Genomic DNA, 72,089 nt, shown 5'->3' on the forward strand with positions numbered 1-72,089 from the left:
TGATTTTCTCACTGCTTGTGTTCTCAGCAACAAACAGCATCTGACACATAGTAGGTATTCTACAAATATTTGTTGCATAAATGAATGAAGACCAGGTTTTGAGGGACCTGAAGCATATACATATTTAGGGACATTCTCTAAGGAAAAAACCCCACATTACTAATATAAAGTTAAGTTACACAGGGACTTCCCTGGTGGTCCAGTGGTTGGGAGTCTGCCTTCTAATGCAGGGGATGAGAGTTCGATCCCTGATTGGGGAACTGGGATCCCACCTGCTGCAGGGCAGCTGGGCCCACGCACCAAAACTAGAAAGCCCAAGTGCCGCAACTAGAGAAGCCCGCACGCCACAACGAAAGATCCCACATCTGCATGTTGCAATGAAGATCCCACTTGCCACAACTGAGACCTGACGCAGCCAAATAAATAAATAAATATTAACAAAATAATAAAGTTAGGTTATGCAAATGAAAATTTATTTAGAATGTGAAAAAAAATCTCAAAATATTACAAAACTTTAGGACTAACAAATACCACAAGTATCATAAAAAAATCTAGGGAAATAACATAGTATGTTTTTTAATTAATTACCTCATACACCTTTCTAATAATTTTTTCCATACATGTTTTGACTGTAAAACCTCTGATCTCCTCTTCACAAGAAAGCAGGGTTTATTTTGGGGTTTTTTTGTGGTACGTGGGCCTCTCACTGCTGTGGCTTCTCCCGTTGCGGAGCACAGGCTCTGGACGCACAGGCCCAGCAGCCATGGCTCACGGGCCCAGCCGCTCCGCGGCATGTGGGATCCTCCCGGACTGGGGCACAAACCCGTGTCCCCTGCATCGGCAGACGGACTCCCAACCACTGCGCCACCAGGGAAGCCCTAAGAAAGCAGTTTTGCAATCTTATTTTCTTCAGCGAGATCATGAAGATCTTTCCTTTAGCGTGATTGATTGAAAAAAATTGTTACTGATAACTTAGGAAATTTCCTTTCAGATTCATATGACATTCCTGGTAATTAAATTTTTTAGAATTATGGTCAAATCTGAGAAAACTGCAATCAAGTTTCTTTCATGTATGAACTATAAGAATATATGAAGAAAAAAAAAAGAATATATGAAGGCCTTTGAAATAAGTGTTCTTATGTAGTGAGTCCATGATCCTTGAATCGAGGAAACTCAAGGTAGCTGGACATTATTGAAACCGTGCGACTCAGATTGGGACTTGAACCCTCGGTCTTTTAATTGAGATCACACACCTGGTCTCAGGACTTAATGAAGCTCAGGTTCTTGATGTCTCATCGCAGGAAGAATTCAGTGAGAGACAAAGTGATAGGTAAGAAGTGGAATTATTTAGAGAGAAACACACTCCACAGACAGAGTATAGGCCATCTCAGAAGGCAAGAGGCCCCAACATATGGGGTGGTTAGTTTTTATGGACTGGGTAATTTCATAAGCTAATGAGTGGGAGGATTATTCCAACTATTTTGGGGAAGGGGTGGAGATTTCCAGGAACTGGGCTACTGCCCACTTTTTGGTCTTTGATGGTTGGCCTTGGAACTGTCCTGGCGCTGGTGGGTGTGTCGTTTAGCATGCTAATGGATTACAATGAGTGTATAATGAGGCTCAAGGTCTACTGGAAGTTGACTCGTCTGCCATCTTGAACCTAGTTGATTGTAACCAGTTTTTGTCATGTCCTATGGCCATGTCATTCTTTTAAAGGTTGTGCCCTGCCCCCTTCCCTCCTGTTTCATTATGAGTTTTGTGTTATCTTCATTGACAGCAGTATTGCACGTCCAAATAGCAAGAAATTTAAATTTAAATATTTTTCCAAAGTATCCATATGATTTACTCCTCTTCATTAATTAGCTTATTAAGTAATCTGTGGTGGCACATTTTTAATTGCATTAGCTGCATTATCAAGTGTGCTGCTGACAGGAGAGAAATTCCATTTCAACTAAGTCTTGATGAAAACCCAATCATTCACTTACAATTTTGCATGTCAGATGATTGGAAGAATTTTCCATGGAACAACAGAGAATAGTTCTGAAACTATGAGCCTCAGTATATGCTCACTGTAACACATCAGCAAGCTAAATGACACACCCACAGGCGCCGGTGACAGTTCCAAGGCCAACCATAAAGGTCAAAAAGTCGTTGGTGGCCCAATTTCTGGAAATCCTCCCCGTTCCTGAAATAGCTGGAATACTCCTTCCACTCATTAGCCTATGAAATTACCCACCCCTATAAAAACTGACAGCCCCATATCCTGGTGCCTTTCTCCTCTTCTGAGATGGCTCACACTCTGTCTGTGGAGTGTTTTTCTCTCTAAATAAATCCACTTCTTACCTATCACTTTGTCTCTCACTGAATTCTTTCTACAATGAGACATCAAGAGCCTGAGCTTCATTAAGTCCTGAAACCAGGTGTGTGATCTCGGAAGACGGTGGGTTTTGGCTGGGTTCAAGACCCAGGCACATGGGTTCAAGTCCCAATCTGAGGTGCACGGTTTCAGTTCCACATATTTTAGCCTTTCTTTTACTGCAAGATGCTGTAAGTCCTGTTCAGATCACCTCTACTCTTGCACCTTCATATCACAGCACTAGTAAGTCCACGCAGTGGTACGCATATCCTTGGAAGCCATTCCTAAGCCTGAATGTCTTAACATAACTAAATACCTATACATCAAGGTGACTAGGGACCACCTAACTATATCCCACTAAACCTAAACTAAGTGTGTTTGCAAGTCAACTTTCCTTTTGCTAGATTCTCAAAAATTCCTGCAGCCACTAGGGCCCTTCGACACAATGGAGATAAGAAGCTAGAATAGAAAGAGATAGTAGTCTTAACTGTAAACACAACGCAGGGTCTTGGAAAGAGACCACACAAGTAAAGGAAACTGAAGCGTAAGCTTCTTTAACTTCACAGTAAATCCACTTCTGATGAAGACAGAGCTGCTTTGCAAAACTCAATGACCACATGTACTCCAAAGCAGGCCCTTTTTCCCCACCGCTGTTCACAAACAGAGTGCCTGGCATGTGAGCACTGGAAGGTTGGGAAGGACTGGAGGCTTAGCTGGACAATGCCCTTTGGCATGGACATTGAAGTTTGCACTAGGTACAGTGCCCAAGGCAGAGCTTTGCCAAAGAGGCTTTCAGGCAGAGGATTAGGATTACGGCAGTCCAGTGGTTAGGACTCGGCCCTGTCACTTGCCAGGGGAACTAAGATCTCACAAGATGTGCACTGTGACCAAAATAAATAAATAAATAAATAAATAAAATGGATAAAAGGTTTTTTCAAGTATAAGTGAGGTGTCCTTGGAGGACTTCCGGGCAGAACTGGTGAACATATTAAAAGCAAGAGTTTTAGTATACGTGTGATACCTGTGCATAGAATAAACTTCTGGACTATCTCTAGATAGGTTATGGTACCTCTTTTTTTTTTTTTGGTCACTCCGCGTGGCTTGCAAGATGTCAGTTCCCCAACCAGGGACTGAACCCGGGCCACGGCATTGAAAGCCAGAATCCTAACCACTGGGCCACCAGGGAACTCCCTATGGTAGCTTTTAATAATTATTATTGCTTATCTATTATGCCGAAATATTTTGCAAACAAAATGTATCTCTTTTGTAGATTACTTTCAGAAACGTTAATTGTTGTACATCTAAAAAGAAAATGCATGGGTTTCTCCCAAAATATTAGGTAGGTGCCTGTGGAAAGCTGAACTGGGAGATGTACCCAGAAATATCAGTGTGTGGGAAGATCCAGACCAAAGACCTAGAATCTGCCCCTCATTTACAGAAGTGGAAAACCATTTATGCCTTGTTAAGGCAATGCTGTCAGGTTTCAGCCTCCTGTGGCAGCTCAACTAGAATACAGGAGCATTATTAGACTCAGGACGTGCTGCTAAACCAGCTTGGGGCCAGAGTAAGCCAATATGATTGACTCTTCCCTAGCTTACTGTGGGACAAGGTGAGACTATGGATAACAGGAATTATCCGTGGCATAACACCTAATACTTATAGGTTTCCTTATTAGTCTACAAGCTGCGCAGAAAAATAGATTTCCCCAGGTTTGGTTAACAGCCCAGAAAGGTAACCTGGAACCCTTGCAGTAGGGATGTCTTGGATTTAATTAACCATTTTCTGGTTTGTTTCTCTCCCCCATGCATGCATTTGACTTGTCCTTTGAGGCTTTTTGTTTTTTAATTTATTTTTGACTGCGTGGTCTTTGTTGCTGCATGTGAGCTTTCTCTGGTTATGGTGAGCGGAGCTACTCTTCGTTGCGGTGAGTTGGGCTTCTCATTGCAGTGGCTTCTCTTGTTGCGAGCACAGGTTCTAGGCGCGTGGGCTTCAGTAGTTGTGGCACGCGGGCTCAGTAGTTGTTGCACACAGGCTCTAGAGCACAGCTCAGTAGTTGTGGCACGCGGGCTCAGTAGTTGTTGCACACAGGCTCTAGAGCACAGGCTCAGTAGTTGTGGCACACGGGGCTTAGTTGCTCCATGGCATGTAGGATCTTCCCAGACCGGGGCTCGAACCTGTTGTCCCCTGCATTGGCAGGCTGATTCTTAACCACTGAGCCACCAGGGAAGCCCTGTCTTTTGTGCTTTAATTCTTACTTTTCTTTTACAACATATTCCACACATTAGCCATGAACTACCACTAGTTCCCGTGCATGCTCACAATATGCCCTCAGCCTGGAATGCCCACCTACCCAATCTCTGTAAGTTCAAATCTAGAATATCTCTCAAGTGCTTGCTCAAATGTCATCCATGAAATCCCTTCCTGAGTTGTCATTCCTATGAAACTTCCAAAAGCGCTCGATTGGTAATTTTTTATAGCGGATGTGCCTTTCTTATTTGCATTAATTTCCTGTATCACACATTGCCTACTAAAAACAAAGTTTAGCATTTTTTGTTACCCCTCAATACCTAATTCTGTAAATAGATTAGGTGCTCAACAAATAACTTTTAAGGCTCAAAGGCCTAAGCGTAAGAGCTAAAATTAGCTCTTAGATATAACATCTAAGATTCTTAGATATAACATCAAAAGCACACGGAACAAAAGAAAAAATAGATAAATTGGACTTCATTAAAATTAAAAAACTTTTGTGCATCAAAGGATACTATCAACAGAGTGAGAGGCAACCCACTGAATGGGAGAAAAATGTTTGCAAATCATGTATCTAATAAGAGATTATATGTAGGATACATAAAAAAAAACTCTGACAAACTCAAAAAACAAATAATCAAACAACCCAATTTTAAAAATGGACAAAGGACTTGTATATTAATTTGCCAGAGCTGCCATAGGCAAATACCACAGGCTAGGTAGCTTAAACAACAGAAATTTATTTTCTCACAGTGCTGGAGGCTGGAAGTCCAGGATCAAGGTGTCTGCAGGTTTTGTTTCTCCAAGGCCTCTCTCTTTGGTTTGCAGATGGCACCTCCTCCCTGTGTTCCTTTTCTCTGTGCACAAACTCCCTGATATCTACGTGGTGTCTTCAAATCTCCTCTTCTTATAACCAGTCAGATTGGATTAGGGCCCACTCTAATGGCTTCGTTTTAACTTAATTACCTTTTTAAAGGCTCTATTTACAAATACAGTCACATTCTTAGGAGCTGAGGGTTAAGATTTTGACATATGAATTTTTTTTTGGTGGGGGGGACACACTTCAGGCCATAACAGACTTGACTAGACGTTTTTCCAAAGAAGATATATAAATGGCCAATAAGCACATGAAAAGATGCTTGACACCACTAATCATTAAGAAAATGTAAATCAAAGCCAAAATGAGATACCACTTCACATCCATTAGGATGTTTGCTATTAAAAACAAAACAAAACAGAAAACAACAAGTGTTGGAAAGGACAGGGGGGAAAATTGGAACCCATATGCACTGCTGGTGGGAATGAAAAATGGTGCAGCCACTATGTAAAATAGTATGACATTTCCTCAAAAAATTAAACATGGAATTACTGTGTAATCCTACAATTTCATTTCCGGGTATATATCTGAAAGAATTAAAAGCAGGGACTCAAACAGATATTTGTACACCACTGTTCATGGTGGTGTCATTCACCATAGCCAAAAGAGTGACACAGTCCAAATGTCCATTGATGGGTGAATAGATAAAATGGGGTATATATATATATATATATATATATATATATATATATATATACAATGCAATATATAGCCTTAAAAAGGAATGAAATTCTGATACATGCTACAACATGGATGAACCTTGAAGCATTATGCTAAATGAAACATACCAGATACAAAAGGACAAATAGTATATTATTCCTTTTATTTTTTATTAATATTTTAGGGATCAGTATTTTTTTGTTGTTGTTTTACAATGTTGTGTTAGTTTCTGCTGTACAGCAAAGTGAATCAGTTACACATATAAATATATCCACTCTTTTTTAGATTCCTTTCCCATTTAGGTCACCACAGAGCACTGAGTAGAGTTCCCTGTGCTATAGAGTAGGTTCTCATTAGTTACCTATTTTATATATAGTAGTGTATATATGTCAGTCCCAATCTCCCAATTCATCTCACCCTCCTCCCCCTTGGTAACTATAAGTTTGTTTTCTACATCTGTGACTCTATTTCTGTTCTGCAAATAAGTTCATCTGTACCATTTTTCAAGATTCCACATATAAGCGATGTTATATGATATTTGTCTTTCTCCTTCTGACTTAATCACTCTGTGTGACAATCTCTAGGTCCATCTGTGTCCCTGCAAATGGCATTATTTCGTTCCTTTTTATGGCTGAGTAATATTCCACTGTAAATATGTACCACATATTCTTTATCCATTCCTCTATCAATGGACATTTAGGTTGCTTCCGTGTCCTGGCTATTGTAAATAGTGCTGCAATGAACATTGGGGTGCATGCATCTTTTCAAATTATGGTTTTCTCTGGATATATGCCCTGGAGCGGGATTGCTGGATTATATGGTAGCTCTACTTTTAGTTTTTTAAGGAACCTCCATACTGTTCTCCATAGTGGCTGTACCAATAGGATTCCTTTTATATAAGGTACAGACAGAAAGAAGAATGATGGTTGCCAGTGGCTGAAGAGGAGGAATAGAGAGTTATTGTTTAGTGGGTACAGAGTTTCAATTTGAGAAGGTGAAGAATTTCTGGAGATGAATGGTGGTAATGGTTACACAACAATGTGAATGTATTTAATGTCACTGAAATGTACACTTAAAAATGGTAAATTTGGGACTTCCCTGGTGGTGCAGTGGTTAAGAATCTGCCTGCCAATGCAGGGGACATGGGTTCAAGCCCTGGTCCAGGAAGATCCCACATGCCACGGAGCAACTAAGCTCGTGTGCCACAACTACTGAGCCTGAGCTCTAGAGGCTGTGAGGCACAACTACTGAGTCCACATGCCACAACTACTGAAGCCCACATGCCTAGAGCCTGTGCTCCTCAGCAAGAGAAGCCAATGCAACGAGAAGCCCCTGCAACGAGAAGCCCGCGCACCACAACAGAGTAGCCACCGCTTGCCGCAACTAGAGAAAGCCCGCACGCAGCAACGAAGACCGAACGCAGCCAAAAAACATAGATAAATAAATAAATTTATTTTTAAAAAACGGTAAAATTTATGTCATGTATATTTTACCACAGTAAAAAAATTTTTTTTGATTAGAGAGAATCATGAAGACAGGGCCTTGGATAGAGCCTCTCTGATTCACACCCCTCACCTTCAGGGGGAGTAAACTTGAGCAATCCTTAAAAACCAGGATTTATCTGGTTCATGAAAATTTGCTGGATGAGCATTTGTTGCCTTTGTTAACCCAGGATATTCTTCTAGAGAGCTAACTTAAATTCTTCACAAATAGTTTCGTTTATTTCCTCTTTCCTTTTCCTTCCTTTCAAAAGGTATTTACTGAGGACCTCTCCTGTGTATCACACTATTTGGGAGATACGGAGAAAGAATGGCAGTATAGATAGTAAATACACAGACTCTGGATTTAAATGCCAGTTTTGCCCCCCCCCATTATCTAATGGGCACATTACTGTGGGTACCTCAGTTCCCACATCCGTAAAATGGGCACAATAATACTACCCATTTCATAGGGTTTGTGTTGAATATCTTCTGTTTGTCCCTCCAGATCCACTCTCTACCTTTCTCTGCTCAGTTCTTAGCCCTGGGAAGCTGATTACATGAGCTGCATCAATTTGGATTTGGGCAATGCGGATCCCTGGTAGGAGATCAGAGGGAGGTAGGAACAGAGTTCTTTTGTTTTGTTTTGTTTTTAATCCCTGGCTTTTTCCCTGTGGGGTTGCTGCAGAATGGCTGCCTCTTAGACCAAAGGTTATAGCTTTGACCAAGACAGCCCTCTCCACATGGCTTTCTTTTCCTGCGCTTCCATAAACATTCCCTCCCTTTACCACGTCAAGTCTAGTAGGAGTGGTCATGTTCATATTAACTAGCTACCGCAGAGGACATGAGTGCCAAGAGAGGGGCAGTGCCTTTTGAGTAACTCAGCACAGTGTTCTGGTTCTTCATCATTAGCAGCCAGATCCCAGAGGGCTTTGAATATGTCATAATAAATAGTTTGAAGACGACCCAGCCAGCCCTAGAATGAAAGCTGTAAGAGGACAGGGCCCTCATCTCTTTTATTAACTATCCTCTCTCCAGTGTCTGGTACCTAGCTAGTGATCCTTCAATATTTAATGAATAAATGAATGAATATTGAAAAAACAGCTCTGAATAAAATGGAAGGAACTAGTGCTTAAAACTGACTTCCATTTTATGTTTGTATTATATAATCAGTGCCTACTTTTACAAGCTGCTCTTACTAAGCTTACGGTCAGTGATCAATATATGTCTATTGTTATACAATATGGGTAACAATGATACTGATGTCAAGGAAAAGGAGAATTTCTTACTGTCTTTAAAACTGTAGTTGAATTCATGGACAAATAGTCTAGTGATTTGCATTGAGTTTTAAAGTTTTTTTTTATTTTTTGGCTACATTGGGTCTCCGTTGCTGTGCGCGGGCTTTCTCTAGTTGCGGCGAGCGGGGGCTACTCTTCATTGCAGTGTGCGGGTTCTAGGTGCTCGGGCTTTAGTAGTTGTGGCACACAGGCTTAGTAGTTGTGGCTCAAAGCCTCTAGAGCGCAGGCTCAGTAGTTGTGGCACACGGGCTTAGTTGCTCCGCGGCATGTGGGATCTTCCCGGACCAGGGCTCGAACCCGTGTCCCCTGCATTGGCAGGCAGATTCTTAACCACTGCACCACCAGGGAAGTCCCTGTTTGTTTGTTTTGTTTTTAAGGTTCTACTGCAGAATTTTTTCAATAAAAAAAATCTGAATTTTATATTTTGAAAATGTTAACTACAGAATTTTGTTCTTCTTATATGAATTATTTAATTATCAAGCAGTAATAAAAAATGAATAAATATCTTTTAAGCCACCATAACAGTCAAATTCCTACTATACCCATAAAGATAACAAATATAACAATATTACTTAAACTATGGAATACCTAGCTGGTGAAATACTAGGTAGCCAATAAAACTTAAGTAACAATGACATAGGATTGCTTATTGTATTATGTGAAAAGAGTAATATTAAAAAATTTTTATATGGATGAATATTACAATGTAAGAGAAAAGTCCAACAAACACTTAGGCATTAATAAAAGCTAATTGTTGTCTGGATGGTTGTACCATAAATAACTTTTCCTCTTACTTTAAAATTTTTTTTCCAAATTTTCTAATATAAGCATATATTATTTTCATAATGAAAAAATACTAAAGCATAGTAACTCTATCATCTAAAATACAAATTATTTTCCTTACTAATGGAGAGAAGATATGCAAATTAAAAAGAAATAAAAATTATTCCTTTCGACTCCGATGAAAAGGATAAATACACTTAAATACCATTTAGAACACAAACTGACTTTTTCAGGTTTCTAACAAGCCTGCAAATTCCATTATGTGATACTCATTTGACTATTATTGTTATCATCATAATTTATTACTCATTTTTATTTTACTGAAATTTTGTTATAATTAAAGCACAGATGGGTAGGACAATCTTAATCTATAGAGCTACTGTCCAGTTCCTCTGTGTCAAAGTAGCAAATGAAAAGGATTTGGATTGGTAATGTTAGCCTAAAACAATAAAACAGCCAGTTATTTGACCAGCAAAACAGGTTTATGCAGGAGCAGGAAAGAATTGTTATTTGGGACATGCAACTATGGTGAACTACATGCAAGCCCTTTAAAACAAAGGAGGGGAAACTCATAGAAGAGAAAGGGAAGTTAGGAGGAGCTGTTATAAACAAAAAGTACATTGCAGGAATTTGGGAGTTCGAGGTATAGCGGCCTTTCACTAGCTGAGTTGTGACAGTCCCTCACTGGATGAGCTCTTGCCGGGCAAGGAGAATATCTTTCTTCCTCTGGCTGATGGTGGTAAAGTAGTGTCACTTTCTGCTGGAGATGCGAAGTACATCTCTTCCTATTGGGATCAGTATTGATGTTGAGTGGTGTGTGCATGAGAGCTCCCCCTTCTGGCCTCCTGACTCCATTTTAGTGAGCTTTCCCTTTATTAATTTTCACACTAAGGTTACGTCGAGTTTATTGTCTCGTATTTTCCTTGTTTCTTCTAGATTACTGGAAATTTTGATCTACTGTGATGTTGTGTTTCAATAGGTAGGGTAAAGTAAGTTACTCTGTCAGGGTGAGTTTAGGTGCCTGAGATGAAAGAAAATAGAGCTAGGGTAATTGCTACTCATCAGAAACAAGAACTCTCCAACATCCTTGTGAAGAGTAATGGACTTTACGCTTTTACCCAGAACGTTTAAATTTTTCATTTAATCTTGCCGAACACTCTTTGTCGGTCAATGACTAGAGGTAGGGTGAAAGCTAATTGTCAGCTTTGAGATATAGATTTTAAAACTTCTGGGATCCAGGTAGAGTAACGAACAGATGATTTGAAACAATTCCCTTGAATTGATTGTTATACAAACGTGAGTTTCTTTCAGCATTAAATTAAATATGATCTTATTTTGTGCCTCAAAAAAAACAAAAAACGGGGCTTCCCTGGTGGCGCAGTGGTTGAGAGTCCGCCTGTCGATGCAGGGAACACGGGTTCGGGCCTTGGTCCGGGAAGATCCCACATGCCGCGGAGCGGCTGGGGCCCGTGAGCCATGGCCGCTGAGCCTGTGCGTCCGGAGCCCTGTGCTCCACAACGGGAGAGGCCACAACAGTGAGAGGCCCATGTACGCAAAAAACAAAAAAACAAAAAAAACGTTTCACATGTCGGGGGAAGTAACCTGATCTTTGACTTTCAACCAGTAGGCAGTACAGTCCCAGCCAGGTCCATCTCCTGCCCATGTTGAAATTATAAGAAGATAGAAGAGGTGGTGGATATCCTCATTTTCTGAAGCCCTAGAAAACATCTCTAGTGTGATATATATGGATCAGGCCACCAAGATGGGCTGTTCTCTTGCTCTCTGTCCATCCCCCTGCTCTACCAGTGCCTGCTTCACCCTACTCACCTGACCGACCTTCCTACGTACATGCCCCAGGCCCCAGCTAAAGATTGTTCTAACTTTAGCCACCAAGGTAGCATATCAAAGGGGTGGTGAGGGGCGTACCCCTCTGCTAGTTTCCCTGGTAAACATGAGCCAACCTGACGTCGCTCCCCCATAACTGGTAACCCCCAATCCCTCCACGGTACCCAACCTCCAACGCCCCCCTCCCCGAACACTACTGCCACGTCCTGCCCATTATCCACGGTAGGGTGTCACTCCAGGACCTTGCTTCAGACATGTAAATGCCCCTGTCCATTAAACCACTGAAGTCTCTGTTGCTGACTCATGCTCTTTCTTCTGTCTTAAAGCTGGGCAAGTGCAGGGCTTCCGAGCCTGCGGGGTGTAGCCCAACATATATATATATATATATATATATATATATATATATATATATATATATATATATATAATATATAAAAATTTCTATCTCTAGTAAGTGTCTGATTATTTTCAAAACAAGGTAAAACGATGACATATTATAAATGTATAATATTTATAAAATAAGAAATTATGTCAAAGATTTTATGTCAAACATATGTCAAAGATTTTCTGTAGCTCATTAAGTGATGAGAGAACTGGGAAGTTTCTTAAAACTTCAAAGGAGAAGTCAAATTTCTATGGAGTAAAGAAATGTTGAATGAATTTACAAATGGAAGCAAAACTGGATTTTTCTACAGGAGTGGGTGGGTAGGGAAGTCAATCGCACCTCCATCCAGGCAGAATTTTTTACATGTCTGAGGATGTTAAAGGCAGAATAGTCCTTGCCTCCCCCTACCTCCAAGATGTCCACGTTCTCATCCTTAGAACCTGTAAATATGTTAGGTTACATGGCGAAGGGGAATTAAGTTTGCAGATAGAATTAAGATGGCTAATCAGCTGACCTTAGTACAGAGAGAGTATCCTGGATTATCCAGGCGAGCCCAACACACACACACACACACACACACACACACACACACACACACAAATTAAGACCTCACACTATAACTGCAGAGCTTATGGAGCTTACTTTGGGGCAGCAAATAAAAGTAGGAATGTATTCCTAATGAGGTGAGTGACTCAGCACTTAGCAATTGCAAAAATGCTCTATCCAACCACAGGATCATTAATCACTGATGGAAGCAGAAATGAGCAAATTGATGACTTGATGGTTCAGTAGAATTCCCCTTGAAAACTGGGAAGAGCCAAATCATCAATAACTCTGAATCAATTCTTGCTCCATCAGCCAATTTCTAGCCAAATGGAGTAATGGCCTCTTGGTAGCCAACTGCTTCAGCTACAGGGTTTGTGTTACAGCAGAATTTTCTTTCTTTCAATTAAAATAAGCTGGGTAAAACTTAGAACTTGACTCTCATCCTATGGAAACTCTTATCAAGTAGAAACTGATTGACAGGCACTGAAAAAAAAAGCAAAATATAAAAAGCATGAGCTAAAAAAATGATGATTGAAGTGGAATTATATTGTTTTTGCTTTCCTGGCATGCATACCTCATTCTTTTCATAGCAACACACTCAGAGTTTCAGATGAGGCTGATGCCACACATATTTCTCTCACTACTCCATTTAAACAAATGTGGGTGAATGACCCAAGCCTGGCCCTTCTGTCTCACTGATTGGTTTAAGAATTTATAGGACCAGACTTGACCCACTGAGAATCAAGCTTGGACCATTATTTGAAAGTACCAGGCAAGAAGCACTTTCTATGGGCTGGTCTTGCTAACCTGGTGGAATATGAATTGGAGTTAAGGGAGGATCAGCTTGACAATGAAGTCAACTCAGATGTAAGCAGAAACCAGAACACAGATTCCTTTGACATCATTTGTACTCTTAGGCCCAGTCATGTCTGTTACAAGATCGTTTAACTCTGGGCTCTTCAAAGTAGCCAATTATCAATATTTTGTACCTTTTCCCGCTTAAGTCCATTTGGGTCTAATTTCTGTAACTTGCAATCAAGAGAGTCCTGACTAAGATGATCATGTAGATTTGGGAAGTTATCTCAGTACTGTTAAAAGATAAACTGAGGTATATTAAAAATGTTAAGAGTTTATTTCAGCAAAAATCAATTCTAATCCAGCACTGCCAAACCAGAAGTACTTACAAGCTCCACTGACAGGAACCAGGAGAAAGATTTTTATAGAAGAAGGGCAGAAGCAAAGCAAGGAAACAGCTTAAATGTTTGCCTTATTTGGAAAAGCTTAGTTGGCTGTTTGCAATTGGTTGTCCTTAGGTTTTGATTTCTTAACCTTGAGGTATGAACAGGCTTAGGTTTTGGTTTGCTTAGTAGGCTGATAAGGTATTAGAACCACCTTGGTCTAATGGTCTCCTTATTTAATTAACACTACCAAACAGATGGATGGAAGAAGAAAGTAAAGAAATACACTAGGGAAAAAAAAGACAAATTCCAAGTGTTAAAAAACAAAGAAGGGGGTTAAATATCATTCATACATTAAACATAACACAAATCACAAAACTATTCACAATACTTCCTACAGAAGAGAAATGATAGATGTCATGGCATTCAATAGTCAACATTAACAGCGAAAGCTCTTACAAAACCAAATGTCTTGGCAAAGTGGTTTCAACTTCTCCCACTATGACCTCAGTATATTTTATGCTGTCCCTAAATTTCCTGAAACACTGTCCTGGGATCCATATCAGCATCTATAGTTTTGTTTGAAGTCTGGGGGAATGACACAGAAATGGAGAAAATACAGTCTGACTTTGAGAGACTTAAGCTCCAGGGAAAGACAATAGAAAAAGAAAATCTGTCACTAAAAGTGAGCACCATTTGTAAGAATGGTAGCTATCCCCTTATTTTTATCCATTCAAAAGAAATTATTTCTTCTTTGAAATCTTTCTAGAACCTCCATTGTAGTCTGTACATGTAGATGTAGATCTGTGGTCCTTTTTAGTGTATTTTCAGCACATCTGAGAATGCAGAAGAGGCAAAGAGAATGAAATCAAAATAACTCAATTGTTAGAATAATATGATTAAGTTGATTCAGTCAGGAAAACAAAGTCAAACTATTAAAAAGAGTTTTGATGGGGAATATCATCTTTCATAAATCAGCAAGATTTGGAAAGCAACCTTGCTTGTGCCCCCTTTCATTTATCTTAATTTAGCAGCTTCATGGAGCCAGGCCTGGCAGTTCTAGTTCAGCGTGGGGTCTAAGGTTGTGGGACAGATTGTTCCTCCATCCATCCCCCATGTATTCACTTAGTATTTTGATTCAGCTTTGAAAGGGAAAGGAAAATTTTCAACTCATAACAAAGGACTAGTATCAAAACATAATTTTAACATTTAAACATAAATTTTTAAAACTCCAACAAATAATAATGGATAATAATAATAAAAGACAAACAACACAATAGAAAGAGAGGCAAAAGAAGAGAAAACCTAAATGGCCAATAAAGCTGTGAAAAGATGCTCAACCTCATTGCTACTTAGGAAAATGCAAATTAAAACAATGATATGCCATTTCATACACATAAGACTGGTGAGAACTAAAAATAACAAGTGTTGGCAGGGATTAGGGATATTCTCATACACTAAGTACAACCACTCAGAGGAGTAAATTTGCAATTATTTTTATATGCAAGGTTGAAGATACCCTATGGCTTACCCCATTCCACTTCAAATATTTACTCTAGGGCTTCCCTGGTGGCGCAGTGGTTGAGAGTCCGCCTGCCGATGCAGGGAACACGGGTTCGTGCCCCGGTCCGGGAAGATCCCACATGCATGGAGCGGCTGGGCCCGTGAGCCATGGCCACTGAGCCTGCGCGTCCGGAGCCTGTACTCCACAACGGGAGAGGTCACAACAGTGAGAGTCCCGCGTACCGCAAAAAAAAAAAAGAAAATCAATTCTGCAGTGAACAGTTTTGCCTGAGCGTTTATCTAAATTTTTTTTTTTTTTTTGTGGTACGCGGGACTCTCACTGTTGCGCGGAGCACAGGCTCCGGACGCGCAGGCTCAGAGGCCATGGCTCACGTGCGCAGCCGCTCCGCGGCATGTGGGATCTTCCTGGACCGTGGCACGAACCCGTGTCCCCTGTATCGGCAGGCGGACCCTCAACCACTGCGCCACCAGGTAAGCCCCCAGAATTGATTTTTAAAGGGGAAAAAACTAAATGTTCATCACTGAGATTAATTTTCGTAATTCATAAATACTGTAGGATATAGTAATTATCACTAGAATAAGTAAACTAAGTCTAGGTGGACTAACGTGGATACATCTTAAGCAAAATGTTGACTGAAAAAAAGTAGGTTTCCAAGAGGATACATGAAGTATGGTACCATCTATTAAAAGTGTAGAAGGATACAAAACTGTACTGTATTTTATTCTCCATGTACCTAGGTAATAAATACATATGCAAGACAACTATAAAAACATGAACAGAAAGTTCAGTGAAGAGGTAGCTCTGGATAGTTAGGATAATGGAATGGGGATGGGTTTCAACTGTATATGTATTGTTTTATAAAAAAAGAAACAATATAAATATGGCAAATGATTAACTTCTGTGACACATGTACCCCTGAGAGTACAAAAAGGTTTTCTAAAAGGTATACTGGCACTGATAGTTTTAATGGAATGGACCAAACCATAATTTCCATGTACTTGTTTTCCTAAAAGTTATCTTCTAAGAACTTGTCAGTTTTCTAAAAGTTATCTTTCTAAGAACTTGTCACACTGGTTCTTTCTGACCTCCTTTTCACATTTTGAAAGGCATCTTACTCAATCTTCTGAGTCTCAGTAGCTGTCAAATTTTCTAGAGCACAAAGGGACAATTTAAAATATCAGGTTAGATACTGAGAAAAAATTTGACTCAGTAACCATGTAAACAATCCTTTTGCAATCTGGGTGACTTTTGCATGGGAGGAAACAAATCTTTTCCCTCTACCCTTCCTAGTTTCAATTGGCTGGGGTCCTATAAATTAGACTGACAAAAAAGAGTAACAAGAAAAGCAAACTGAAGTTTCTAACATGATTCATACACATGGGAGTAACTCAAAGGGGTGGTTAGAACTTGGGCTTATATAGCATGTCAACAAGAGAAGTGACAAAATAAAGGAAAAGGACTTTTGAGTTTCTAGGGTGGCAAATTGTGGGAAGGCAAATATATACGGGAACTAATGGAAAATAAGGGTTAGTTAGTAAAGTTTGTTATGTACAATAGATTGCTTTGGTGCCATGTCTGGGCTGGTAAGGGTAACTTTTGTCCTTCCTGGTAGAGAGAGGAGGGGGAAGAACTTTACAAATTTATGTTCTGTTTTTAGGCAAATGGAGGAGAGGGCAGAGAGCTTGTACCTGCTGCTTCTCAATTTCCTTCAGCTTAAAATAACCCTTATAGCAAAGTGGCATATTCTGCTGCTGTTCACTTTCAATTACTTGTTTTCAATACCAGTGGAGGACCAAATTGAGTTGTCAGTTGATTGATCGTTATATACAATACCTGATAATAAATTACTGTATGATTTTTGCATATTAAAACTCAGAAGTCATTATATTGCTATAACAAAATACCTTCTGTTCTCTTCTAAACTTTTTTTTTTTTTGGTCCTCGTCATTGCGCACACCTTCTCCAGTTGCTGCAAGCGGGGGCCACTCTTCGCTGCAGTGCACGGGCCTCCCATTGTGGTGGCCCCTTCCGTTGCAGAGCATGGGCTCTAGTCACACAGGCCTCAGTAGTTGTGGCGTTGTAGGCCTCAGCAGTCATGGTGCACCGGCTCAGTTGCTCTGCGGCATGTGGGATCTTCAGGGACCAGGACTCAAACCCACGTCCCCGGCATTGGCGGGTGGACTCTTAACCACTGTGCAACCAGGAAAGTCCCTTCTAAACTTTTTAATATGGAAAATCTGAACACAGAGATGAAATCAGAGAATAAGAATGAATACTCATATCTTCCACCTTGACTGAACAATTGTTAACATTTTGCTACATTTGCTTTTGTTCTATCTGTCCATCCATCTACCTAGTTTTTTTTTTCTGAAACTTTTGAATGCAAGTTGCAGACATCCAGAAACTTTACCTGTAAATCACACATCCCTCAAAAATAATTAACAATAATCACATAATGTCATCTAATATCCATTCCATAATCAAGTGTATATAATTGTCCCCAAATTTCTTTTATTGCTAGTTCCCAATCTAGAATCTAGACAATCAAACCACGCACTTAGCTATTATGACTTTGTACATGCTTTTAATTTGGAATAACTCTCCCACCTTTTATAATGATACTTACTTTTTAAAAAAGTTTTATTGGAGTATAAATGTTGTGTTAGTTTCTGCTGTACAGCAAAGTGAATCAGTTACACATTATACATATATGTACTCTTTTTTAGATTCTTTTCCCATATAGGCCATTACAGAGTATTGAGTAGACCTCCCTGTGCTATACAGTAGGTCCTTACAGTTATCTATTTTATTTATAGTAGTCTGTATATGTCAATCCCAATTTATCCCTCCCACACTTTCCCCTCTGGTAACCATAACTTTGTTTTCTACATCTGTGACTCTATTTCTGTTTTGTAAATAAAGTTCATTTGTACCATTTTTTTAGATTCCACATATAAGTGATATCATATGATATTTGTCTTTCTCTGTCTGACTTACTTCACTCAGTATGACAATCTCTAGGTCTATCCATGTTGCTGCAAATGGCATTATTTTGTTCTTTTTCATGGCTGAGTAATATTTCATTGTACATATGTACCACATCTTCTTTATCCATTCCTCTGTTGATGGACATTTAGGTTGCTTCCTGATACTTACTCTTTGAAGGGTTCAGGCCAGTTATTCTGTAGAAGGTACTTCATTTTGATTTTTGTCTCATGGTGTTGTTTAACTTGTTACTCTCTTTACATTTTCTGTAAACTAAAAGTTAGGTCTAGATGGGCTGTATTTGATTTGGAGTAGATAATCTGTCAAGAATTTCTTTAGAAAATGTTGTGAATATTATGTCACATCAGGAGACAGTGTCAAGATAACCCACTACATTCATGGTGCTAAATTTAATCTCTTGATTAAGGTTTAACTGCCATGTTGCTCCATGGAAAAGATTCAATTTTTTTTTTAACTAAGGAAAATTCTAATACCTAAAGGAAATGGGAGGAAAGGGCTGAGGGAATGTCATAAACAAAGATACATAGTGGTATGTAGGACCCAGCTCATACTGGCTTGCAAAAGCTGACTGTCAAGTTCTTAAGAACTGGTGAGCTGGCTTCTATGCACAGCTGCTATTAAAATTTTTAACTGTATACATTTACAATAAGTTATATTAAAAATAGATACTATTCAAAACTCAGTTCCTAATTATTTTTACTACAGCACTATATTGTATACCATTATCAATGTTAGATATTTTATTTATTTCTATAGTATCTATACAATGGAAATATTATATAATGGGGTGTAATGTTCGTCTCTTCCCAACTACATGTTCAGTGACATTATGTTGACAGTTTGAAATTGATCATGGTGGGAGCATTTACACCATGGAAATATCAGCAAACACCATAAATCAGGGGTTGATTTATTGTTTTGTTGATAGTCTAGACTTAAAAGTGATGAAGATAATGTTAATAATATAGATTAAACTTAAAAATGTGTTATGTCTGTAGCTGTTACATTGTGAATAGCATTAAAAAACTGAGTAAGCAGTCTTCCAATATTCAGAAACTATTATTCAAGTCAGCAAAGAAGCTGATCACATTATTTTTGAAAGAGTAAAGTTTCAATATATGTCACTTTCATCTTACTGCTTAAAAAAATATCAAGCAACGTTCATGGAACTACACTGGTTCATCAATTGCAACCATATGTTGCTATGTCTACAAGAGTTCAGCAAAAATCTACAGTATTCTGTGAGAATCAATTGGCTATATGGAATTTACAATAGAAGACACTTATATTTTAGTATTTTTATAATAAGAGGATCCTTTAAATCAGTAAAACATATATATGGACTGAACTGTGTCCCTCCAAAATTCATATGTTGAAGCCCTAACCCATAATGTGACTATATTTGGAGATAGGATTTTTAGGAGGTAATTAAGGGTAAGTGAGGTAATAAGGGTGGACCCCTAGTTTGATGGGACAGGGTGGCTTTATTAAAAAAGGAAGAGATCTCCCTCTCTCTCCGTCTCTCTCTCCCTCCCTCCCTCCCTCTCCTTACACATGCACCCACCTGGAAGGTCATGTGAGCACATAGTGAAAGGGCAGCCACTTACCAGTTAAGAGAAGAGGCCTCAGAATGAATCCTACCTGCCAGCACCTTGATCTCGGACTTATCAGCTTCCAGAACTGTGAGAAACAAATTTCTGTTGTTTAAGCCACCCAGCCTGATGTTTTGTTAGGGCAGATCAAGCTTAGAGACACACACATACACACACACACACACACACACACACATATACACATGCACTCCTGGTAGGTACACAAATAATTATAAGAAATGTTAGAGAGTGATAACAATAGGGATGGAATAGGATAGTTATACAGGTAGTTGTAGAAGTCCCACTAGGGGATTACAGATAAGGAAACCCAGGGAACTTTGGGAGACCACTGTAAGTTAATAATCGTTCAGAAACATTGTGGGGTACTTCCCTGGGTGGCACAGTGGTTAAGAATCCGCCTGCCATAACATAAATCAAGGCAAGATCCTTTTGACCCACTTCCTAGAGAAATGGAAATAAAAACAAAAATAAACAAGTGGGACCTAATGAAACTTCAAGCTTTTGCACAGCAAAGGAAATCATAAACAAGGGCCAAAAGACAACCCTCAGAATGGGAGAAAATATTTGCAAATGAAGCAACTGACAAAGGATTAATCTCCAAAATTTACAAGAAGCTCATGCAGCTCAATAACAAAAAAACCAGGGGCTTCCCTGGTGGCGCAGTGGTTAAGAATCCACCTGCCAATGCAGGGGACAGGGTTGAGCCCTGGTCCAGGAAGATCCCACATGCCGCGGGGCAACTAAGCCTGTGTGCCATAACTACTGAACCTGCGCTCTAGAGCCCACGAGCCACAACTACTGAGCCCATGTGCCACAACTACTGAAGCCTGTGTGCCTAAACCTGTCCTCCACAACAAGAGAAGCCACTGCAATGAGAAGCCCATGCACCACAACAAAGAGTAGCCCCCACTCACCACAACTAGGGAAAGCCCACGTGCAGCAACGAATACCCAACGCAGCCAAAAATAAATTTAAAAAATTAAATTAAAAAAATAATAAATAACAAACAACCCAATCCAAAATTGGGCAGAAGACCTAAATAGACATTTCTCCAAAGAAGATATACAGATATCCAACAAACACATGAAAGGGTACTCAACATCACTAATCATTAGAGAAATGCAAATCAAAACTACAATGAGATATCATCTCACACCAGTCAGAATGGCCATCATCAAAAAATCTAGAAACAATAAATGCTGGAGAGGGTGTGGAGAAAAGGGAACCCTCTTGTACCGTTGGTAGGAATGTAAATTGATACAGCCACTATGGAGAACAGTATGGAGGTTCCTTAAAAATCTACAAATAGAACTACCATACAACCAGCAATCCCACTACTGGGCATATAACCCTGAGAAAACCATAATTCAAAATGAGTCATGTACCGGGCTTCCCTGGTGGCACAGTGGTTGAGAGTCCGCCTGCCGATGCAGGGGACACGGGTTCATGCCCCGGTCTGGGAAAATCCCACATGCCGCGGAGCGGCTGGGCCCGTGAGCCATGGCCACTGAGCCTGTGCGTCCGGAGCCTGTGCTCTGCAACGGGAGAGGCCACAGCAGTGAGAGACCCGCATCCCACAAAAAAAAAAAAAAAAAAAAAATAGTCATGTACCAAATGTTCATTGCAGCTCTATTTACAATAGCCAGGACATGGAAGCAACCTAAGTGCCCATCAACAGATGAATGGATAAAGAAGGTGTGGCACATATATACAAGGAATATTACTCAGCCATAAAAGAAACGAAATTGAGTTATTTGTAGTGAGGTGGATGGACCTAGAGTCTGTCATACAGAGTGAAGTAAGTCAGAAAGAGAAAAACAAATACCATATGCTAACACATATATATGGAATCTAAGAAAAAAAAAGTCATGAAAAACCTAGGGGTAAGACGGGAATAAAGACACAGACCTAGTAGAGAATGGACTTGAGGATATGGAGAGGGGGAAGGGTAAGCTGTGACAAAGTGAGGAGAGTGGCACGGACATATATACACTACCAAACGTAAAATAGATAGTTAGTGGGAAGTAGCCGCATAGCACAGGGAGATCAGCTAGGTGGTTTGTGACCACCTAGAGGGGTGGGATAGGGAGGGTGGGAGGGAGGGAGACGCAAGAGGGAAGAGATATGGGAACATATGTATATGTATAACTGATTCACTTTGTTATAAAGCAGAAACTAACACACCATTGTAAAGCAATATTACTCGAATAAAGATGTTAAAAAAAAAAAAGAATCCACCTGCCAATGCAGGGGACACGGGTTCGAGCTCTGGTCCGGGAAGATCCCACATGCCGCGGAGCAACTAAGCCTGTGCACCACAACTACTGAGCCTGTGCTCTAGAGCCCGCAAGCCACAACTACTGAGCCCGTGTGCCACAACTACTGAAGCCCGTGGGCCTAGAGCTCGTGCTCCACAACAGGAGAGGCCACTGCAATGAGAAGCCTGCGCACCGCAATGAAGAGTGGCCCCTGCTCGCCACAGCTAGAGAAAGCCCGTGCGCAGCAACGAAGACCCAATGCTGACAAAAATAAATAAATAAAATAAATTTTTAAAAAAAGAAGAGAAAGAAACGTCATGGAATGAAGCAGGCTTGCTTAACTATAAAGCAGGAGATATGCCCCAGGTCATTAAGTAAAATAAAAATGTTACCACCCTTCTGCTGATTTGAATAAACGCTTATGACAGTCCTAGTTTGACCTCATAGGGTCAGACACTCTCCTGCTCCATAAGAAGGAGGAACTGCTGATGTAAACCTGATGGCTACTCGAAGAATGAGGAAGAAGGGGTCGTTTCTCCCTCCTCCACTTTCCTTTGATTATAAAATGTAGCCCACTTAATCCTTGGGGCAAAGCTCCCTCGCCTACCTGCTTGCATCTCTCACAAACGTCCTATGTTAATAAAGCTACTTCTTGCCTATTACTTTGCCTCTCGATGAATTCCTTCTGCGCTGAGACACAAAGAACCTGAGCCTCAGTAAGTCCAGACATGAGTTGACTGATTCTAATTAAAAGTCTATGGGTTCAAGTCCCATTCTGGGTTTAGGCTGGGTTCGAGTCCCGGCACATGGGTTCAAGTCCCAATCAGAGGTGAACGGTTTCAATAAGTGCTATAAAAATATGGAGTAAATGATATGTGAGGAGTGCAGAAGATGTGGCATTTTACCTTAGATGGGTAATCCAGGCTGAAGATCCTGAGGACTTGAACTTGGGCAGTGGCCTTAGAAAAACAGAAGTTTTCTGTAGTTTCTTTTTTAAATATATATATATACATATTTATTTATCTTTGGCTGCGTTGGGTCTTTGCTGCTGTGTGTGGGCTTTCTCTAGTTGCGGTGAGCAGGGGCTACTCTTCGTTGCGGTCTGTGGGTTTCTCATTGCGGTGGCTTCTCTTGTTGCTGAGCACGGGCTCTAGGCGCACGGGCTTCAGTAGTTGTGGCATGCAGGCTCAGTAGTTGTGGCTCGCGGGCTCTAAAGCACAGGCTCAGTAATTGTGGCACACGGGCTTAGTAGCTCTGTGGCATGTGGGATCTTCCCGGACCCGGGCTTGAACCCATGTTCTCTGCATTGGCAGGCGGATTCTTAACCACTGCGCCACCTGGGAGGCCCCGGGAAGCCCCTACTTTGATTTCAAGATGGCACCATTTGACTTGTCAGCTACAGCAGACTAGCTCCTAAACTACTCATGGCTACTGGTGGAAATCTACACATCTAAGAGAAGTCAGAGTATTACAGAGTCATGGTTTTCAAGTGGGGTACCAGCTGCCTGTATATCTCTAGTCAGCTTCCTGCCCCCAAACCCCTCAGATTTTATTCTCAATGTCCTGCTCTTCTAAGTCTTCCTTCTCTACAGCTCTTCTCTAGGTCTCAAAAGATGACCTTCCGGGCTTCCCTGGTGGCGCAGTCGTTGAGAGTCCGCCTGCTGATGCAGGGGACACAGGTTCGTGCCCCGGTCCGGGAAGATCCCACATGCCACGGAGCGGCTGGGCCCGTGAGCCATGGCTGCTGAGCCTGCGCGTCCGGAGCCTGTGCTCCACAACGGGAGAGGCCACAACAGTGAAAGGCCCGCGTACCACAAAAAAAAAAAAAAAAAAAAAAAAAAGATGACCTTCCTTCTCCAGCACACCCATATCTAGTCAGTCACCAAATCTTGGATGGCCTCTCCAAGTCATCTTTCCTCTTCTCTTCCCCCATAACACTGCCTGGTTCAGAATCCCATCACTTCTCTGCTATATATATGCAATGGCCTCTCTATTAAGCACCAGGCTTTTGATTTGCCTCTCTGATCATCCTCTTATCCTGTTTCCAGAGTGATCTTTTTATTTCTCACAATGTCACACTTCTTAAAATTGTACCATGGTTCTCTGGATTTCGGGTCAAGTTCAGATCCTCTCTTTAGCACACCTGCTGGCCTCTCTAACCCAGATCTTGCACAATGCACATCCTCCCCGGAACACACACACACACACACACACACACACAAACACGCCTCCCGCGCCCATCCCCGCCACCACTGGCATGTTCATTGTGGTTATACCGAACAAGGTCTCTGTCCTGTTGCTTCACGCGCTTTCTGTTGCCGTCTGCAATACCCTCCCCCATGTAGCTACCTTCTCCTTGAACTACCTCAGAACCTAGGGCCAGAATTAGATTTTCCAGGAACCCTTCCCAGACTCCTCTGATTAGGGCCTCCTGTGATTAACTCGGCCTCTCTGCATAGGACACAAGCAGTGTGCCGTGATTTCATCTTGCCTATCTCTCCCGCAGTCTGTGTCACAACCATCTTTTTATCCTCCTTGCCAAGCATGGAGCCTGTCACACAGCAGGCCTCAGGAAGTGCTTGCTGAAAGAACTAATGTTAGAAGTAGCACCACAGGGCCTTGCAAGCCCCTGGAACAAAACAGCAAAGAAGACATTTCTGAGCCTTCTATATCAGGGAGTAGAGAGCCTTCGTGGTTTGCCATGGGCAGGGAGGACTATCTTTGAGCTGTAACGATGAGACAAAAGCTGCCTGGCCAGCCCCGCTTCTTAGCTTACAGAGCAACTGGCGTACACGACACGGGAAGCCGAAGCCAGAAAAACGACATTTCCCGTCATGCCTCAGGGCACCGCTGCGGGTTTCCCCTCTGCGTCACCGCCTCTTCCCCACGGAAGTGAAAGGAGCACTTCCGGGTTCGGCAATAACCTGGGGCCGGAGGCCTTACTTTGGCACTGTAGGGCCTTGTTCCGAAGCTCCGCCTTCTCTCCGCTCTTTCTAGAAACCCAGCTTTGCTCTTGGTGGTGCCGGACAGGTATTTCCTGGCCGCTGCGGGTACCCGTGGGACAGTCCGCTGCACTGAAGCGGCGAGTCCTTTGCCCTGAGGAGGCTCGGAAGCTCACGCCGGGAGCAGGAAAGCCAGTTCCCGGAGTCGCGGACCCGGCGCTGACCTTCCTTCGCTCTTTTCCCTTTCCGATTGCAGCGTCCCAGACGCGTGTGTGAGACCCCCATGGCGGATACGGCCCCGAACGGCCCCCGAGGGGCGGGCGCAGTGGTAAGTGACCGGGCAGGGCCGTGTGGCTTGACTTGCAAGTTAGGAAGGAGCAGGAGGTGTTGGAAGTCGGGTCTGAGGCGTTGCAGAGGCTCCTTGCTTTCAGGACTGGGATTACTGGTGCGGGTGGGGGTGGGGAGAGGGCCGATCGTGAGCGAAGACGTTAGAGGGAGCTACAGGTTTCTGTTTCTGAAGCGACACCAGGCCGGCCTGGAGCAGGTGGCGCTCACCTGCATGCCCACCTGTATGCCGCGGAGATTGGGCCTTCTTGCTTCTTCCCACCCTTCGGTCCCTGTCCTGTCTCCTAAGGTTGAAGATGCCACCTGAGGTCGAGGCGTGACACACGCCTTGTTCCGCACACGCGTGTTGGCCCAGAACCGTTGTGCCCGTTTTTAAGCAGAAAGAGGGGAGCGGTCGTTCTCTTTTCCTTTCGTCGTTTTACGAAGAGAAATGTTACTATGCTTTTGTAACTTTTTTATTTTTAAGATGCAGGTCTGCTGCTTGTACCAGAAGCATAATTGTCCTCTAATTTTAAATACTAAGTATGTGAACTGAGCCGAGTGACTTTTTTCTTTTCAGACATTTGCAACGTCTCTTTATATGCACACTTTTTCTTTTTTTCTTCCCTTAATTTTGCTGAACCATTTGAGAGTTGCTTACATCATGATCATTAACCCATAAGTACTTCAGTATTCTTCTACGTGACCACAGTGCAGTTATCACAGCAATTTTTGCAGTTAAATTTGGGAAATTTAACGTTGATACGTGTTATCAACCTAATACACAATTTATATTCAGATATCCTCAGTTGTCCTTTAAAGCTTCTTCCTCCTTATCCAGACTCAATCAGGAAGTGTGCATTGCGTTTCCTGGCCTTTGGTCCCTTTTAGTCTGGAACAGTTTCCTTGTCCTCCTCTCATTTTTGTCTTTCGAGAGTTGAGACCTGTTGTTTTGCAAAACGCTTCTCAAATTGGAGTTGTCTGATTCCCACCCACCCCCCCTACAGATGACTAGATTCAGGTTAAACATTTTGGTAGGAATATTAAATAAGTGATATTCCGTTCTTCTCAGGGCATTATATATATCAGGAAACACTTTATGTTGATTTATCTCATCATTGGAGATAAGTTTGATCGTTTGGTTAAGGTGGTGTCCACCAGAGTTTCTGTTGTAAAGATAACTTGTTTCCCTTTATAAATAAAAAGTGTTCTGTGTCATGATACTTTAAGATTGTGTGAATAATTTTTCACCTCAATAGTTTTTTCACCCAAAGATGCATTATATTTTTTGCCTGAATTATTTGTAACATGGTCAGTCAGTTCACTCTTAAAATGTAAACCAGTATGCTTTTTTAAACCTTTTTTAAATTGTGTAGTAAAATGCACATGCATAAAAGTGTACAAGATGAAATGCACAGTTTAGTGATTTATCACCAAATGAACACCGTAAACAAATAGGTTTTAAAGAAAATGTTCTAAAATTAAATTTCAAACTATCATGTAGAATCTGAGTATTTGTAGAGAAACTGAGCACTGTAAGCTGGATTCATCCTTCCACTTGACTACTGGAGATCATTTAAATTTAGAAGAGTAACAGTAGTAGGATTGGGTAGAATAAAGTGGAGGCACATATCTGAAATTACCTGCATACTGTTAGAAAGCGTGCAATAAAATTAAATAAAAAGCATCCTTGAATTTTAAAAGATACTTGCATTTTTCCCCACAACTTTTTTTATATCTTCTTTCAAATGATAAATAAGTTAGATTGCTTTGAGCAGTGTTTAAGACTCCAGGTTAAGACCAATTAGTGAGATTTGAAATCCTTTTCATGGAAACACTGTTTATAAAACATTAAATAGAATACAAAATACCAAAATTTATCACACATAGTAAAGATAAATATTGTTTTTGTGAGATTTTTGTTTATTTTATATACTCACATATGTCTGTATTGGGTCTTGATGTAAAAATTGTTTGTGTAGGTTCTATCAAAAAATGTAAAAGCCACTTTAGAATTTGAATACACAATACAGTTTGAATGAGAAAACTGATTTTAAGTTATTGCATTCGTAATGATGGACACATCTGTTGGCAAAATGAAGCAAAAGAAAAGATAGAATGAGGAAAAAATGGGGAAGAAAGTGATATATGGAAGTTTAATCCAGGGCCGCAGAAACCAGGCTAAGACTTGTCAGGGAGCTTCAAGAGGATGAAGAAAGTCATAAAATTGGAGGTGAGAATAATGGCACAATGTCACGTGCCATTAACACCTGACAGCCATATTTTGAGCCCCTACAGTATGCCAGGCTTTTGTGTGTACGTTGGCAAATCATCCAGAGGCTAAGTGACTATTACCATTGTTTTACATTTCTCCTTTGTAAGGTTGATACAGTCCAAATTGGCTTTGTGTGATGCCTTTTTACTCAGACCTGAGACTTGCCTGTTTGAATTTGAGATTTTTTTCTAAGAATAGGCATTATGGTTCTCTTGAGAGCAATTAATTCTTATTTAATGTTCTTTTAAAGTAGGTGAAGCCAGTATTAAAAGTGTTGAAGGAATACAGGCAATTGTAGTTAAATTTTTCTTGCCTAATTAGTCTTTTTTTTTTTAATGTCAACTGGTATTTTTCTATTTAAGTACTTCCTATGCTTTCCATATCAAAACTATAAGGAGGGGACTTCCCTGGTGGCGCAGTGGTTCAGAATCTGCCTGCCAGCGCAGGGGACACAGGTTCGAGCTCTGGCGCTGGAAGATCCCACATGCCGCGGAGCAACTAAGCCTGTGCACCACAACTACTGAGCCCACGTGCCACAACTACTGAAGCCTGTGCACCTAGAGCCCATGCTTCACAGCAACGAAGCCACCACAAACAAACAAACTTATTAACAAAAAAAAACTATAGGGAGTTTGGCTTTGTTACTGAGCATATACATGAAACAGTTGCCCTAAGAGTTTACACTTAATGATCTTAAAAAAACAATTGCTACAGGGGCATTGAGACATTTTGAATAGGAATAAAACTACATAATATTCATCCTTAAAAACATAATTTGCAAGCTTAATTTACTACAATATTTTTCTTTTTACATTCAGCAATTCTTGATGGCCAATAAACTGGACACGGCAATGTGGCTTTCTCGCTTGTTCACAGTTTACTGCTCTGCTTTGTTTGTTCTGCCTCTTCTTGGGTATGTATTATACATGTTTCTGCCTTTGGTATTCACTTGTTCACTTTTTCTGGAATACCTTTTAGGTGTCATACTTGTTAAACTGCAAGGGGTTCAGGGACAAATAAAACACAGGTCTCATCCTTAAGGCACTAATATTCTAGTAATACCAACTGGAGGTATATTTTATATCATGTGCTTTGTGAAAAGTAACATCACATTGAAAATTGAGAGAAAATGGATGTGGGGATGAGAAGTTTATGGTTTTTTTTGCATTTTTGATTGTTAAAAGGAAGAATGACTGCTTTATAAAATTCAGTTGGGTATTGTACATCAACTATGCTTCAATAGAAATAAATAAAAATTCAGTTGGGTATATATATAAAGTGATGCTTCTAAAAAGGTATAGTAGGGTCAAGCAATTTTTTTTCTATTGACAAGTAATAGATTTAGGTATTGTGCAATTATGATGCAATTCACAAAGGAGGAAGAGACACAGTAGTTGTTTACATCTCATGATAACCTCTCCCCTGGTAATTTGCAGGTTGCATGAAGCAGCAAGCTTTTACCAACGTGCTTTGCTGGCAAATGCTCTGACTAGTGCTCTGAGGCTGCACCAAAGATTACCACACTTCCAGTTAAGCAGAGCATTCCTGGCCCAGGCTTTGTTAGAGGACAGCTGCCACTACCTGTTGTATTCACTCATCTTTGTCAATTCCTACCCTGTTACAAGTATCCTTTTGTACCTTTTTGACAGTGAAATTGCCTACTGAGTGTATAGGAGATCTCTTCTTATTATTTTTTGCTACAGGAAGGATTCAGCAATGAGGGTGTTCCATGAAGCCTGGGTTGGTTGGTTTGTTGGCGCTTCATTTGAATGAAGATACATTAAGTGTAAGAATTTCTGACTCTGAAATGTGAAGTCCAAATTTTGAAGAGCTGATTGGGAATTTTAAACTTTGTATCTTTGATCTTGCCTCTTGTAAGCTTCTTTATTAGCAATGGGTATTTTAAAATTCAGATTCAAAGCACAAACCTATGGAGGACTTATTTTAATATATGTTTCTTTCATTTAATTCACACATTCTTTGGGAAAATGCCCAGATGCCTTGCCTTAAGAAAAGAGAAGTCATCAGCTCTTTCTTTCAACTCCCAGTGAGCTAGAAACAAATGGAAATTAATCAAGAAATAACTTACTTAAGCTGAGAATGGGATAATTAATAAAATAAATAGAAATTAGTATTTGCTATGGATAGAGTAGAATATAAGGACACATGGATACTCTCTAGAGCCAATGAGAATTAAATAACTCATTTGGAATTTGTATGTTTATACATTTCAAAAATATGTTGTGGGATAAAAGTAGGTATTCTTAAAAAGGAGGGGAAGGGATTCTGCAGTTTGGTATGTTTGGGAAGCAATAGGTTAAACATTGTTAAATAGATTTCTTTACTGTAGGACCTTTGATATGGTAGTGTGCATTGTGAGACCTAAGAGTTATCAGTGTTCCCTAAACTTAATCATTTTAATAGGTTGTCCCCACCCCCACCCCTGCCCCCCTATGAATCATCCCTCAGGGGAGTATTCTGTACTTTCAAAAGTACTGTTCTTAAGTGTTCTTGAATAATTATGATACAACTGTACATAATGGAAAGTACAATAAAATATATCTCTAACACTAAATACTGCCTATTTAGATAATATTTTCTATGTTCATGAAGTATCAAATTTTAAATAGATTGTTTATAAGTTTTAAGGAAAAGAGAATAGGAGGAAAGTGACATTTTTTTGAGCACCTATTTTGCCAGTATATACAGACTTGACATACTTAATCCTTGCAACACTCTGAAAAAAATTATGGTGAGCATTATATTATTGATAAGGCTACTGAGGCTCAAAGAGTTTAAAGTAACTTGCCTGGCATCACATTGGCAAGTGAGTAGTAATGTAGGTAAAACTCACTAGGTAATTGTTGTACTACAACTGTAAATGATAAGCACATTTGTTTGGCATATCATCGGGTTGACCTGCTTTTGTCAGCCACATTCATTGAGGTCCTTTATAATCACCAATATTAAAATTCTTGCTTTTCTTAGATATAATGGGAAATTATATAGAGGTTCATATTTCTGCCCTTACTAGCTTAAAATTTCTTTGTAAAGAAAAACAAATGATAGAAGCTGTGTTTTCTAGATAATTAATGTAGAGCAAATTGAGTACATCAATACTGACCTCTGGGACAGTTTTATTGAGTGAATCCTGAGACGGTGCCAAATGACTCATGACAGTGAAGACAACCTCTCTGCCTTTTCTATCCAATTAGTTATTTGCTAGGCCATCTCTAGGGAATGTTGGAGATTAAGGATTTAATGTTCTTTAAATTCTTACAGGGAGGGGAGCGGGGAGTATGCAGTGGGAATAACATAAACTATTAATTGGCAAGAAATACTAATCTGATTGCGAAAGTAGTTGGGTATTATGTTAATAAAGGTGATCCCAAAGTCATATTCTGATCTTTGCTCTTAGAAAGGTGTTGTATTGTCCTTTTTCTATTGTACACTCTTCACCCCTTGTGTTTTCTAAATAGTTTAAATGTAACAATGAATGCTAAGGTTATGAATCTCTTATCAAGGATTTGTGAACTATAGAATGTTAGAGATGTAAGACTCATTAGAAATCCCTAGGTTTGATCGCTGCAAATTCATATGACAGAAGATGGAACTTGGCCTAGGGAAATGAAGTTAGTGTCAGAGCCAAGAGTGAACCCCAGATATCTTGACTCTGAATTAAGGATTCTGTTAGAAGTGTAAAACTCTGTGTGTGTGTGTGTGTGTATGATCTCTACTCAGGAGATTGGCATTTTACTTAAATTTTATGAATGGCACAGAAGAATTAGTGAGGATATTAATTGGAGAACATTTATATTAGAGAGTTAGGATTCTTATAATACTTGGCTATAGGTCATTGTTTACTAGCCACCTGGAACTTAGGAACCTTTGGGTCTTAAATGATGAGTTATGGTTAGAATGAATTCGATACTCAGGTTATGCTGTAGTGGTCATTTCCCTCACACCAAGCTTTCAGTTGGTGTAGAAAAATATAATGGTTTATTTCTTAGAAATTGCTACTATTTTTAGGACAAGTATTTTTGCCCTTCATAATTACCTATCTATATCATTTCATGGAAATAACTTGGACAAGTGGGGGACAAGTGGGGTTTTTTTGTTATCAACCTAGCAGAAATTGGTGTAAAGTCTTTTGAGCAATTTCCATTTTTCAGAAAGCTGAATGAAAATTGTATATTTTATCTATGACATAAAGCCAAACAGTGAAACTCAAATATAAGGATTCTTTGCTCACATCTGTAATTAAACTGATGAGACTCTCAATTGACTATATACAAAACCAAATATACACTGTCTTTTTTATTTGTACAAATTGAGAACACATTAACTGTAAAAGCTTGATTGGAACAGTATCTCAAAATAATGGGGTCCTTGTAGGAAAGAAAGAATTAAACATCTTTAGTTGAGGAAAATTTGAGAACTACTATTTAAACCACTACTCTATACTCTTTCCTAAGCAACTGAGTTGATGAAAGCAGTACAAAAGACTATTTTGGTATTTGAAGGCTAAGTTATTGTCCAGGATGACCATTGTAGGGTTAAAAGCTGTATCACTTAACGCTTTGAGATGGCCTAGATTTCAACTTAATTTAGCCAATGTTCGCAATATTTTATCCAATAGGAATAGGTGAAAAAGCTTTTTTCACTATTTTCTTCATAAAAAGAACTATGAGGTTTAAAAAATGCAAGTTGACTTTCTTCTTTACAGATTAAAAAAACCTTCATTTTATAGTGTATCAGTAGACCAAAAGCCATCACTGAACTCATTTTAGCAGATGCCATTTTAGATCTGTATATTTGAACATAATACATAGCCTGTTTTGCAAAGTGCTTGATGAATTTTTAATGTTTTCCTTAATTATTTTCTTCAGTGAGTATTTTCCCAGTCTTGCTATTTTCTTTACTTCATGCTGCCACATACACGAAAAAGGTCCTTGATGTAAGTAAAATTGTGCTGGCTTTGTTTTTTGTTTTTGACTCCTGGATTTACAGATAGTTAACACAAATTTGAGTTTTAAGACATTTGGGCATTTGTCACAAAAAGGTCCTGTATTCCGTACAAACTTGCTCTAAATTCGTGATTTGAAAGTTTTGGTATTTTTTACTGTTTAAGTTTCGATAAAATAGTACATTTTGTAGATAAGGGGTTGTATTCAAGTTTACCCCCCAGTTCCTGGAGTAATTTCTGAAGTTTGAAATAGATCTTTTTATTTTAAAAAAAATCATATATTTTTGATTTGGTAAGTTGTCAGAGAACTCTTGTTCTGTCAGTAATTTTAACATACCATGTGTGTAGAGTGTACCAAATTTCTTTTACACTGATGTTCAGAACTGCTACTTTCCTAAAATTTTTTCTTCTTACTGGGTTGGATCATTAAGCCTAATAACTGCAGTGTGCCAGGCAGATTGACTGCATGTGCACTGAAATTTGAATTAAAATATCCAGAATTGTGCCTTGTGTTGGCCTTCTTATTTATCCCTATAGTTCTTGGGTCACAGCAGAAATTGGACTCTGTAATTTCTACCTTTAATCAACTAAGGAGTCACAGATACTTTAACTGTATTTCTGGGTGGCCAGGTTTTGTTATGGTTGGAGAGAAATAACCACCACTTTTCTTGAAATAAGGAAGATAAAGTGTCTATGAATGAAAAGGACTTTTATTGAAGTTGTTTCTCTATTTAACTCTACAAATATAGAAAATACAATAAAGCAGGAAAATATGTTAACTGTTGTCCCTAAATAATTTGTACATTTTTATATCATCATTTTCAAATAATTGTCTTTTGGTTGTATTGTGTATTGGATATGCAATTTATCTAAAGAAAGAAAATAATTGAGTGATCGAAAATGCTTTTGTTATTTCTAATGTTTGTTTTCTTATGTTTTAGGCAAAGGGTTCAAATAGTTTACCTCTGCTGAGATCTCTCTTGGATAAATTAAGCGCTAATCAACAGAATATTCTGAAATTCATTGCTTGTAATGAAATATTCTTGATGCCTGCTACAGTTTTTATGCTTTTTAGGTAAGAATACAAATATATTTATTTTAGGAGGCTGGTGTCTAAGTGAACATAATAAATGTATCAACTCAAATTTTATCCTGCTTACATCTGTTGAAGTACATACTGAGATTCAGAGCTTAGATGGATCATAGCAATAATCTTTTCACATGATAATAGAGAACCTGAGAGTATAGTGAACTCCTGTAGTTTACTATGATAAACCTAGGCATTTGTCTTCTTTATTATTCCTTGTGATTTATCATTTAACATTCTGAAAATTAATTTCAGAATAACTACTTTTGAAAGAATCTTAGGAAGGCTAGTTTAGTCCATTCTAACATTATTGAGATGATTTTTCCCATACTAGAGAAAAATCTGAAAAATTAAGGTCGGGTATTATTAGTTGCTTACTGCCACCTCCATATTTTGTATGTTAATTATAGAAGGAATGCATGAATAAAGAAAGCCTTCCTTTTTTTTTTTTTTTTTTTTTTTTTTTTTGCGGTACGCGGGCCTCTAACTGTTGGGGCCTCTCCGGTTGCGGAGCACAGACTCTGGACGAGCAGGCTCAGGGGCCACTCGGCAGGCACAGGGCCCAGCCGCTCCGCAGCATGTGGGATCTTCCCGGACCGGGGCACAAACCTGTGTCCCCTGCATCAGCAGGCGGACTCTCAACCACTGCGCCACCAGGGAAGCCCAAGAAAACCTTCCTTTTAAAAATAGAACATTAGGATAGTATTGACCTCTCTATCTATATTCTTGCATTTAAGTTTTAAAACCACATTTCTGCCCAGATTATTGCCTTTTCAGTTTCTTAAATAATAGGACATTACAAATAAAAGCTAAAATACCATTTGACTATGAATCCTAGTTGGATTCTGTCCTCTCCTTCCCAGAGCTAAGGAGTTTGATATGGGTACATGTATGTAGTTCTTTTAAAGTACTTACACAGATGGATAGAAAATATATATTATTATTTTATGGGTGCGGGGCTTTGTTTAGTTTTTTGGGTTTTTTAAATTATTTTATTTTTGGCTGCATTGGGTCTTAATTGCTGCGCGTAGGCTTCCTCTAGTTGAGGCGAGCAGGGGCTACTCTTTGTTGCGGTGTGCTGGCTTCTCATTGCAGTGGCTTCTTTTGTTGCGGAGCACGGGCTCTAGGTGTGCAGGCTTCAGTAGTTGCAGCACGCGGGCTCAGTAGTTGTGGCACACAGGCTTAGTTGCTCCGTGGCACGTGGGATCTTCCCGGACCAGGGCTCAAACCCATGTCCCCTGCATTGGCAGGTGGATTCTTAAGCACTGTGTCACCTGGGAAGTCCCTTTGTTTAGTTTTTATTTTACATCAAAGGCATCAGTTGTCTGCATCTTGCTTTTTTCGTTCATACAGTATGTTTTCATAACCTATTTATATGACATTCATATTTCTGGTTTGTTTCACTTAATGGCTGTATAGTGTTCCATCATATTATTATGCTATATTTTATTACCCATTCCCCTGTTGATGGCCATTTGTTTCCAGATTTTTACTTTTCCAAATGTTGATGCAGTAAACATTTTTTTTACCTGTCTGCTTATACTTTTTTTTTTTTTTTTTTTTTTTTTTTTTGGCGGTACGCGGGCCTCTCACTGTTGTGGCCTCTCCCGTTGCGGAGCACAGGCTCCAGACACGCAGGCTCAGCGGCCATGGCTCACGGGCCTAGCCGCTCCGCGGCATGTGGGATCTTCCCGGACCGGGGCACGAACCCGTGTCCCCTGCATCAGCAGGCGGACTCTCAACCACTGCGCCACCAGTGAAGCCCTGCTTATACTTTTATGTGAGTCTGTACTTTTGCTGAGTCTAAGCTAGGTGCATTTTATATTTAATAGACCATACCAAATTGTCCTCTAATAGATCTGTATTATCTGTTTTCCATAATCTCATTAATTTGTAACAAACTTGTTTTTGTCTATGAAATATTTCATTTTAATGTTCATTGCCTTGGTTAACTAGTAAGGTTTTTATATACCTGACAGTTACTCCTTTCTTTAGCAGCACTTTCTTTAAGCTGGTGATAGAGTTTTCTAGATTTCTTCATAAATGCATCTGTACCATTCTTATAAATAATATCTTCCTCTGAAAACTCCAGGATCACCATATGTTGCTTAAGTTGTGGGGTTCAAAACTATAGGGTCCTGGAATGATACAACGGGAAGACTACTTTTTTCTTTTTTTTTGGGAAGACTTCTTATTGGGTGTTTGGGAGCTGGATTCTGGTTGATTTGACCACTAACTTAGCCTTCTGGGCCTTGATTTTCTACACTTAAAAAATTAGTAGTAGTTAAATAAGTAATTGCCAAAACTCCTTCTAGTTGTAACGTACCATGAATGTTGGGTATAGAATTTGATGCAACTGTATTTGTCGATTATTCCACTCTGAAATTTTCACCCTAGAAGTTAGTTCATCTCTTTTTTGTGATCCTGATCATACACTTAAACATTTTAATTGGTAAAAGGAACCTTTTGCCCTCTTACTTTCTTGCTCATTTTTCTTTTTCTTGGGTCATCTGGTCTTGAGTCACATGAGGTTCTGTGATTTGTTTCATGTACCTGGGTGAAAGTTAAAATGTAGCTACCAAAACTAACTCTTTATGTGGAGGTAATTGGTGACTATATCTGAAACCTCCACATTCTGGTTAATAAACAAAATAATTTGTTCTCCTTTTAGGTAAGCTTAAGAGAATTATAATGAAATGCTGAGATGCCAGGCACACTTAAACAAAAACCTCATTTTTGAGACTTCCCTGGTGGTGCAGTGGTTAAGACTGCCTGCCAATGCAGGGGACACAGGTTCGATCCCTGGTGTGGGAAGATCCCACGGGCCGCGGAGCAGCTAAGCCCGTGCGCCACAGCTACTGAGCCTGCACTCTAGAGCCCGTGAGCCACAACTTAAAAGCCCACGCACCACAACGAAGAGTAGCCCCACTCGCCGCAACTAGAGAAAGCCCGTGCGCAGCAGTGAAGACCCAACACAGCCCCCCCACCGCAAAATAAAAGTCTGTTTTGGAACTGTATTGAATTTTTTGTTGGAGCACCAAGTTTTGACTATACTGGTATATTAAGTCAATTGTGCTACTTAATCTTTTATTTAAACACTTATGTACAAGTTGATTTTAATTTTTAAGATTGTAAAGGAAATGAGAATTTACCAAAAATATTTAAATAGGGGAATCACTTTGTTATTCTAAAAAATTAAAATTAAGTAATAAAGTTTTATTCAATCCCTAATAAGAAAAGCTGTTCATGTTTCAAGTGTGTCACTTGACCACAATGCAAACTGTAAAATTAAAAACAATTTTAAGTCATTGTTCCTTAAATGCTACCTTTCGTGGTAGAAACACAGTCTGATGTTAGAAGGCTTTATTAAGTTAAACTTGTAGCAGTAATGCATAAAGCTCTGTATTTAAAAGTGAACATTCTATGAGTTTTCTTATACATGTAGTGTATGAGTTTATCTTACATGTACATGCACACATGTGCAAAGACAAGTAAAAGGATGATCGTTGTAGTTTTATTCATTAGTAGAGAGCTTGTTACATAACAGTACATGCATAAGATGGAATATTTGAAGCTGTGAAAAGAATGAGGTAATTTATGTGTTGTGATAGGGGATGATCTCCAAGATATAATAAGTTTAAAAGTGGTTGAGAACTGTGTAGGGTATTCCCCATTTATATTTTGGAGTGTGTGTGTTTAAAGACATGTATATTTCTTTCTGCCTCAGTTTCTTCATCTTTAAAATCAGAATGATAATACCACTTCCCTCCTAGAGTTAAATGGATTCAGTGCATTACAAAATGAGCACTGTGTGTTAGTCATTATATATACTTGTTTATGTAAATTTCTGGAAGGATGTATTAGAGACTGCTATGACTTGGAGGAAGGAACTAACTTGGCTGATGGAAAATTTGTTTTTCATTGAATATTCTTTTCTACTTACATTTTCTGTAATAGTGAGTTTCTCAATTTAAAGAGTTAAAGTTTTAAATGATTTATTGGGGAAGGTGGATATTACATTTAGTTATAAGTTTGTAATCATGTAAATTTTTATTATGACAGTAATATCACACAGTTTAGGGGGAAAAAAGGCTAAAAAAGGGAATTCCCTGGCGGTCCAGTGGTTGGGACTCCACGCTTCCACTGCAGGGGCCCAGGTTTGATCCCTGGTTGGGGAACTAAGATCCCGCAAGCCTCATGGTGCGGCCAAAAATAAAAAGGGGTGGGGGGTGAGGGGTGGGACTAAAAAAAATTAATCTAACAAACAAACCGTATTTAGCATCTTAATGCATTTATTCCCCCCAAAAGTTTTAAAATATAGTTGTAGTAATAGGTATAGCTTTACATTCAGCTTTCGTCAGAGTTACTGTGTAGTTTTCATAGTCAAGATTTTAAGTAGTTGCATACCAAGTCCATCAAACATATGATTTACTTAGCCCTGCTACCTAACTATCCATGTTAGTTTGTTGCTGCATTTTATCTGTAGTTATTTTAGTGAATATCTTAAGATAGTTTTTCCTAGGAAAGTATTCCAGACTTAGAATTTCATAAACATATATATGACTGTTGAGGTATTGTCATTGTTTTTTAAACGAAGAAAAATAATGTAGGCTATGTAAATTTACTAGTGACCCTGTGTGGTTTTATTAGTTTTCTTATTTGCTTATATAAAATAAATTACTTTTTATTTTAAATATCTTATAAAGTTTTAAAACTTTATTATCAGTTATTAGTGGTAATTGTTGAAGCATTTATTTAATATTTGCTGGTTTATTTAAAAGCTTTTAAAAATTTAGAAAATAATACCTACATAAATACATGAATAACTTGGATTTAGATATGATAGATAATACCGTGACCATTTGATGAATGAAGACACACACATTCTCCAATTAAATTGCCTTTAAATTTTGAGAGTATACATATGAATTGATGATGTATATTTATTGCCCTTGTATTTGTTTATTTCAGTGGTCAAGGAAGTTTGCTCCAGCCTTTTATATACTATAGATTCCTTACTCTTCGATACTCCTCTCGAAGAAATCCATATTGTCGGTAAGCTGGTGACTAGTTTAAACCTGTTTTATTTATTAAGAGTATTGTGAAATACAGTATTTGTAACTTTTAAGAGTTGATTAACTTTTGTGTTAGAATTTAGAAGCAAGCAATGTTTTTGTGAATTTAAGTTTTGGCCTTAGAACTACCGAGGATTGATGAGGAGGTGGTTGTACTTCTTTTCAGACACTAAGACTAGACTTTTATTGACCACTTCTAAAACACTGCTAAAGCTTAAGGAGTTTTAAAATGTGTAGGACATAAGTCCCACTCTCAAGGCACTTTCCTAGTTGAGGAAACAAAAAACACATGTCAAATAATAAGAAAGGAAGCAGTAGTTTAGGATATGGTATTCACGTTGTCAATCTATGATGAATTGTCTTGTTTATTCTACTATATCAGTACTATAATCCACAACAGGGGAGAGATCATTGAGCCAGAAGAGAGAAGAGCCCAGGAAAGTTTCACAAAATAGAGATTTTAATTTGTTCTGGAAGGATTAAAGCCTTTGAATAGACAGAATAAGGAAAAGCATTTTAGGTAGGAAAACAGAACAAGTTCAGAGGCAAGAAGATAAAAGCAGAGTTTAAGGGGCATTGAGTAGACCTATTTGACTATAAGGGAAATTCTGAATGGTGAGTGCATGGAGCAAAGATTTACAAGGTATATTGGAGCCATATCATAAAACTTCTTGAGTTTCAGGGTAAGAAGTTTGGAACTTACTTTTTGGATGTATAGGAATGATGGTTTTGACAGGATCATAATAGTTTTCTGATAGCCTGTGCAGAATTGTTTGGAGTGGTAAAATGAAGCAGAGAAATATTTTAGTAAATTATCATAATATTGAGGAACGGAGGCTTAAATTAATGTACAATAAATTATGCCTTCTGATCTCAAAAATTAGAAGAAAACAAAAATGAATAGCTGTTCTTTTTTTTAATTTTTATTTATTTATTTATTTTGGCGGGCTTTTCATCATGGTGGCTTCTCTTGCGGAGCACAGGCTCTAGGCGTGCAAGCTCAATAGTTGTGGCTCACAGGCTCTAGAGCTCATGCTCAGTAGTTGTGGCACACGGGCTTAGTTGCTCTGTGGCATGTGGGATCTTCCCGGACCAGGGTTCAAATCCATGTCCCCTGCATTGGCAGGCGGATTTTTTAACCACTGTGCTACCAGGGAAGTCCCTGAATAGCTGTTTTTAATAGCTTCTTAAATATGTTACTCAGATATTAATGTTAACATAGTTTTTGTTTTCACGTTTAAAATAAATTCATCATGTAGTAGAATTCAGCCAGAAATCCAGTGAGTGTGTTAGCATGATCTCTATTATATTTTCACAAGCAAAGTAAAAACTGAATTTGAATGCTGGTCCATCATTTGCCAGGTCCATCATTATGACTTCAGGCGAGTTACTTAAATTTTAATTTCTTCACTGACAGAAAAACCTCCTTCTGGAGGTGAAATGAAGTAGTGTTTTTAAAAGTGCTTAGATTCTATTAGGTTCTTAATAGTTCATTTTCCTTTTTTTATGCTTCTGATTCTCCTTTGAAGGGGTTTTTATGCTTTCACAGACAATGTCTTTTTCACAGTACTTCCTAAAATAGAGCTTATTTTCTTTAGACATAGGTTCTTAATGAGTTCATAGTCAAAAATAAACCTTTAATTTTACTTGATTCCATGAGTTTTTCCCTTTTTCTTTCTGGTTCTTGTATTCATTTTAGACATCATATTCTGGTTCCCTACCCTGGCATCCAGTTTTCATCAGTAGATTTGTTTTTCTCTGCTTCTTTATATCCTCTTCTTCTCTACTCCTGTTTTCTCCACATATCCTTAAATCATATCATTACCTATAAAAATGTAGAAGTATTCAGTGGAATAGAAAAGAAAGGATAGCAGTGCTGTAAGATAACACAAATATGTGCTAATAAACATCTCGCATTAGTACACATTTTAATCAAAACAGTGGAAAGGTAATGAAAAATATTTGGGCTTATAAATATTGATAAGCAGGCTATAAAACTACATTTTCTACACTATACTTTTTTTTTCTTAAGGTTTATGAGACAGTATATATAGCCAGTTTGTACCATGTTCACTTAGCACGATATTTATTCTCAAGTTAATCGTATGAGTCCTTTGTTCATGTCTAGTGTAGATTGTGCAGAGCTGTGCTAATAGAGCAGCCACTAGCCACATTTGACCATTTAAATTTAAATTAATTAAAATTCATAAAATTTAAAACTCAGTTCCTGAGTCAACACTAACCATATTGTTCAGTGCTCAGAAGCCATGCATGGCTGATGGCCGCTGCATTGGACAAACAGACATTTTCATCACCACTGAAAGTGCTGCTGTTTATGCCAGGGATAGAACCATGAATACGAGAACAAGGCATGCCTTATCGGTAACCTGAAGGGGTTTAAGTAGAGTGTTTTCAGGATGCCCTCTAACTTGATTCATTAGCCTCATTTATTCTGAAGACAGTGATTGTGTGTTGATGATAACAAGTTTAATGTGGGATTGAAATACCTGCTTCCTAGGGACTTAGAGCTGAGTGAATTAGATAGCTACATAAGTCAGTATGATGATGAAGGTGCTGTGAAGGCACACAGTGCAGAGGGAGACAGATGAGAATTCACGGAGGACGTGGTAATAGAAGGCCAAGCCTTTTGAAGTCTGAGTTCTGGCATGTGGGTGCCTGAATGCGCTTGGCATGCCAGTAGTTGTCACTTGAGTTGAGGAGGTATATAGGGAAGTAGTGAAGATCTGTGCCCGGAAAGGGAGACAGGAACTAGATCATGTGGAAGGGTTTGGACTTTATTCTAAGGTGGGAAGAGCATTTGAAGTTTGTAATGTGGAGGGGTTGAGAACACGATAAGGTCTGATTTAGAAATACTATTCCAGAAGATGGATTTCAGGCTCACCAAAAGGACAAAAAGACCAATTTGGAAACTGTTAGAGAAATCCAGAGCCTGAACTAATTCAGCGGTAAAAAAGGGATAAATTCGAAAGCTATTTAGGAGAGTTGGAACTTGGGGCTTAGGGAAGAAGAATATAAAGAAGACTTCCAGGTTTCTGGCCTAGGAACCTTGGAGAGTCATGAGTAATGTGGCTGTCACAAAGGTAGGAGATACAAGAAGAAGGTCAGGTTTTTAGATAAATGTGCATCTTTCCAAATTTCCTTCCTGTTTTTGTGTGAGAGTGTATTACATCCTTTTAAAAAACAGATTATTGGGCTTCCCTGGTGGCACAGTGGTTGAGAGTCCGCCTGCCGATGCAGGGGACGCAGGTTCGTGCCCCGGTCCGGGAAGATCCCACATGCCGCAGAGCGGCTGGGCCCCTGAGCCATGGCCGCTGAGCCTGCACGTCCGGAGCCTGTGCTCTGCAAAGGGAGAGGCCACAACAGTGAGAGGCCCGCGTACCACCAAAAAAAAAAAAAAAAAAACAGATTATTGCCTTCTCCTAACCATAAAAATAACACAGAGCATACAAAAAGGTAGAAGTTGTGTCTTTATGTAGGATGAGTCAGCACATAAAAATATGAACAGCCAAAATTGTCCTTGATGATTCTTTAAAGCACTTATAAATTACAGTACAGTATACATGATTTTGTGTCTACTAACCTGTACAATATGTGTGATGTGTGTGTGATTACAGTATGTAATAAAGAGTACTTCGTAGGCAAGTGGCACAGTTAAGGCAAAGCCGTGATCCACAGCCAGCCTAGGCTCAAAACAGGCAGCGTAACATGGGCATCATGGCAGAGAGTGGTAGGAGATGAAGCAGGAAAATTCAACTGAGACAAGATTGCAGAAGGCACGGGATGTTGAGGAGGTGGGATTTAGTCTGAAGGCAAACAAGAGCTTATTTGATCAATGGAATGATCCAGTTGGGAGGTAACATTTATTGAGCATCTTCCGTGTTGTCTCATTTAAACTTCACTGTGACTCCAATAAGTACATAGCCCCATTTTTCAGATGAGGAAAGCTCTAAGAGGCAGTATGTTCTTTTAAGGAAATAGTAGGTGGGATTGCTCATATTATTTTCACTTTCTTGGTCTCTTTTTTAGAACTAGTTGAATTTGCCTAAGTCAAATATGAAAACTATGTGACTCAACTGTAAAGAAGATACAGATCATCCCTAATCTCAGCCCTCAGAGAGAGCCACTTATTAAATGCTTTTGTTAAATGATTTTTTTCCCCAAAAAAGGAAACAGGTGTTGATTTGGGGGACTTTATTTTGTATGTTCCCTACAGTGCATCCTGGTTACTTTTACTTCAAATTCTTTAATGGCTGTGGGAAAGTCCTTCATTAGCATTTGCTCTTGCATTACGTTGCTTTTTCATTGGGTTCCTGAAAGAAAACTGTTTTATGTTGCAGGACCTTGTTTAATGAACTGAGGATTGTTGTTGAACATCTAATAATGAAACCTGCTTGCCCACTGTTTGTGAGAAGACTTTGTCTCCAGAGCATTGCCTTTATAAGCAGACTGGCACCAACAGTTGCATAGTTTAACATCCAGCTAAGTTATATATAATATAAATAAGCATTGTTAGCTGCTGGTACTTCTGCTATGGATGGTTAATTCCAGGTGTAAAACTGACCTCAATGCAATTTACATAATTAATGCATCTCGAAAGTAAAATGATCATTTTCCTGGCATGTTAAATCAAGCCTTTTAAACACTTTCTGAGAAACTTTATTGTAATGTATTGTTAATAGTTAGGGAAGTTTGAATCTTGTGATAAATGTATCAAAAATTCTTTAGATGCTGCTGTGCCTTTATCATGAAGTACATTTATTTCTCTGGTAAAAATAGCTCTAAAATTTGTTTTCATCTAATTGGTAACCTGAACTTATATCTGGCATGAGTTCATTATAGTAACATTAACATGTAAATTCAGTATATTTTGAGACAGTATTCTTTTGCCATTCAGTAATTTTGGTTGATGATTTTAACAAAAACACTTCCCACTGTATTTAATTTCAAATTGCTTTTAAATTGATTTTGTGCTGCTTTGTTAGGACAGATTTATTTTAGATGTACCATTATAATAGGAATGCTATATGTATCTTATACTATGACCTTCCAAAATTTTATTTTCATAATTACTTCTGTGGCTTTGAATATTTTTTTTTAAAAAGGCCCAACTGAAAGCTTGTTAACCAATTGGGTAAATATTTGTGGTCACCTAAGCGTTTTACATCAGAGAGCAATACAGTAGTCGGACAGTTTTCCTTTCACAGACCCATTGAGTAACATTTCTCAAATAGGAAATCCTTCTTTTAGAAATGTGGATACATAGGTTTTAGTATTACTGTAGTTTATACAATTACTTAGATCAGATTCTTGACTGCGAGTTTTCTCGCTTTCTTAGGCTTGATTTTCATAGACAGTTGCAGCAATTCAGATGCCTTTTGAAAGGAATGTAACTGAAGATTGAGCGCATGACTAAACTTTGTATCTGTTCTGAAATAATAATGAAGATTATACATACTTACCCATCAAATCTGACTTGAAAGGTTTATAGGAAAGGTTATTGCCTGGGAATGGAGCCAGGGGAGGAGTTGTGGGGGAAATAGTACACGTTTCGGTGGTGTAACGCACAGCTGTATTTGGGGGGGTTGGATGTATTATGCAACTGTGATTTGAGTTGTATAATATGTTAAATGTGTTCGTTGAGCTTCCATTAACTCCTTTTTAAAATTCATTCTGATCTTTATTGTTGCATGATTGGAAATGTTTAAAACCTTGCAAAATGTAAATACAGAGTAATGTAACGGTTTTTTGTGACCAGTTTTCTTCTATGTGCATGTAACTTGGATTTCTCCAGTATACTCAGTGACTTATCAGTAACATCAGTTTTCTTTTTCAACTTTTTGATCTATAGAAATGTGATACCTACTTGATAGCTCAACTGTCACCAACTATTTTTGTAATTTTGTAATATTTATCTACTAAGTTAGAGAAGCCTCGTAATATACAGTTGATTGTAGGGGTGGGGCAGTCTCACTATCACTATGTATCACTATCTGATGGTTTTAAAAACTAAACTTTCTAGAGCAATAAAGTAATTATAAGGTTAAGTAAACAATATATTATTGATTTCTAGTGACGTTTTTAAAAATTTGAATTGTATCAAGAAATTTTGGCAGCTGAAGGCATACTTTTAAGTTACTAGGCGTTTTTGTTTGCTTTTACAATTTTTTTTAATCATGAGATAATTTTAGATTTGTAGAAGAGTTGTAAAAAATAGTAAAGAGAGTTCCTATATACCCTTTACTCAGCTTCTCCTTGTGTTAACAGCTTCCATAACTATACAACATTTATTAAAACTAAGAAATTAACCCTGGAGCAATGCTATTAACTATTAAGGTACAGAACTTATTCACATTTCACCAGTTTTTCCATTTATTAATTTTCTTTTTGTGTGCTCTGTTTCTACCATGATGTTTCTTTGAATGATCTATAAGTATGCCTCTGTTTTTAGTTTTTCCTCTTTATGTTGAAAATTACTATTGGTCAAAAGGATTTTCCTAAAGGAAATAATTCATGTTTAACAAAAAGAATATAACATTAATACTATTACAATTTAAAACCCTCTGTGCTTCAAAAGTCAATGCTTTTATCACATAATGGAGTTATATTTCTGATATGCTCATGTTCTTTAAAGGAAGGCTTGATTTATAAACAAAATACTCCTAAACTCATGAAAAAATAAATCTTACAATTTGAGCATTACTAGACGCTTAGTTAGCATGAACATGTAGTTAGGAATTTTGCAGTATGAATACATACAACTAGCTAATTTGACATCTGAAATTATAGGGTAACTTGCATATCTATCAAATTAAAATTAAGGAAATAGAGTATATAGAATGAATGTACTAGGAGAAGTTATAGCTGCATAGCTGAATTTATTTTTACTTACAGGTTTAAAAAAAAGTTGATTTAACATCCAGAATATCTAATTCTTTAGGAAGTGGTATAATGCTGCTGTTCTTCTAGTACTTTTAGATATTAAACCTTCTTGGACAGGTGGAACAAAATCTACTTAATTTCTAACAAAGATTCTGTATTCCATTTGTATACTTGATTCCTCATGAATTTTAACTATTTAACATCAGTCTAAAGAGAAATTTCATAAATAACAATTAGTATTTAAATTATCTTGGCGTAAAATTCACGAAGGTAGATGCTCCTAGAAGAAGTAAGCAAGAAAAAAAACTAACCTTTTTTTTTTCCCCGGTACGCCAGCCCCTCACTGCTGCGGCCTCTCCCGTTGCGGAGCACAGGCTCCGGATGCGCAGGCTCAGTGGCCATGGCTCACGGGCCCAGCCACTCCGTGGCATGTGGGATCTTCCCGGACCGGGGCACGAACCCGTGTCCCCTGCATCAGCAGGCGGACTCAACCACTGCGTCACCAGGGAAGCCCAAAAGCTAACCTTTTTTAAAAAAAAAAATGAATTTAGTTATTTAGGAACCTCCCTTACGGGGAAAATCAAGGCATGCTTAACATTAAACCAGAAGTTGTGAAGGATTTATGGTCTGTTGTATAACTAAGAATTGTAAAGCTATCAGAATACTTCTTTTCCTCCTAAAAATCAGGATCAAAAATCAGTTTAGGTTTGTGAGTTTAGGACATGAATATTATTCATCTGAAAAAGGAAAATAATTGTGTATATAATGCTGCGAGCAGAACTGAGAGTTTTTGTTCTTTTTAAGTTTGAGATAAGAATAAAATTAATTTTGAGGGATTGTGGTAAAGATCCTTATCTAATGCTAAGGAATCTGTTTTAATTAATATAGTTCTGAAGCTCCCGTCCACCCATCTACCCAAATCCCCTTTTGATCTGCTACCCTCAATGCTGTCACCCATATTGAGACTGATTTTTATTCTGTAATGAAAACCTCAAGGGAGAAAGTAACCACACTTATGTTTATGAGCAGTAGGTGGCACTCTTTCCTCAAGTAGTCCCCAGCTGTTTTACGGGCCATGTTGGAAGGTTAAATGCCACTAAATCCTGAGTCAGCATAAAACTAAGGACCTGAATTCCAGGTCCATAATTTAATATGTAATTATTCAATATTCAGTAAATATTTAGTAAGCATTTACTATGAGTACCTTTTAAAAATATTGAAATGTTCAAAAGCTGGAAGAAGTACCCTGTTAATATCTGCTTCCTAGGTAAATAGTAGAATAGGCCACAATTATTGGTGTTATTCAGATCATGGTCTCTGCGTTTTTGTTTTTGTTTTCATAAGTGCCTAAATTACCTAAACACATCAATTATAAAATTGCTCTTTCTCCTTCATTTCAGGTATGTAGAAAAATGGTACTTAAAATTTGTTCATGGTCATTTTGTAGGTGTACAAGGTGTAACTAGTTCCATCTCTTAAAATTTAGACTTTTCACAATAATACAAAAGCATATTGAAATTTTTGGATATTAGGAATGGTACCTAGATTTGTAAATTCAGTTTGAGTTGCAGAGACAACTATTGATAGTTTCACTTATCATCTCGTTGGAATTTCTCTAGAGTTAAGAGAATTCTACATAGGTTATATGATAGTGTAGCTCAACAGATAATATACCAAAGGCATATACGTTTTATAAATCCAGGAGTTATTTCCAGAGATTGTTGTAATGAGCAGGCCTGTTACAATATTCTGGGTGGAAAGTTGTGACTGGATCTGATACTAAGGATAAGTAAGGAGCTGCTAAAAGTTTGGGAGGTTTCCTGGTAGTAATTACTCTATGACATGTTTATCTTCAGAGGTGGTATGTGGGAGGGTTCTTAGAAAGGAACATATCCCTGTGTGAGGGATTAACTATAGAGTAGTCTCTCTCCTGTTGTGCAGCGCAAATAGGAAAACTGACCTGCACTGAATTTGAGTTGATGTGACAAGAGATAAAGTACAGTATTTTTTTAGTCTAAAACAGATTCTTTTTCTTAGAAAATGATAGAGAAAAGTTATTATTGGGTATCTTTGCTGGAATCTAAAAATTAGCTCACATTCCAGAGGAAGGAAAGGCCCAAGAATCATTTCATTGTTTCCATCATAGTTTTCCCGAGCTACTTTTTTGATATGCTCAGTACTTTTAAACTAACCATTTTTTTTTCTTGGTTCATGACAGTTTAGTTCCAACCTAGACTATTTTCTTTTGTAACTTTAAAATAAGACAAATGCTTTTGATATGAATTTTTGCTTGCGTATGTATCTGTAAGTTGAGACCAAATGGGCAAAGTCTTGGGCAGATAACATTTGTGATATGTATATATTGAAACAAATGTAAAAGGGTCACAAGGATTAGAAAGAGAGTCATAAAAAACTGCTTGATATATAAATGCATTACTTCTGGTGCTCTATATAATGGGATATATTGAACTAAAAAATCTGTATACACAGTATGTCAGCATTTCTTAGTAACTCCTTTTGAATCCATTTTTAATATCTAATACAGGTTGGGGAGTTACATACTCTTCAGGCCAATACTATCCAGACTGTATAAATTTATAAAATAAATTGAAAAATTCATCATTCCCCTGTATTCAAGATCAAAGCACATAAATGCTAATGTAGGGCTCAGAGGGGACATAATATTGCTCCTGAATATTTGAGAAAATGTGAACTCCTTTCAAGAAAATCTAATAAACATAATAATCCTAGCCTGCTGACACTAAGGAAAAAGGACCTCATTCACTCTTTCTTTTATGCAGTGATTTACTGGTCCCTACTGATTCTCAAATTGAATCACCATACTAAATTATCTGTGCTGGTACCTGTGAAAGTAAGCCCTGGGATCCATATTTGTTTTGTGTTCTGCTTAAATCAGCAAGAATGATAAATTTGATGGTGTGAAATTGGAAGTGTCAAGGGCTTTCTTTGGCGATTGAGCAAAATAATGTCTCCACTTGTAATTTATTGTGACCCTTTTTCACTGTATTTGCTTTGTATATCTAATATTTATTTCAATACAAATTAAATTGTTGTTCCCTCATCTGTATTGTTATATCTGAGATTTTATTGATGTAGAAATCAAATTGCATAATAAAAAAAATTTTCTCTGGATTTAAGCTGATTTGATAATGTTATGTTGCAAAAAAACATTTAGAATTTAGCTTTCAATTGCTCTTCCTTGCCTTATTGTTAGAACAAGGTGAATTTGAACTTTTTTTTGTCTTCAGCTCATCGCAAACAATAGAACTGGTGTGATTTTGTGATCTAGTATGAAACTGGAAAAGAAAATGTGGGCTAAGGTGAAACTGGAAAGAAAAGAAAAATTGTAGTGCATCTCTCAGCTGTTCACTTGCTTGCTCTCCTGTACTTCTTTGTCTAGTGAAATTTACAGCCTAGTGGATAAGTTATTTGTAACCCTAAAATGATTCACAATACACAGTATATTCAGAGTCATAAATCAACACAGGATAACATAGAGGAATATATTTCCCTCCCAGATGTTTAGAGTTGGCAGATATTTTGTGTGGCAATTTTAATAACTGGTACTAAGCAAAACACTGAAGAAGCGAGTTAAATCCTTGTCCACTTAGAGATTGTAGTCTAAGAGGCATTATGGAAATCAGTTGTGTAAAGGCAATTTTGAGAGGTGAATAAATATTGAATTCGTAAATGAGTTGTCCGTGTAAGGGGGAAAATGTTTGATAGCTCAATAAATTGAGTGGTAGGAGAATTGATTTCCTAAAGATTCAGTGGTATAGGCTCTTAGGAACATATATATTGTTAATTCATAATGCTCTTTCCCTGAGCATATGGGGATATTTGAAGCTGTTTAGGAAATAATTCTGAGCTTTGGGGAGGGAAAGGTCATGTCATTCCCTAAGCCTGGTTGAATGGAGTGACTCCTCAAGGAAGTGGTCAGCCATTGCTTATCGGGGAAGGAGAGTTTCAAAAGCAGAAACAAAGGAGGAGCAGTCAAGAAACAATAGTGCAGCTGTGGGGCAGGGTCCTGGTTCCTCCTTAAGGAATATAACAATATCTTTGAGTTCTGTGGGAACTATGGCCCCCACTTGGGTGGAGAATGGTAACTTAAGGCCGAGCACAAGATTCCTTGAACACGGCTCTGTTACCTCACCATAGACCAATCAGAAGAAAGTGCACACGGGAAGTCAGATCCCTCTTCCCCAAATGATTCTCCCTTTAAAAACTTTCATAGTCAAGCAGAATCTTCAAAGTTGATTTTTGGATACCAGTCCGTCTTCTCCCTAGATCGCTTCCTGAATAAAGCAACTTTTCCTTTCCAACCAACACTCTCATCTCTTGAGTATTGGCATTCCAGCGGCGAGCAGCAGAACCTGAGTTCAGTAACAACACCACCTTCCTCCTGGGAGAAGAAGCTGGAGATTGAGTTAATAATTGATCATGCCTATGTAATGAAGCCTCCATGAAAATCCCTGAACTGTGGGCTTTGGAGAGCTGCCAGACTGGTGAACAGACTCATGTGCTGGGAGAGTGGTGCAACCCAAATCCATGGGGACAGAACCTCCTACACTTGGAACGCTTCTGGACTTTCATGATGTCTCTTCATCTAGCTGTTCATCCATATCCTTTATTATATGATAAACGTAAACACATTTCCCTGAGTGCTGTGAGCTGTTCTAGCAAAGTTATCAAACCTGAGGTGGTGATTATAGGAATGCTGATTTATAGCCAACCAGTCAGAAGAGTAGGTAGGTGACAACCTGGGACTTGCAGTTGGCGTCTGAAGTGGGGGCAGCACCATGAGCCTGAGCCCGTAACTTGTGGGATCAGATGGATAGTGTCAGACTGAACTGAACTGTAGGACACCCAGTTGGTGTCTGCAGAATATCGCAGCATTGCTTGCTGTAGGAAAACCCACACATCTGGCATCTTAAGTATTATGAGTGTGAGTAAAGGAAGAAGTAGTGTTTGTTTTCCTTTCAGTGGACACAGTTAAGTAATGGCATAGGTAAATAACATATCCAGAGTACAATACGAAAGAATGAGGAGGCTCTGTGATGTACTGATGTGGAAAAATCTTTAAGATATAAGATTAAGAGAGAAGCAGATGAATAGTTGCATGTCTGTGTATAGATTTGTTGCCTACCCTGGGGACTAAAGTGAGGGTAATTTCATTACTATTTTATAAATCATGAATTTTCCATCATGCATTATACTACTGATGTATACATTATAGGCAAATAAAATTTAATAAAAATAATATAAACATTAAAAAAAAAGTTGTCAGCCAAGATCCCGGAGAGTTATCAGTCTAAACAGGCGATTTGTCAACAAAGGTTTGTTTTTTTTTAAACTTCTTATGGTGAGTTTTGAACATACATAAAAATAGAATAGTATGATGAACCTCCATATTATTATCACCCAGCCCTCATTAAATCCTCCACCATGGCTACCCCAGTCTACTTTCACCTCTATTTACTTTTTCTTCTAGTTTAAATAATTCACATTATTCTATACCACTAAGTAAAAATTACATTGTGTTTCTAAAAGATAAGGATCCTGGGACTTCCCTGGTGGCACAGTGGTTGGGAATCCGCCTGCCAATGCAGGGGACACGGGTTCGAGCCCTGGTCCGGGAAAGATCCCACATGCCACGGAGCAACTGAGTCTGTGTGCCACAACTACTGAGCCTGTGCTCTGGAGCCCGTGAGCCACAACTCCTGAGCCCATGTGCCACAACTACTGAAGCCCACGAGCCTAGAGCCTGTGCTCCGCAACAAGAGAAGCCACCACAATGAGAAGACCGCGCACCGCAACGAAGAGTAGTCCCCGCTCGCTGCAACTAGAGAAAGCCTATGCGCGGCAACGAAGACCCAACACAGCCAAAACTAAATAAATTTATTTTAAAAAAATATAAGGATCCTTTTGAAGATCAGTATTTAAAAATTAACAGTAACATAGGTCTTTTAGATTGGGTGTCTAGAAGTGATTGACTAACAGTAACGCTCTGACATGAAAAAGGCTTAACACAATTTTATAACAATAAGCATAACATTAGGGAAAGGGAAAATTCTAGTGTTTTTCAGTAAAAGGAAGACTTTTTCCCCTGTGTTGCTGCCCTCAGAGAAAGACACAGAAACCACCACCCTTTAGGGAAAGAGGTAGGGAAGATTTTGCCTTCCCACTTCACTTTCTCCCTCCAAAAGGAGATAGTGTGTCCAAGGATTTTTTTCCTTGAAAACATGGAGAGTGTGGGACTTTGGCAGTCTTACCGGAAACAGAGAGGGATTAGGTCATTGCTTCAAAGGAAGGGAGTGCTGTTAACCAAAGATGGAGATAAGTAACATTAGAACCATTGTTCTTATTAAATTACCTTTAAAACTATAGATATTTCCAAATAATTAAATAGTGGAATTCAGGTCAATTTATTCCCAATTTTATCATTCCCAAAATGATAGCCTTTAAAAAGAAAACAGTAGTTTATAGTATTTTTTCATTTAAATTATTTAAATTTGGAGCTCTACAATTATTTATTCCTAGACTTCCAAGAGTAATAGGCCATTTCATTTAAGTAACAAACTATAAACCCTCAAGACAAAGAAATGAAACTTGCAGTGATCCAGAATAAAATGGGTATCGTTTTTTGTCATTAACTCATAAAAAATACAGTTGTATATGCAGGTTTCTCTGATCTGAAATAATGGTCCTTGATACTGTGAATTATCAGGTTCATGTTTTACAGTTCCATTTAGTAATATACAAAGTATATAGTTCATCTTTTGAGGTATTTACAAATTACCTTTGTCTGAAAGGCTAAACGTCCCTTTAGGGCTTACTGTATTATTAGACTTATTTTGAACTGAAGTTTTTAATATGAACTTTATATTTTCCTTTCCTGAGGATGATCCTCAATTTCAAAATAAAAGCAGAACATTTCTTACAAAAATATTGGAACAATTTTTAGAAAAATATTTTAATTTGGGCTCTGATATTTTTAGTTATATGGATATATTGCAGGGAATAAAATATTCTTTCAAAGTGAGTAATTAAACATTTACCCTTATAATTAGAACCTACCAGAGGGCTTTTTTTCTTTCTTTTTTTTTCTTAACAGAAAGGATATTAACTTACTGTGGTAAAAATCAAAGAATCTGTAAGGTTTATTACAACTCCATTTGAGCTTTTATGTTCATTATACTTGCTCTAAAGTGGTTTTGTGCAGCTATAATTAACTATATATATTTATATAGTACTGTTATGCTTTTAAAAATATTTATTTATTTGGCTGCACTGGGTCTTAGTTGCAGCATGCGAGATCTTTGTTGCGGCATGCAAGATCTTTGCTGCCGCATAAAGGCTGTTAGCTGTGGTATGCGGGATCTAGTTCCCTGACCAGGGATCGAACCCTGGCCCCCTGCGTTGGGAGCATGGAAGTTTAACCACTGGACCAACAGGGAAGTCCCTGAAATGCTTTTGATAACATCCATATCTTTTAACCTTTCTATAATAAAATGCACAAGCAACTTTGAAGTTAGTTTATAAAATAATTCCTACTCTATTTTCTATATACTGGTAGTTATCAGATTCTCAAATTTTAAAACGTTAGAATCTTATTTTAATTACAAGCAAAGTGCCCCTTGGTGGCAAGTTTTTGGAGAAATAATTCTATTGGCTCTCATTTTGCCTGTAATAAAAAGCCATGGGCAAGGGGTAGAGGGAGAGAAACATTGCTTGACTCTTGATTTTATTTCCAGTGGTTTTTACATTAAACACCCAATCAAGGATACAAAGGCCTTCTTACTAATGATTTCTACCTTTTAATGTTAAAAAAAGTTTTTAGACCATTTTCATTGGTTAATAATCACTATTAGTTTCCAAGGTGCCTAAGTGAGCTAATGAATTTTTCCATTATATTTATGAAACAAGTAGACTTTTTATCTCTGTTTTATGGCTGAGAAACCGAATTTCCACAGACAGGTCAATGGGAATTCCTGACTGATAATTTGTGAAGGAAATCATTAGAGCCCTCATTCAGCCCACGTTCACTGAGTGAGTGCGCATTTTTATAGTCTAAGTAACAGTCTTATGACAGCTTATGGATGTTCTTTGGGATACCATCATAATTTGGGTATCATAAGATTAGTTCTTTCTTTTTTAAAATTTTGTAGAATAGGGGCTTCCCTGGTGGTCCAGTGGGTAAGATTCTGCGCTCCCAATGCAGGGGGCCCAGGTTCAATCCCTGGTCAGGGAACTAGATCCCGCATGCATGCCGCAACTAAAAAGAGTCCACATGCCACAATTAAGAAGTCAGCATGCTGCAACTAAAGATCCTGCACGCCGCAACTAAACCCAGTGCAGCCAAAGTAAATAAATATATATTTTTAAATAAAACAAAAATTTATAGAATAAATGATTCGATACTTAGGAGATGCCTCCATACATGGGCTGTTTGTCCAACCTTAAGGAGGTCATCTTGGACACTCTTATGTGTCTTCAAAGTTTTGAGCAAGGATAAGAGGAGGTAGATGCTCTTCTATAAGTGAACTGTTTTTGGTTGTCATAGGATTCCCTTATAAATGGATCTCCAAACTACCATGCCAGGAAAAAAGTATTGCATATTAATTACACCAAATACCCATTTTTTTTAACCTTGAAATAATACATTATCACTCACAGACATCAGTAGAACTTAACACCGGTTAGTTATTTGTGTCATTTCCGTATAATCTTTTAGTTAAGACTGTGTAGCCCATCTCCTATATTTTCATTGTTTATTCTTACCATTAAATGGAATATAAAAAAGCCCTTTGAAAAATGCAAAATTAATTTGGGTTGTAATTAACCACTTAGTAAATCTGGTTGTAAATCACAGTGCAAAGTCACATAGAATCTTTTGAGGATTTTTTGTTTGGTTTTGGTTTTTATTGTTGCTACTGATGTTGATCAAGGCTTTTAAAAAGAAACAGATGGCCAGGATCCCAGGTTTTCAACTCAGTATTTACTGTTACCCAAGGAAAATAAACTGAAGGGATAATGCCACAAACACCAATGTATTTAGGTTTCCTAACAAGAATAGGTGAATTGGCCAGTGACAGGAATGTCAGGAGCAGTGGGAAGACTGAACTGAGACAGAAAGTACCCCTAACGACATTCAAATTCAAGTTAAGAAAACGTTCTAAACACTGCCAGTCTCACACTGTGGACCCAATTTAGCTATGGGCCACCAGCTTGTGGTCTCTTCCTGGGCCAGTTCACACTGTTAATAGTAATTGGTTCTATACTAGACCCTTTTGACTTCCGGTCCTGGTGAGTTGGGCTGGATTACGTTAACCCCAAGAACTCATACCTTTTGCTGACGAAAACAGGCTTAAAGATCTTCTCTATCTCTTTCCTTTGTGCTCCATCCTTGTCACAGGCCTTGTCCCGACTCAGATGCCTTTTGTGAGAGAAAATACCTAGGTTTGAACCCTATAATGCTTCAATCTTCTTCATACTCTCTTGCCAATAATTCTCAATTTTGACCAGAGAGAGGAGGGGAAGGGAAAGGAGAGTAGGCACCTCTTAAGTAAGGAGAGATCCTCAGGCCCCTGTGGCCTAAGGCTTAGTTGAGTGACTCCATGACACCTTTCCCCTTTATACTCTGAGGTACAGAAAGACAAATCAGGAAGAAAGAACTTCTCTCTAAGCCTAGAGCTCAGCTTAGGTGAAAAGCCCACCAGCACACTTGGAAGGCCAATGGGCGAAACATCATTCCACAGGCAGTCCTACTTTTTCCCTCTTCCTCACCTTATCCTTGTCTTTATTTCCTTTTTCTCCAAGCACCTTGACATCGTTTGAACCTTTCTTTTGGCAGTGTCCTCAACACTTGCCCCATGGTCCTGCTATATCCACCTGGCAAAACCTCAACCTCTAATCTAAGATAATACCTAATACCTCCCCAGCTTCTCTTTCACAGCACACTATTTTTCCTTTACACTTTTTAGTAGCGTTGTTCAATCTCGTATATTCTTTCTTATTTCTCATCTGCTTTTACTATTATTCGAAAAGGTACATCAGAATCTCTCACTATGATAACAGATTTGTCAATTTCTCCTGGTAAGCCTCTCAATTTTTTTTTTTTCTTTTTTTGTGGTACGCAGGCCTCTCACTGTTGTGCCTTCTCCCACTGCGGAGCACAGGCTCCAGACACGCAGGCTCCGCGGCCATGGCTCACGGGCCCAGCCGCTCCGCAGCATATGGGATCTTCCTGGAATGGGTCACGAACCCGTGTCCCCTGCATCGGCAGGCGGACTCTCAACCACTGCGCCACCGGGGAAGACCCAATCCTCTCAATTTTTGCCTTGTGTATTTTAAGCCTATATTATTAGGTGTAGGCAACTTTAGAATTTTATCTTCCAGCTGAACATTTTATATCATGGCCCTCTAACTCTAGAAAACAACTTTTGCTTTAAAATCTGTTTTGTTTGATTTTAATCAAGTACACCAGGTTTCTTTTGCTTAGTTTTTGCCTGACGTGTCTGTTCCCACTCCTGTTCTTTATGCTTTAGATGTGTCTCTTATAAACAGTTATTCTGGATTGTTCTATCGTCAGCCCAATCAAGCTGGGAACTACATTTTCCCAGAATTTCCTTTTCTGGGTTAGACTTGGCTCCCAAAAGGAGTTTGTATGAGAATTGACAGGTAGATGTGAAGGAGTGGCCTTTACTTTGAAGGTTTGTAGACAGGGTGATGAGTAACTGCAACAGATGCCCAGCAGGGTCCAGTGTGTTTTTCTCTTTGTGCTTCTTACAGCTCTTCCTCCTGAAGGCTGCTCCAGGTCGGCCTCCACTGCTTGGCTGCAGACCCAGAGGTGGTAGACTCACAGGGGCAATAACTTCCCATAGAACTCTCCACAAATTCCTATTCCATATCCACTTCGCGATAGATGGGATATGCTTTGTTTCTCATTTTTTCCTTATAGTCTTCAACACTCATGGCAGTGCTTAGGAGACTAGTCAGTACCTTTGATTATCTATCTCCCCTTTCTGGATATTGTGGTCTCCACCTCCTCCCCCAGTTGTATAAAATCTACTTTCAGTATAAATTCCTTGTCTCGTAACACAAAGTTCTGCTTCCCTGACTGAAACGTGACTAGCAATAATATATAGCTAAACTTTTAAAAATGGTTTGATAACTTTGTTTTTTAACTGCATAGTTTAGTCCACTTATAATTACTGTTATTACTGATATATGTGGGTTTATTTCTAGAGTCTTATTTTGTGCTATTTGTTCTGCCTTTTCTTTTTTTTTTTTTTTTTTTTTTTTGCGGTACGCAGGCCTCTCACTGTTGTGGCCTCTCCCGTTGCGGAGCACAGGCTCCGGACGCGCAGGCCCAGCGGCCATGGCTCACGGGCCCAGCCGCTCCGCGGCATGTGGGATCTTCCCAGACCGGGGCACGAACCCGCGTCCCCTGCATCGGCAGGCGGACTCTCAACCACTGCGCCACCAGGGAAGCCCTGTTCTGCCTTTTCTGTTTCTTTTTTCCTCCTTTTTTTTTTTTAAAAAAAAAATATTTATTTATTTTTGGCTGTGTTGGGTCTTCGTTTCTGTGCGAGGGCTTTCTCTAGTTGCGGCGAGCAGGGGCCACTCTTCGTCGCAGTGCGCGGGCCTCTCACTATCGCGGCCTCTTTTGTTGCGGAGCACAGGCTCCAGACGCGCAGGCTCAGTGGCCATGGCTCACAGGCCCAGTTGCTCCGCGGCATGTGGGATCTTCCCACACCAGGGCTCGAACCTGTGTCCCCTGCATTGGCAGGCAGATTCTCAACTACTGCACCACCAGGGAAACCCTTTTCTTCTTTTCTTGTTTGTGTCTTTCGTTGTTTGTTTGTGTGGTTTTTTCCCTTAGATTTTTTTTTCAACCCATTTTTCCCACTCTACTATTTTGGAATTTATACACACTTGCCTTTTTTTTTTTTTCTTTTTCTCCCCATTAAACTTTAGAAATTCGAGCATGCAACAGAGTTTTGGGTTAAAAGGATTTAAATTTGCTTCTGCCAGGTGCCTTGGGGCATTACACACTGGGACCACTTAAACTCAATTCTTAGCTCTTAGCTCTTTTTTTTCCCCACACAGGAAGTGTAAATTTAGGGTACAAATGTTATGAATACTGGCTTGTGGTTAAGAATTCTTAGGGAAGATTTTTCTTCCCTCCACCTGACACCAAGGTAGAAAAAGCCAACTTTCCTAGCTGTCTCTAGACTTCAAATGCAGTTGTTTGTTATGCAAACTTCTGTTAGATTCCCCTCCTTGGGTGGGGCCTCTCCTTTACCTCCTGCCTTTAGTGTCCTGTTCTGGCTCCCACCCCTTACCCTAAGTTTACCAGGAGCTGGAATAGATTACCTGTGTGTATTCACTCATTCTGAAAATTCTTTACATTTTGCCATTTTGGGGTTGCTTTTAAGGTGTGTGTGAGGGGGGGAGTTTTTTTTCCTGTTTAACATGATTTTTTTAGGTGATTTGAGAACTAGTCAGCATTAACAAGAGAAAAATGAAAAAAAGGTTCCTTTGTTGGTGTTTCATTCTGAAAAATCTGAAGGACCCAAAGCCTCCTTCCCAGATAGATGGAAACTAAAGGCTCCTTTATTGCCAGTCCAAGATAATGGGAGGCAGGAGATAGGGAAAGATTTGGGAGAAGGGATGAATAGAGAGGGAAAGTGATGGTGGAGAGGTAGAATCTGTGCTGTGATAGGATAAAAAATTCCATGGGAAACGTAAATAAAGGCTTTGCCACGTACTCTGGCCTCTTTTTTATTCAGGATGTCTCTGGTTTTCTGTTTGGTGATGGATTCAGGTGACATACTAGCTCACATGTTAAAACATAATGAAGGAGTTAAAATACATGCAACATCAGGAGTAATGTCAAAAAGTCCCCACACGGTGGTTCCAATCTTTACAGACATTCTTTTAATTTCCTTGGGCCTCAATTTCCTCGTTTGTATAATATGGCCAGTACAGAATTATTTTGAGGATTGTTTGAGGTGAACTTGTACACTGTGAAGTTTTGTACAAATAGCTACATTTTATATTATGCTTCTCATTTTACCTTAGGAGATTCTGGGACTCCTGGAATTTAAAGAACTTCCTTCAAAATCCTACTTGATGAGTCAGTGTTGATTAAAATTTATGTTGCCATGTTTTAAGTCAGCACCTTTCAGGGCAAAAAAGAAACTCTGGACCCTTTAAGAGAATGTTGTTCTTTTTCCCTTATTAAAGTACAAAGCCTTATGTTGATAGGTGGATTTTTTTTTTTAACCTCTCATAATTCCAGGGACATAAAAGTTTATGCAAGGGACAGAAAGCAAAACTGCTATTACTTGGCAAAGTCGGATCAGCCTCTGTAATTGCAAGAGTTCTCTCCAGAAGTACTTCTTCAAAATCAGTAAATGATTGAAAGTCCTCTCCAAAACATGATCTTTCTAAACGATCCCAAATGAATTCTAAAGAAGGATGGAAAAATAGTCTAAGAAATGCTCGAAACTAAAATTATCTGTTAATGTGCAAAGAATGATGCCCAGAATTACAATTTCATTTTCTTTAGATATGGGTATGACCTGAGACACATAGGAAGTAGCAGAGATAAGATCACTGGAAAGGGCTTCCCTGGTGGCGCAGTGGTTGGGAGTCCACCTGCCGATGCAGGGGATGCAGGTTCGTGCCCCAGTCTGGGAGGATCCCACGTGCCGCAGAGCGGCTGGGCCAGCGAGCCATGGCCACTGAGCCTGCACATCCGGAGCCTGTGCGATCACTGGAAAGCAGTGAGATCAGACAGACCTGGTTTCAGTCACTTCTTAGCTGTGTGATTTCTGTTTCTCCTGTAAAATGGGGATAATAATATCCTATCCATTGTGAAATGATAAAATGAGCTCAAGCATATAGAGTGTTTAGCATGCTGCTTCACATAAAGGGCTCAAAACATTTTGGCTGTCATCGTCGTCATCCAATTCTGTGGAGTGCTATACTGAATAAATTGAATAGTTGTTAACATAATTTCCCACTTATTTATATCCCAAATAGTCAGAACATAACTATAATTATTTTCCAGGTACTGTTTAGTAATAATTGATGTTTGTAACAATGACCACCTCCCATTTTCTCCCCTACCCAGGTACTGTAAAATTTTGAATTGTCACTAAATTTTGGAGATTACATGATATTGTGATATAATGGTAAGAGAACAGAATAAAGCTCAGAACCCGGGTTTCAGTACTAACTACTTCATACAGATCTATGACCTTGGGTAATCCACTTAAACACTTTCCACATATGTTCCTCTTTTGAAGAACAGAGGGTAATATAGGATCCAGATCACTAATGTATGTATGACAGGACTGGGTTTTCTTCCCTTACCACTTCCTTCCATTTTTCTAGAATGTTGAATTCTAAAGCCTACATTAATAGAAGGGTTAAGGTTTTTTGTTTTTTGTGTTTTTGTTGTTAGTTTATTTTCCCAAATAAAGTTCATCTTTTTTTTTTTCTTCTGTAGAAGAGTGTTTTTAAAATGTTACCTAAGGCAGTGAAGGAGAACAAGTATCAGTGCAATGAGGAAAGATCTAATTGCAATAGATATTTTATCTGGGAATCAGATCCCCGTGAGGACTACCCCCCCACCTCAAGCATACTCAAGTTTAGAAACCTGATCACTATCAAAAGCAGAACCACTTGGAGCAGAGAAATATTGACAGCATCCTTTGAAGGCAAGACCCAGGAAAAACTGGAGCTGAGACTTTAAGGAAAGAGTGAATGTATCAGAAGGACTAAGAGGGACTTCCCTGGTGGCGCAGTGGTTAAGAATCCGCCTGCCAATGCAGGGGACTCGGGTTCGAGCCCTGGTCTGGGAAGATCCCACATGTCACGGAGCAACTGAGCCCATGCACCACAACTACTGAGTCTGTGCTCTAGAGCCCGCGAGCCACAACTACTGAGCCTGCGTGCCACAACTACTGAAGGCCACGTGCCTAAAGCCCGTGCTCCGCAACAAGAGAAGACACCACTTTGAGAAGCCCGCACACCGCAACGAAGAGTAGCCCCCGCTCGCTGCAACTAGAGAAAGCCCGCGTGCAGCAACAAAAACCCAACACAGCCAAGAGACTGCGTGTGTGTATGGAGCGGCACTGTCCAATAGGAATATAATGCAAGGCACACATTCAAGCCACATATATAATTTAAAATGTTCTAGTAGTTGGGAATTCCGTGGCGGTCCAGTGGCTGAGAATTCCTGCTCCGAATGCAGGGGGCCTGGGTTTGATCCCTGGTCAGGGAACTAGATCCCACATACATGCCACAACTAAGTGTTCGCATGCCACAACTAAAGATCCTGCATGTCGCAATGAAGATCCCACATGCCACAACTAGGACGGGGCTCAGCCTAAATAAATAAATATTTTTAAAATGATAAAAATAAAATGTTCTAATAGCCTATTAAAACAGTAAAAAGAAACAGGTGAAATTAATTTTTATAATATGTTTTATTTAACCCACGATATCTAAAACATTATCAACAGTTATTAATTATTAATAATTTTACATTCTTTTTTTCATATTAAGCCTTCAATATATATTTGATTCTTACAGCACATCTCAATTCAGACTAGCCATATATCAAAGGCTCACTCTCCACGTATGACCACTGGTTAGTGTATTCAACAGCACAGATATGGAAGGTATGAAGGAGGTTGTCAAAGATTCTCTGGTGACCTTGGTGTTACCACATGCTGTTCCCCCAGAGTCTGGGACTAAGACTCCATGGCTGTGAATGGAGCTTAGGGACAAGTTGAACAGATTAAAACACTCCACTGGCTTGTGTACTTATGGACTTTGTGTTGTCTGGATTGCATGGCCTGAAAATGAAGCTGCGATTGAACATCCTTTAGGATTTTGTGTGTCTATTAAATTGACCAACATTAAGACTGCTATATTATAGAGTAAACCACCTTGCTCTTCCATTATACGGTGTATTAGTCTGCTCAAGATGCCATAACAAAATATCACAAACTAGGCGACTTAAACAACAGAAATTTATTTTCTCACAGTTCTGCAGGTTGGGAATTCCAAGGTCAAGGTGCCAGCAAAGTAGATTTCATTCTGAGGCCTCTTGGTAGCCACCATCTCACTGTATGGTCAGGTGGCCTTTCTTTGATGTGTGTACTTGGAGGGAGAGAGAGAAGGATATTTCTCTCTTCCTCCTCTTACAAAGCCACCTATTGGCTTAGGGCCCTACCCTTATGACCTCATTTAACCTTAATTCCCTCCTAAAGGTCCTGTCTCCAAATACAGTCACATTGGGGGTAGGACTTTAACATAAAAATGTGAACAAAATCCACCCCAGTTAGTTAAACAGAAAAGGATTTGTTGGAAAGGATATTGGGCAGCTAACAGCATTTTTTAAAAGGAGGGGAGACTCAGGCTTGGAAGCTCTATAACCAGGAAACGACACAGCTTCCTATTTCAGTTTCCATTGACACGGTCGTCACTATTGCTGGGACACGCCCCTGGGCTTCTGTCTCTACTGCCTCTGAATTTGTGTATTTGTGCCTCACATCTCTTCCCTCGTCAAAACGTGTTCCATGAGATGCCATGCTTTTCCCATTATTTTCTTGCAAGTTGAGGCCTCTCACAGATTTCTGATGGTTGGTTGGAGCCTCTGTCACATCTGTGGGCCCTAGCTGGAAAGGAGCCTGGGAAAGCAAATGCCAGCCTTCCACCTTGGGGAGGTAAACCCACAAGGTGGGAGATTCTCCAGATATTGGAAGCGTGTTCAAACTATGCTGGGCAGCCACAAAATATAAATGTCCTTCACTGGCACTGAGTTCTGTCATTCGAAAAAAACTTCCAGGTCAAGAGGCCTAAATTTAGTTTAAAAAACTTTGTTTAATCCAGATTTTGTTTCCAATAACAACTGTGAAACAATCTGTCTGCTTTCAAATTTACTTTTCTTGATTCCTGACCTTGCTTCTAAGCTTTATCAGTTGCATATTTTCTCATTTGACACGTTGGTAAGTAACAGCCAAAACCCATTGCCTCGGTTTCATCATGGACTTGTATTCCTTGGCTGGGGGGTGGAGTTAGCAAACAAAGTGATGCTTCACTTATGGAAAAGGAATAAGAGTGTGAGCCCATTATCAAAAATACAGCAGGGGTGTAAGATATTGGGCCATCTCAGAGCGTCATGCCTATTACCGTAAAGTCCACAGTATTCAGCAGCAAGGTCGGTGAGAAGCCTGTCGCCCAGTTCAAATGGTATATTAGATTCTATGACTAGTCTTGACACCACATAACCACTTTTTCGATAACCTTTAATATTTCTTTCCTTTTCTTTTTTTTTTTTTGAAAGCAGGAATGACTCTGCTAAATTATTAGATATTTAAGTTTAGAATTCACTGTCATTTCTGCACAGTTCAGTTGCTGAAATAACATGTAGCAGATGCTACAGTGCATGTTAATGAATAATTACTTTTTGTACTATGGCCTCTGACTGTAACATCTGTCACAACCCTGTGGGTTTAGTAATTATTCTTTTGACACTTTCTCAATTTTTTTTTGGCGGAGCCGAGCCGCATGCAGGATCTTAGTTCCCAGACTGGGGATGGAACCGGCGTCCCCTGCCGTGGAATCACAGAGTCTTTACCACGGGATGGCCAAGGAAGTCCTCTAAAATGTTTTTAGCTTTAAAAAAAAAACAAAGCACATTGTTTTGTTTGTTTGTTTGTTTGTTTGTTTGTTTTTTGCTGTACGCGGGCCTCTCACTGTTGTGGCCTCCGGCTATTGTGGCCTCTCGCGTTGCGGAGCACAGGCTCCGGACCTGCATCGGCAGGTGGACTCTCAACCACTGCGCCACCAGGGAAGCCCCACATTGTTTTTTTAATGTTTTGCTGCAGTCTTTAAATTTTGATTTTGTTTGTTTAATTATTTTCTATCTATTAAATTCTTCCATTTGTCCTAATTCTTTAGAAAGTGTAGTGGCTCTTTATGGTCTACTTTTGTTTAAGTATAAAGAGGAATGTGAAATTCTTCAATTGATTTTTTTCTTATTGTAAATAAGCCAAAGCCAAGGTCAAGCTTATTTACCATTTCTGGGGCACAGTTTAGCCTTCAGCTCTCAAGGGCATATTTTCAGCTTGTAACAAGCCATGCTTTGGCTTCCCTTCTTCAAAGTCGGCTCTTTCTTAACCAGGGAACAGGGCAGGGACAGGATTATTTTCTTCCCATTTCAGTTTCTCTATAACTGCTGTGTCCAGAAGTAAATATGGCATAGCCAAAATTAATACCAGAATTGACTCAATCCAACCTCTTTTAAAAAAAAGGCTAAAAATAAAGGCCTGGATATTTTTAGAAAGATCAAATAATCAGTGTCAAATTTCACAGAAATCTGATATATATAGATTGATGTCACGCAAAAGTATTTCCAGCAAGCTACTGAAAGACAAAAGAACAAATGTTGGAGGTGTTAGGAGATAGTGGAGTGAAGTTGATGGGACCAAAGCAGCTGTAATGAAGCATGTCCACCTGCTGAAATATTTAGAGGATGGGTTCACAAGAGGCTGAGAATAAAACAAAGCTAGAATCTAGTCCTGTGTATCTTTTTACCTTCCCATCCCCACTTGCATAGATATTGGAGGCAAGATGATGAGGAGTACTCCCTGTTCCTCTCTCCCTAATTCCCACCAGTGATGCTGAAATGGGGAAGTGGCTTCAGACATGGACAGACCTGGTAGATTGGAAAACCTGTCAGTATCAAGATGCATATGTGAGGATTTAGGAGTTAAAAAAATACACACACAGGGCCTTCCCTTGTGGTGCAGTGGTTAAGAATCCGCCTGCCGACGTGGGGGACCGGGGTTTGAGCCCTGGTCTGGGAAGATCCCATGTGCCATGGAGCAACTAAGCCCGTGAGCCACAACTACTGAGCCCGCGTGCCACAACTACTGAAGCCTGCGCGCCTAGAGCCCGTGCTCCGCAACAAGAGAAGCCACCGCAATGAGAAACCCACGCACCGCAACAAAGAGTAGCCCCCGCTCGCCACAACTAGAGAAAGCCCGCGCACAGCAACAAAGACCCAACACAACCAAAAATAAATAAAATAAATAAATTAAAAAAAGAAAATCTTTATAGAAAAAAAATACAAACACACACACGCACATTTGGTAGAAGCTGATGGGCATTGCCTTTAACATGTAATTTCGAATTGTGACTCAGAAGCAGAGTTTTTCAACAGCACCTCTTTGACATTTCAAGGAGTCTAATTCGTTGTTGTGACAGGCTACCCTGCTTATTGTAGGATGTTTAGCAGCATCTTTGACCTCTACCCACTAGATGCCAGTAGTTACCAGTTGTGACAACCAAAATGTCTCTAGATGTTGCCACTGGTTGAGAATGACTGCTGCAAAGCCAGCATGATGTGGTTAGGCGGGAGAACATGGGACTAAGCTGGGGCGGGCAGGCTGGTAAGGCTGGAGGGGCAGAATTGTGAAAGATGGGAGGAGGTGGTGGATGAGGAAATTGAGTGGAATGCTGGGGATGGAGCAAGTAGTTTCCTAAAAGAGAGGGAAAATATCCTAGAGGCTGAGAGAGCCTTTTAGGAATGTAACCAAAAGTCATGTAACATTTAAGGGGAAAGGCTGCTTGCTCTTCTGATGGTGGGGTCAGGAGGTCAAGAAGGCTAAAGGGCAATACCTTACGTATTGCCTAACTGTGGTAAGGTTGCTGTCCCCTTTCTGTAGGTCCGTGCGGGTTATCTTGCTCACTGTCAGTGAGGATGAGTGGGGATCCCAACAGGCCCCACTGAGGAGAAACTCGGTCCCAAGAGCCCCCTATTTTTTGGTAGCTCCTTGCAAGTCTTGCTGTATCTGTCAGCTCACTCCCAGCTGGCAGCGGTGAGCTACATTCATCTGAAACATACATACCTCTTGCCCCATGTTGTGTTCCATGGCAAGTCTGCAGGCCTCAATCTCAGTTACTCTCGGTGATTCCGACTCTGAGTTCTGTAGGATCAGACGGGATCCATAGTCTACATATCACAGAAATTCTCTCTAGTCGCTGTACCATCTCTCTTCAATGCTCAAAAATTTCCTCCAAATTCATAGCATTGGGACAGGTCAGTAAGCTTGGTGGCTAAGCAAACATCCAAATGGCGATGGAGATATGTCTCCTCTTCTTTTTTTTTTTTTTGCGGTACATGGGCCTCTCACTGTTGTGGCCTCTCCTGTTGCGGAGCACAGGCTCCGGATGCACAGGATCAGTGGCCATGGCTCACGGGCCCAGCCGTTCCGTGGCATGTGGGATCTTCCCGGACCAGGGCACGAACCCGCGTCCCCTGCATCGGCAGGCGGACTCTCAACCACTGCACCACCAGGGAAGCCTTGTCTCCTCTTCTTGAAGACACCCAAGAAGATGTCTTATTCTTGCATGGAAGTGGCAAAGAGTGAACCTAAGTTTAATGGTAGTGGAGTACTCTATGGTCATTTCACAAATAATTGAGAAAAAAAGCCCCCACAAGTACCGTCATAGAATAATGCTGGGGGGAAACTCATAAACCTCTGTCTCTCCACCACCTTCACTGAAGTGTATAACACAGATTTGGAGTCGGAGGGCCTGAGTCTGACTCCAGGTTCTAGCACATCCTTGCTGAGTGATCTTGGGAAAATCAATCACCTTTTCTGAAAAATGGAGATGAAAGTTAGCAAACTGGTCAGAAACCATGTCAATTCCACATTTCACTTCCTGTGCTTCGGCCGGAGAGGTTTGTCTGTACACTCAACGTGTGTCTGTGCAGACCCCCATTGCTTCTGACCTTGGTTGTATAACAGGCAATGACACCCTTGGTGTGGTCATTTTCTTTTTGAAGTGTTCAGATAGGCAAACTCCCTCCTTTCTCAACTTCACAGGGAAAAACATCATAACACCAACAAATATATCCGTGTTCAAAATTAAATTTGTGTTCTTGGTAAGCCTCAGGATAAAGCCACTGACTTTATCTTGTAATGGATTATCTAAGTTTTCCAGATAAACAGTTAAGTTGGTCTCATGATCAGAATCATTATTTTCCCAACGCTACAGACAGGATGAAACCAAGGAATAGCTCAACTATAGAAGCTGTAAGATGTGGAATTTCTGTAAGATGTGGAACTTCTTCAGAGTTAATGGAAAATTTTGCAGGAGTTGTGGTTAATGATAATAATCAAATGACACTGCCCATTTTCCTACTTCTATTTCCATCTATCTGACTTAGTATTCCCTATATTTAGGCATCTATTTCTAACAAAAATTCTCATGAAACAAATTAATATCATGCTGCTCACACAAAAAAAATGGGATATAAAATCTGGGGAAATGCTCTCTCTTGACCTACTGTTCAGAAAACAGCAAAAGACCTTATATTTTCTTCCAAAGGACAAAACCCACTGGCTTAGAAAGTAAAGTTTGGTGGTTAAGAGAGAGATATGCCTTGGTTTCCTCATCTATAACTTGCTAAGGTGTTATGAATGAGATAATGCAAATAGAGGGTGTGGCAATCAGTAAATGATCAATATTGCTACTACTACTATCACTATTTGAAATTATATGTGTATATTTTTAAATTTTCTGTCTCCTCCAATAGAAAATAAGCTCCGTGATGTTGTTACCTGTTTAGTACATATAGGCACCTGCTGAATGTGTCTCAATTTGAGCATTAAAGTAAAGGAAGGATGAGAGTCCTCAAAGAATTTAGGGTCAGTGGAAATTCCCCTGAGGAACTCTAAAACTGATGTTGTTACTGAAACCATGCAACTCAGACTGGGACTTGAACCCACGGGCAGGGACTCAAACCCAGCCCAAACCCAGATTGGGACTTGAGCCCATGATCTTTTAACTGAGATCGCATACCTGGCCTCAGGACTTAATGATGCTCAGGTTCTTGATGTCTCATCACAGGAAGAATTTAGTGAGAGACAAAGTGATAGGTAAGAAGTGGATTTATTTAGAGAGAAACACACTCCACAGACAGAGTTATCCATCTCAGAAGGTGAAAGCAGCACCAGGGTATGGGATTGTCAGTTTTTATAAGGGTGGGTAATTTCATAGGCTAATGAGTGGGAGGAGTATTCCAGCTATTTTGGGGAAGGGGTGGGGATTTCCAGGAATTGGGCCACCGCCTACTTTTTGACCTTTATGGTTGCCCTTGGAACTGTCATGGCGCCTGTGGGTGTGTTACAATGAGCGTCTGTATACTGAGGCTCAAGGTCTAGTGGAAATCAACTTGTCTGCCATCTTGGACCTATTTGGTTCTAATCAGTTTATGTCATGTCCTTGGGCTATGTCATTCTTTTAAAAGTTGTGCCCTGCCCCCTTCCCTCCTATTTCGTTACCTGAAAACTGGGTTTGCTTCTTGGTGGGTGTCCATCCAAGAGACACAACCAAGCTAAAGAAGGGGAGAAGGAAGGATTTATTACTTGCAGCAAGTAAAGGAGAACACTGAGGATCCTTTCCAAAGCAGTGTCTCCCTGAACAGCAAAATTGGGGAATTTTTTAGCTAAGGATACATGCGTGTTCATGAAGGGGCTCCAGCAGAGGAGAATTCAGTATAGAATTGGGGCAAAGGTTGACAGAGTCCAAACGAGTTGATTGAAGTCACGAGGGTCAGGAAAGTTCATCATCATTCCATCCTCCACCTAGGTGGGGGCCTTAGTGCCTACAGAACTCAAAGATAAGTATCAGATTGTTATATGTATCCCTTGAGGAGAAACTAGGACTCTGTTTTATCACTGGACTATTTTTTTTGACTGTTTTTCTTTTGTTTCTGCATTCCCTTGAGATCATTAATTACTAAGACCTGTTCAAGGGCAAGCATTGTGACCAGGCTTAGAGCACACGATGGCTTAGGCCAAAAATGTCATCTCTTATGTCAAGAAAGCCATTCCTAGTTCTCTTTTTCCAGGGGCTCTCTGACCCTAACTGCTTACAACATTGTCTCAATTTTCAGCACTTGGGGAAATTTTTGAGCCTATCCAGCAAGACGAATATATGATGACAATATAGGTGTAAATACCAAGACAAGTGCAGAAGTATTTTAATACAAGTCCATGGAGAACTTATTATGTGATACAGCATTGTGAGGGTTAAAAAAGATAACACAGTATGATTCACTTTATTCTTGAAACTTTTGGCAAGTCAAGTCTTCTAGAGGTTTATTGAAATTAATACAGTGTCTATAAGTCGAGTTATACAATGCTATATTACTACGGCATATTGCCCAGCTATATCAGGGGAAAGGAGGGTAGGAAAAAACTAGCACATGGTGAAATTGTGCTGTACACCAGCAATACGTTCTTCACATCACACAGCTGTTATTAAAATTATTTTAACAACCCTGCAAAAGAATGTATTTAAAAAATGTTTCTTATCACAAAAGGAATGAATATTCCTCTAAGAATTATTAGAAAATACATATAAAGAAAAATTAAAATCCTATTGTACATAAAAGTAAATCCTATGAAGTTTTAACCAGTCTTGATTAAAATGATAGTTGAAACTAGGGGCCAACTTTAAGAATCCAAAGCATTTAAGTTAGCAATATAGTAAAGGCTAATGCAACATATAGTTACCATAAAATTAAAGTTAAGCCTTTATGTATTTTATATCATAATGCTGGATTTCTGCTAAAATCTACTTATAAGGAAAGGATAAGAACTTTCCAGTAATATTCAGATTTTTCAGTAATCTTGAGGTTATATATATTTAAGGAACAGCATTTTTTAAAAAGAAATTTATTAATTTATTTTTGGCTGCGTTGAGTCTTTGTTGCTGCGCACGGGCTTTTTCTAGTTGCGGCGAGCGGGGGCTACTCTTCGTTGTGGTGCGCGGGCTTCTCATTGCGGTGGCTTCTCTTGTCGTGGAGCACGTGGCACATGGGCTCAGTAGTTGTGGCACACGGGCTTAGTTCCTCTGCAGCATGTGGGATCTTCCCGGACCAGGGCTCGCACCCGTGTCCCCTACATTGGCAGGTGCATTCTTAACCACTGCGCCACCTGGGGAGTCCCAGGAACAGCATTTTTTAATGTTTAACCACTTAATGTTTTAATCCATGTTTGTCATAGTAAGTTAAATTGCTTACCATTCTTGTGATAATTTAATCACTGTCACCTCACTGGTTGTAGTTTCTCAATCAGCATAAAAGACTGTGTTGATTCTCTTAAAATTGGGAACATAGTAATTTATTTCCCCTTGAATTAGTTATTTTGTAGTGAAACTGAGCAAGACCCTGTGGGGCCTTTCCATGTCTCCTGTTTCTTACTTATAGGAAAAAGGCTACAGCCTCCCAGACCCTCTCCAAGTTACGAGTTATTCAAAGTTACTAATTAGGGAAGTGAAGGAATGCAGAAACAAAGGAGGAGCAGTCAAGAAACAATAGTGCAAAAATAAAGCAGGGTCCTGGTTCCTACTCAGTAGATATACATAACAATATACCTCTGAGTTCTACAGGAACTAAGGCTCCCCACCCAGGTGGAGGATGGTAACTTCCGGCTGAGCGCAAACCACGTGGACCCTAGACTGGTTGGAACCAGAAGGCTGATGATTGAGATTCTTGGAATCTCAATCTCAACCTGCTACCTCACAACCAACCAGTCAGAGGAAGGTCACACACCCTGCAGACCTTCATCCGAATTTTGCCCGTAGAAACTCTTCCCTGAAAACATTCAGGGAGTTACGGCTTTGCTTGGCCCTGCAATAAACCCTTCTCTGCTCCAGACTCCTACGTCTTGGTTTGTTTGGCCTCTTTGTGCATAGGACACACGAACTTGGGTTCGACAACAGTAATACTACAGTTAAATGACTCATTAATTTTAAAACAAACCATCATGCATTCCATTCGATTAATTTATTTGTGTCAGGCACTGTTTTAGCCCCTGGAAACAGCAGTGTGCAAAACACAAGATTCCAGCATCACGATGTTTATTTTTTATTGAGAGACTGAAAATAAAAAAATAAATACATATATAATTTCAAATATCTAGACATTTTGAAGAAAAGTATACAGGGCAACAGGGTAGATAATAAACAGGCCTATTATAGCGTCGGGAGGAAGAAATTTTCCTCTACTCTTCTAAGTTCTAGTGTTACTGAGTCCAAGCTTGCTCTCTGCTCACCGCACGACAGGCCAATATATCAGAGACAAGGCGTTGAGGCAAGGAACACGACTTTATTCGGAAAGCTGGCAGACGGAGAAGATGGCAGACTAGTGTCTCAAAATAACCACTTTATGGCATCTGGATGTAAGTTTCTTTTATAGAGTCAGAGAGGGAAGTAAAGTAAAAAGGCAGAATACAGAGGGAGAGGTGGGAAGGAAGTAAAGTAAAAAGGACCATGAGTCTTGCAAAACGTCTCCTGGAATGGCCAGGCTCGGGGACATTCACAGGTGGGTAGGGTTCCCTGAGGCAGGCCATCATGTATGATTTTAATAACAAAAGCAACGAAAAGCAAAGGCTAAAGTCAAAGAAACAGATCCAACATGGAGTCAAAATTGGCTCTTCCCTGTTACACTAGCTGGTCTAAGAATTAAATTAACATGAGACAGATTAACAAGAGAAAATCAAACGAAAGTTTAATAACATGTATACATGGGAGAGACCCAGGAAAACTGACTAACTCTCCAAAATGGCCCAAACCCTCACCGTGAATACCATCTTCAGCTAAAGAAAAAAGAGGATGTTGGGGGTAGTAGTTCGGGGCTTCCAAGGGGAGGAAGGCAACTGGTAAGGAGACAAAAAAGCAAATGTTTGGTAAACAAATGTTTGCTGGGCCCACAGAGACAAGAGGACAGAGAGGAATTTTAACAAGCGACTTTGCTAGGTTCCTCCCTGTCTATATACCTAGTGTGTACTACAGTTATCTATGGTGATGGCTCCCTTCTTGGAACAAGTTCTCTATCTATATTCTTTTAGGCAGGTAGGGGAAAGGTCAAAGGTGATGAGTCTTTCGGGCCTTAAAAAAAAAATCAGCCTAAATTAATTCTCTTGCCAAAGAAACCCATTTTGGGGTGGCAAATTTTGCTCCCTTACAATAACTAGGGTGGTCAAGGCAGGCCTTATTCCAGTTTGAGCTAAGACCTGAATGAGCATGTCAGATAAACAACACAGTTAATGCTTGGTGAATATTCTCGTCTCCTTCTCCCTGGGGCCAAACTGACTCCTATTTGCATGTCTGCACATCTGCTTTTACCCAGACAAATCCTGAACGTATAAGTCTTAGTACTGTATATTACAGACAGGAATCCGAGGTTCAGACATTACTAGGGCAAGTTAACTGGTTCTGTGGGTACTTGCCTTCACGGTAATGGCTACACAACGCTGTTGTGATGTACTGTGTTCCAGATCCCGAGGGCACTGAGGACAAATTAGCCTAGGCTTGGGATTATCCAGAAAGGCTCTGGAGAG

General features: G+C 39.4%; 1 protein-coding gene across 1 annotated transcript; it reads left to right on the top strand.

Moving 5' to 3' along the window:
* Positions 1 to 24,967: 24,967 nt before the first annotated feature.
* Positions 24,968 to 48,782, top strand: TMEM33 (transmembrane protein 33). The gene is made up of 8 exons (XM_032632625.1): positions 24,968 to 25,085; positions 25,254 to 25,325; positions 28,415 to 28,509; positions 29,033 to 29,220; positions 32,486 to 32,553; positions 33,504 to 33,637; positions 38,621 to 38,704; positions 43,083 to 48,782. The coding sequence occupies exons 2-8, from the start codon at positions 25,281 to 25,283 to the stop codon at positions 43,210 to 43,212; spliced, it is 744 nt and encodes a 247-aa protein (XP_032488516.1). The 5' UTR covers positions 24,968 to 25,085; positions 25,254 to 25,280; the 3' UTR covers positions 43,213 to 48,782.
* Positions 48,783 to 72,089: the final 23,307 nt, after the last annotated feature.

This window comes from Phocoena sinus, chromosome 5, assembly GCF_008692025.1.
Source record: "Phocoena sinus isolate mPhoSin1 chromosome 5, mPhoSin1.pri, whole genome shotgun sequence".
Taxonomy (NCBI): domain Eukaryota; kingdom Metazoa; phylum Chordata; class Mammalia; order Artiodactyla; family Phocoenidae; genus Phocoena; species Phocoena sinus.

Coding starts and splice junctions, on each gene's coding strand:
- TMEM33 (XM_032632625.1), top strand. CDS start 25,281: ATGGCGGATACGGCCCCGAACGGCCCCCGAGGGGCGGGCGCAGTG. Junction 32,554..33,503: donor ACACGAAAAAGGTCCTTGAT/GTAAGTAAAATT, acceptor CTTATGTTTTAG/GCAAAGGGTTCAAATAGTTT. Junction 38,705..43,082: donor CGAAGAAATCCATATTGTCG/GTAAGCTGGTGA, acceptor TTTATGTTGCAG/GACCTTGTTTAATGAACTGA.